General features: G+C 45.6%; 3 protein-coding genes and 1 pseudogene across 3 annotated transcripts; 2 read left to right on the plus strand and 2 right to left on the minus strand.

The window, feature by feature from the left end:
- The first annotated feature begins 8,405 nt into the window (after window positions 1–8,405).
- On the plus strand, window positions 8,406–11,029 carry LOC119238869 (zinc transporter ZIP2-like). The gene is made up of 4 exons (XM_037502962.1): window positions 8,406–8,659; window positions 8,849–8,979; window positions 9,224–9,271; window positions 10,397–11,029. Exons 1-4 carry the CDS (start codon window positions 8,545–8,547, stop codon window positions 11,027–11,029), a joined length of 927 nt encoding a protein of 308 aa, XP_037358859.1. The 5' UTR covers window positions 8,406–8,544.
- Window positions 11,030–40,903: 29,874 nt separating this feature from the next.
- On the minus strand, window positions 40,904–42,351 carry LOC119238871 (ribonuclease pancreatic-like). The gene is made up of 2 exons (XM_037502964.2): window positions 42,294–42,351; window positions 40,904–41,658 (listed from the first exon to the last, which is right to left on the minus strand). The coding sequence occupies exon 2, from the start codon at window positions 41,628–41,630 to the stop codon at window positions 41,088–41,090; it is 543 nt and encodes a 180-aa protein (XP_037358861.1). The 5' UTR covers window positions 41,631–41,658; window positions 42,294–42,351; the 3' UTR covers window positions 40,904–41,087.
- Window positions 42,352–43,525: 1,174 nt separating this feature from the next.
- On the plus strand, window positions 43,526–51,663 carry LOC119238872 (uncharacterized). The gene is made up of 4 exons (XM_054692859.1): window positions 43,526–43,615; window positions 44,208–44,381; window positions 49,229–49,467; window positions 50,736–51,663. The coding sequence occupies exons 1-4, from the start codon at window positions 43,526–43,528 to the stop codon at window positions 51,019–51,021; spliced, it is 789 nt and encodes a 262-aa protein (XP_054548834.1). The 3' UTR covers window positions 51,022–51,663.
- Window positions 51,664–59,864: 8,201 nt separating this feature from the next.
- On the minus strand, window positions 59,865–60,740 carry LOC119238215 (etoposide-induced protein 2.4 homolog; annotated as a pseudogene).
- Window positions 60,741–60,948: the final 208 nt, after the last annotated feature.

Raw genomic sequence — 60,948 nt, forward strand, 5'->3', positions numbered from 1 at the left:
TTGATGATCCTCACATTTTTATGGATAATCAGTAAGGCATTTTGTAAAATGTGACTGTTGTGTTTTTAAATCAATTTCTCTTTGCAATAGGCAAAATTGTTAGGCCCAGGCATATCACTCCGCTGTAGGTGAGGGGGCAGGGGGTTGTAGATTACTGTTGTGTCGATGCTGTGGTAACTATGAAAGCTCCTTGGTAGTGAGGTTTGTTTGTTTTTAGTTTCCAGTTTTTTTTTAATTTATTTATCTATATATATTTTATATCATTGTTCATTTTTGTACAATGTTTGCTTTCTCCTCTCACATGTAGTCCCCGTAATAGTCCCCCTACCTATTCACCCATGCATCGACCCCATAGTCCCTTTTGCTCTACCGTCCCTGTTTTGATACCTCTTCCTCCCTCTCTGCTACAGAATGTCTCTGATTTATAGCTGCCTTTTGGTTGGAAACAGCCTAAAAGCCCCAAAGAGACAAATCGATCAAGAGGATGTGGTATAACATACACAATGGAATACTACTCAGCAGTTAAAAAAGATAAACTCATGCCATTTGCAGCAACGTCGATGGAGCTGGAAGGAATTATGCTCAGTGAAATAAATCAGAAGGAAAAAAATCAGATGGTCTCACTGAGGGAGTGAATATAGGGAAACTGAACAAAGGGTCAGGAACAAGACAAAACTTGGAGGTAAACCACAGAACTGAGGAAAACAACAGGGGAGTGGTCAAAACGGGAAAGGAGCACAAGGGACGGGGTGATGGTTCACAGGTGCCATGGAAGGGAGGGGGACAATTACAGGGACTACACCTGAAGGGGAAAAATAAAAATTTATATAAAAATAAACAATGATACAGGAAAATGAAAAAATTAATGAAAATAAATAAATAATTTTAAAATAAATAAAAGCCACTCAGCCTAAGTGGAGGGACAAGCTGGTGCTCTCCTGGTAGGGCACAGCAAGCCCCATGGCGCCCTCTGCAGGTCAGTGCGGCGGATGCGCCTCTGCTGGGGAAGGAGATGGAGCCACCAGGGCACAGCTGCAACTGGCCAGGATCTGGAGCAGGATAAGAGAGCTTTTGAATTACATAGGCGCGGGGGATCAAACTGGCTCAGAAAGCATCACCCTAAGGTGCGGCCAAGCCTTAGCGAAATATACGTTCGCCCCCTCCTACCTCACACTCTGCGCACCTAGCAAAGATTCCGCAGGTGAAAGGGAAACCTGCTGACACCAAGTAAGTCCCAGCCCAGGCTGTCCCAGCGGCCCCTGCACACATCTGGCAAAAGAAGCAATTATCCTGGAGGAGACAAAGTGGCCCTTCTCCTGTCGTCCCCCCAGGCCTCCTCACCCCATACCCTGCCATGTGAGGCAACCCAAGAGTCAGCAGACTGGGCTCAGTGAAGGATGCAGATTCTGGAAGAAATGGAATACAGGTGAGGAGCACAGAGACACTCCAGTCAGGGCACTGAGGCACTGAACCCTCCCACCTGCCAGTGTAGGACCTGGGGGCTCAGACCTAGCAGTGCAAATAAACCCGCTGGTTCCCACATAGGCTCGGCCTACAAAACCCTAGGCCTGAAATGCCAGCCAGGGAGCCAGAGCCCAGAGACACTGCACACTGGATGATTTTGAGTTTTCAGAGAGTGAGGAAACAGTTATCTGCTCAGGACTCTGGCAACCTGCAGGCAGGGCACTGTGTGTGTCATTCATCCTTTGGAGCTCAGGTGAGTGCAGGCGATGAAGGGCTGCAGATCTTGGAGACAACCCCTGCCCTGAATCCCAGGGTAGTAGCAACTGGACCTCCCTGGATCCCTGGCCTGCTGTATCACCTGTGCAAGTCCTGAGCCTGGGAGAAAACAGATAAGTGGATTAGTCTTTCTGGAAAGACATATCAAGAGAAGTTTAGATAAAAACATTAGAAGCAAATTTCTTTTTTTTTAATAATTTTTATTTTTATATTCCCCATACAATTGCAACCCCCCTCATTTTGACCCCAATCCCTCCCCTCCCGTCCCCCACCCCCCAAAAAGTGTCTCTGGTTCATAGCTTTTTGTTGATTTTGATTTTCACTTTCTTATAGTTATTCATTTTCCTGGTCCCTTATTTAAGTTTTCTAGATTCCTGCTATGAGTGAGACCATCCGGTATTTTTCTTTTTCTTTTTGGCTTATTTCGCTGAGCATGATCCCTTCTAGCTCCATCCATGTTGCTGCAAATTGCATGTGTTTATCTTTTTTGAATGCTGAGTAATATTCCATGGTGTATATGAACCACATCTTCTTGATCCAGTCATCTATTTTTGGGCATTTGGGTTGTTTCCAAAACTTAGCTATTGTAAACAGTGCTGCTATAAACATAGGGGTGCAGGTGCTCTTTGGAATTAATGTTTCTGTGTCCTTTGGGTAAATACCTAGGAGTGGAATTGCTGGATCATATGGAAGCTCTATGTTTAGTAGGTCCAGAAATCTCCACACAGCTCTCCATAGTGGTTGGACCAGTTTGCACTCCCACCAACAGTGCAGGAGAGTTCCTTTTTCTCCACATCCTCGCCAACATTTGTTATCGCTAGTTTTTTTTTGTTTGTTTGTTTTTTGTTTTTGTTTTTTTTTTAATAGAGGCATGTTTTCTTTGTTTGTTTGTTTGTTTGTTTTTTGTTTATACATGCACTGGGTACAGTCAGAAGGGCGGGAGGGTGAGAGAATTCACCAGAGCCAGAGCGGGGAACAGAACAGGCAAAAGGACCGAAGTACGCTGCTGAGGGGAGCAGCGGGCGGCAGGAGAGGTCTGCGCGCCTTGCGGGACCCTCCTCCGGTGGCCGGGAAGCAGCCGGGGATTGAACCGGCGCCGCAGAGGCCGCGGGCAGCTTCGCAACCCAGCGCTCAACCGCTGCGCCACCGGGGAGGCCCTATTGCTAGTTTTTTTAATGTGTGCCATTCTCACTGGTGTAAGATGGCATCTCATGGTAGTTTTGATTTGCATTTCCCTGATAACAAGTGATGTTGAACATTTTTTCATATGCCTGTTGGCCATTTGCATTTCCCCTTCAGAGAAGTTTCTTTTTAGCTCTTCTGCCCATTTTTTGACTGGATTATTTTCTTTGTTGTTGTTGAGTCTCATCAGCTCTTTGCAGATTTTTGTGATCAGCCCTTTATCATTAGTGTTGTGTGCAAAAATGTTCTCCCAATCGGTGGGGTTTCTCTTTGTTTTTGTTATTGTCTCTTTTGCTGTGCAGAAGCTCTTTAATTTGATGTAGTCCCAGCTGTTGATCTTTGCCTTCACTATCACTGCTTTGGGTGATGTGTCTGTAAAGATGTCTTTGATGTGCATATCATGTAGTGTTTTGCCTATATTTCCTTCTATGTATTTTATGGTTTCAGGTCTTATGTCTAGTTCTTTAATCCATTTTGAGTTGATTTTTGTGTATGGTGTGAGGTAGTGGTCAAGTAGAAGCAAGTTTCTTAGTTGATGTAGACCAGGTTAATTATTCTTTTTCAGAATACCATGAGCTTCCTTTCAATTAAACACATTCAAACAGAGTAAAGTGTTAATACCCAAAACTAAAACCTTAGGGCATGTTTGTTGCTCTGTAGCCAGGCGCAAAGCCTCCGTGAGGGTGATAAGCCCAGCTTCTTGGGATGTGCTCTTGGGAATAGGGGCCTGGTATAAATAATGTGATAACTATCATTGTAAGGGTTGTCTGCTATTATTGAAAACCCCGTTCCTGGCTGTGGTGTTTTGATGGAGCTCCCATCTATGAAGCAGTCTGGGGCCCCAGGAATGCAGGTGTCTTGAATGTGGGCACAAGGAATGTGTGCTAGGTCCAGTACTTCAGGACATGAGTGAAGCTGATGTCCAGGAGATTTGATTTCCAGAAGGAGCATAGCAGGGTTGAGGGTGTTAATTCGGTGTAGGGTGATGTTGGGGTTAAGAAAGTGAGCATGGAGCAGCTGAGCTCAGGAAACGGGTAAGGCAGAGAAAGTTCAATGGCTGAGAAGGTCTTAGAGAGAATGTGAGGATAGGACCTGAGGGTTGGTGACAGAGTCCAATTGTTTTGATAAATAGGCCACTGGAAGATATGTGTCACCTCTCTTTTTACAAAGGAGGGTGAGGGCGTGTGCCTTGGTCGAGTGGATAAAGAGAAAGAGGTAGAAAGGTTGGTGGGGGGTGGGAAGGGCTAGGGAAGGGACGGAAAAGGTGGGGGAGTGAGTGGATGAGGGCCTTGGGGGGGATGCCAGGGGTTTCTGAAGGTCACCTCAGGTAGCCTCGTAGAGAGGTTTGGTTACGAGAGAAGTTAGGGATCCACATGTGGAAAAACTGAAGAGGCCAAGAACTGAGAAGAGGTAGGGGAACATCCTGGAGGGCCTTGAGGCAGTCGGGGGAATGGTCCAGGGACCAGGAGATATAAGAAGGCCAAGATAGGTGACAGATGGTTGGGACAGTTGGGCCTTGGCCCTGGAGATGCAGTGACCCCAGGAGGCCAGGGCCTTGAGGAGGCTGGCAGTATGAGCCTGTCTAATGGGCTCTGATGGACTACAGAGGAGGAGGTCATCTGCATACGGAAGTAGGGAGCTAGGCTTAAGGTCTAGCATGGCTAGGTCTGATTGGAGGGCCTGACCATAAAAATGTGTGCTGTCCCGAAAGCCCTGTAGCAGTACAGTCACATGAGTTGTTGGGAGTGATGGGTGTCTGGGTCTGTCCAAGTGAAAGTGAACAGGGGCTGTGACTCTTGGTGTAGGGGAATGGTAAAAAAAAGGCATCCTTTAAATCAAGGTCAGTGAAGGGAGAAGTGCCCGGAGAAACTAGGGAGAAAGGGTTATATGAGTTAGGGACCACAGGGTGGGTGGGGGTGGTGGCCTTGTTGACCTGTCTGAGGTCCTGGACAAGGTGGTACTGGCCGTTGGGTTTACGAATTCCAAGGATGGGGTTGTTGTGGGAGCAATGTGTTCAAATAAGGAGGTGTGCCTTGAGAAGGCGGGGATGGGGGGATAGGGGTTGGGTGTTTACGGGTTTAAGCCCCCTGAGTGTTTAAATAGTGAGAGGATATTGTTGAGCCCTAACCAAGGTGGTGGGGTTTTGGCGTATGACTCTGACAGGGGGTGGTGGGTGGCTATCCGGAGGTTAACCATGTCCCAGACCCGAGGATCCATGTGTGGGTCTGGGACAGGAAGTGAGGTTTGAGGAAGAAGGCTTGCACTCCGAGTGTCAGTTTGCAGAGAAAGGGACATGTACCAGACTGGGCCCTCCATGCTGCCACCTCAAGTAAGGGGAGCACAGGTTTGGGTTGAGGCTGGGTCTGGGAATGAGTGTGGGGGCATGGTCTGGTCTGGGGCTGAAAGGGAGTGTCTGCAAGAAGGAACTAATGAGGTGAGCAAGTTTTGTGGAGAGAAGGGCGAGAGCGAAGAGCAAAGAAAAACCTGCACTTAGGGGACCTCAGACCATTTGCCATTTCGATGGAAGAAATTATCCAACTCTTGGAAAATGTCAGGATCAAGAGTGCCGAATTCAGGCCATCGGTTGTTACTGTCTAGGCTGCAAGTGGGCCAGATATGGGTAGAGAGCTGAATGAGCCATTTGAACTTTAGATCTGGGGTCAACCCCATCTTATATTTTTATTATTTTTTTTAATTTTTTACAACTTTTTCATTTTTAAACAATATTTACTTCCCCACCCCCTCAGATGGTGACAGGGTTGGTGAAAGGGTTGATGACAGGGTCCAATTGTTTTGATAAATAGGCTACTAGAAGGTATATGTCACCTCCCTTTTGACAAAGAAGGGCAAGGACCTAAGCCTTGGTCGAGTGGATAAAGAGAAAGAGGTAGAAGTGTTAGTAGGGGTTGGGAATTTCCTTCCCCAAGGCACCCTTGCACCATCACCTCAGTCCCCTGTGTTCCTCCCTCCCTCCCTCTGATCCCTCTCCCTCCCCCTCCCCCTCCCCTGCAGGGTATCTCTGATTTATAATTGTCCATTTTTGCTTTGTTATGTTTTGTGCTGTTATTATTTTTTCCCCTGATGTCTTATTTGTTTCCCCTATATTCCCCTATCCCATTTTTAGAGAGGTTGTGGAGGAGACATCCTATAGGAGACCTGGGGGAGATGATGGGGTGTTGCCCATATGGGGCGTGGAAGCTCAAAAGAAGGCAGAGATCGAAGGGGGCCTTTAATGGTGGCTGTAAGAGCAGAATCCAACAGGCGTCCCTGTGGTTCTGTCTACCCACGTCTCCAGTTCAGCTACAGGAGGGGGTCACCATGACCCTAGATGAGATCCCATGAGGCACCTGCACAGGATGGAAGAGGTAAAAAGGAGGTAAGAAGGGAGGAGAAGGGACAGAAAGAGACAGAGAGAGAAGAGGGGGAGGGAGCAGTGACAGGGTATAGGCATCAGCTGTCTGGTTAGTGTGGGGATTAGGGGATCCTACCTCCAACACTGACCTGTGGTGGACATGGTCGGACAAGAGGGCAGAATGGTCCTTCATCTGATGGCCCAGAAAGTCAGAGTGAGGACTAGCAAATTGAGGTTTGCCAGGAAGTCCAATAGAGGACTAGGACAGTACTTTCTCCGCTCAAGCAGCAGTGAGGCTGCGGGGGTCCATACTCCCATTGGGAGGAGGACCCCAGGTCCACTTCCATTTAGCCTTAGTGAACTGGGAGTATTCCTGGGTCCTCAGAAGCTTAGGGAGGGAAACAGAGTCGGGGGAGGGAGGAAGGAAAGAGCAGAAGCCAGGAGGAAGAGGGGGAGTACAGGCCAAGGCCTAACTCCACATCCTCAACCTGGGTTTCCCACCAGGTTGTTAGAAAAGAAGGAAGCCAACTGCAGCACGAGTTTGATCCCCGGCCAGGGAGCAACCCACATGGCGCAGCAGACCTCTCCTGACTTGTCCACTGCTCCCCTCAGCAGCGTATTTCAGTCAGTCTGCCTGTTCTGTTCCCTACACTGTCTCTGGCGAATCCTCTTACCTCTCCGCACCTCTGGCCCACACCCCAGCTCTTGTATGCATAAATAACTAAATATTTAAAAAAGAAGAAAAAGAAGAAGAACGAAGCCAAGAGTATCAGACTGAAGCAGACTTTATTTAGCAAAATGTCCGTGAGGGCAGCTCTTGGCTTCAGCAGAGTGAAACTTGCGTTCCAAAATTGGAGAAACAGGTTTATATAGGGTTGGGCTGCTGCAGGAATTTTTGGCACACATGGGCGGTGGGGTTCTCTACTGCGGGGGTGGAGGGGGGAGTCTGCTGCAATTCCCTACTTCCCTCAGCTTATCTCTGGTTCTGCCACGCCAGTTTTACGAGGGGCCCTTATGTGCTCATCAATATGGATAGGTCATAAACATTTATTTCAGGAAATAACTCTCATGGGCAAGGCCCCCATCTAAATTCTAGGTGGTTAAGGGAGACACAACAGTTTCTCAACCCTTCAGGGTCCCAATTGCCTTCAGCACTAAACAATCTGCATGCCAAAGTGGAGGCTGTTCTGAATCCCTTTCTGGGGTAGTGGGAAAGCCACCCCCAGCTCTCTGAGAACTGACCCAGCAGGTCTCAGGGCTGTTTGTGGGCCATCTGTTTAGGGGAACCAGCAACTGCCTAGCCTCTGTTTTTCTTCCTCCTTCCCTTCTGCCTTTCTCAGGGTTCATCAGCTCCTCCAGAGTTTACCTCATGCATTGTTTTCCCTCAAGAGTGAATGCCCATCAATACTTAATCTTTCATCTGCACCCTGTATTTCCAGACAGGATCTTCAGTTTATTTGGATCATTTCTGTTTTTGCTTAGGCCTTGCTGCTTTACAACAGCATAACTTTGTCTTAAAACAGTCCTTCTCCCACAAAATATATCAGAAACAGTTACAGTCAGGAGTACCAGTGTCAGTGTTGTAATAGTAGAAGTCACAATTCCCACTAGACATTTCCATGCCTGGAGGTATTTTTCTGGAGTTAGAGAAAAGGGGAGTCCCCTCATCAGCTATTTCTCACAGAATGGTGATGGCATCACCTCTCAGCCCCACCTCCTCCTTACCCCCAGGTGGCCCCAAATCCCCTCTGAAAGGGTGCTGGTTCAGGTATCAGCATGGCAACCTCTAAGTCTTGGGGTGGGGGTGGAAAGGGGAGGGTATAGAAGGCTTAGATCAAATGTCCTGAGTGAGGCAAGCCCCAATTATCCCCAACACAAGCAACTGGGAAGTCACTACCATAGACTGCCCATTTTGGATTGAGCCAGTCCCAGCATGAACTAAAACTGTCCACAGACTTGGATTAGTCATGGGACTGAAGAGGAGGAGAAGACAGAGCACTGGCTGCGCCTGGCAGGGAGTCTGGAGTTTCTGGTTTCAAGGTCAGGAAGGCTTGAGCCAGGGGAGGGACCTCCAGGCAAGGGCAGGGCCCCAGTCAGCTATGTAAGGCAGCACAAGCCTAGGCAGCACAGAGCAGAAAGAAGAACCCAACAGACTTCTGGAACTCAGCAAGTGGACACTCCAGCTTTGACCACCCAAGATACTACTCCTGCGCCAAAGACTGTAACTCCATTTGTCATTCTGAAGTCCCTGCTCACCCTGTACCCCAAGGATGGAGCCACTGCTAGGGGTAAAAATTGGCTGTCTGTTTGCCCTGCTGGTCCTCACTCTGCTCTGTGGCCTGATTCCCATCTGCTTCAAATGGTTCAAGATTGATGCAGCCACAGGTATAGCCCTCCCGTATGTCTATCCCCATGTAATCTGGTCTGATTTCACCCCATCACCCTATCATGATTCTCCCACCACTCAAAGCTGCTGGACAAGTAGGGCACTGCCTATTACCCTTTAGTCTTTATCTTCAATCCTTTATCTCTCTCCTCATGGCCAAATGGATTTTCACTCCTGCTATGTATTAGGTCGTCACCGCCGAGTCCTCAGCCTCCTTGGCTGCATTTCTGCCGGTGTTTTCCTGGGAGCAGGGCTTATGCACATGACCGCTGAAGCCCTGGAGGGAATTGAGTCAGAGATCCAGAGGCTCATGGAGAAGGTGAGCAGCAGAAAGGCTGAGCTGCAGGGCTGTGAAGCCAAAGATGAACAGAACCAAGAGAAGAAAGGGGGCGAGTGATGGAGCCAAGGACACGGGTGGAGCAAAGGGAAAGTGCACATCTGCCATGTTGAGTGGGGTGATGAAACAGGCCAGGGAGCTTTAAGAAAAGCAGTGGTGCTGAGGACAGGACAGGAAGCTGAGCTGTGCTGACCCTGTTCAATTGCTGCTTTTGTTTCCTCCCTAGAACAGGACGCAAAGTAAAGGAAAGCCTGATGATCCTGATTCGGCGCATGTAAGTATCTCCCACCAAGACATGGAGAACCAGAAGCTCCTTTTCATAACCTGACCCTTTAGAGGGCAGTGAGTGAGGGATACAGGACCCCTCCTGTTCCTCAGCTCCAACACCACACAGGAAAAGAGGAGCCAAGCCAGTCCTTTGGGTTGATGGAATCCCAGGAAAAAGCTCTTGCTTTTCACGTCCGTTCTTTCTCAACCTTGACATGTTTGATATTATTTCCCTTATTTGTTTTTTATTTTTGGAAGAAAAAGGAAATTTAATCTTGGTCTTCTATTGGTTTTTACTTGGCTCTGGATTACTCCCCTGTAACAATGTAATGCTGCTTCTTGGGGCCCCTTGATTGTGATACTCTGATGTCCGTTATTGATTACCATGGTTTTTTCAGGAAAGCATGAGATCAGTGAAAGTGTCATGGCTTGTTTTTTCCCCACTGTCATCTCTTACGTTCTTTTGTCCCTTTCCCCATCTCTTGCCCTCAGAGCCCTCACAGTATCTGTTGACGTCCTTTAGTTTTTGAAGTGTTTTACCATTGTCAAATTGTCTACTCTGTGACTGTTCAGTATTTGTTTTTATGGTTCTGAATTACTTTGCTGCACGTAAGTCTCTCATTCTTTTTTATGGCTGTATACTACTCTGTGGTGTGGATGTACCACATCTTGATCTGTTCATCCATTGAAGGAGCTTTTAGACTGTTTCTGTATCCTAGCTGTTGTAAATAATGCTGCTGTGAATATTGTAGAACACAAGGATTTTTTGTTGATGGTTTCATATCTGTGGATATATCCCAAGAATGAGATTGCAGATCATACAGTATTTAAATTTTTAAGTTTTTAAGATAAATCCATATTTATGCTTTCCACAATGGTTTCACCAGTTTACATTCCCAACGACAGTGTAAAGGATTCCTTTTTCTCTGCCTCCTTTTTGGTACTCGCTGTCGGCATTTCCCATATTCTAGCCCTATTGATAGGGTGTCACTTAGTCCCTCTCATATGTTGTTGCATGTCTGTACCTACTCTGGACTGCATCCCCTCCCCTTTTCATGTTCTGTTACCCCCGTCTCCCATTCTCCTCAGTCTCCCCCCTTTCTTATCTCCCGGCCCCTCTCTCTCTTCCTAGATGCAGTACCCCTATGGAGAGCTCGTCATCTCCCTGGGCTTCTTCTTCATCTTCCTGTTGGAGTCGCTGGTGTTACAGTGCTGTCCCGGGACCGCTGAAGGATCGACAGTGCAGGAGGAGGAGTGGGGTGGTGCTCATGTCTTTCACCTCCACAGCCACGGACCTCTACCCCCGCCTTCTCAGGGTCCCCTTCGAGCCCTTGTCCTCTGGCTCTCACTATCCTTTCACTCAGTGTTTGAAGGGCTGGCTGTGGGGCTGCAGCCCACAGTCGCATCTACCGTGCAGCTCTGTCTTGCAGTCCTCGCTCACAAGTGGGTCGAGGTGTTCGGGGTAGGGCTGCAGCTGGTGCGGACAGGCACCCAGTCACGGTGGGCCATGTTCTCCATCCTGTCATTAGCTCTCATGTCCCCCATGGGCCTGGCAGTAGGGCTGGCTGTGGCTCAAGGAGATGCTGAAGGGGGCCGAGGCTTAGCCCAGGCTGTGTTAGAGGGGGTGGCAGCTGGCACCTTTCTGTATGTTACCTTCCTAGAAATTCTGCCCCAGGAGCTAGCTGGTTCTGAGATCCCTCTGGCCAAGTGGGCCTGTGTAGCTGCTGGTTTTGCTTTCATGGCTTTTATTGCCTTGTGGGCCTGAGCGATTCCTCACTTTCCTGATTCCCCACCTCCAGGGAACAGGTGCCAAATGGTTTCGGCTGCAGACGTTTTTTCTCTGACAGTAAGTGACTTTCACTAGGCATTGGGCACCTTCCTGCTTCTCCAAGCATGTTGCATCCACATAAGCTGGACCCCAGTTTTTCCCTATATGAGATGCTATTTCTCATCGAGGACTGAAAGAAAAGGATGTTCAAGTTAAGCTCCTATAAATTGGAGAATTAACATGAAAACCGTCACTCCAGATTTGACTCTTGTCCCAAATATGCTGCTGTGTGTAATAAAATGCCCATTTTACCCTTTCCTCAGCCATGTTATACATCATTTCTCTGGTTGTCTGGATGCTGCCTGGCACAGCCAGTGGTGGAGAGGGGATGGGAAGGGGTAACAGCGGGATGCAGTGCTTCCTTCTGGAACCAGGGCACCTGCCAGTCTTGTCAGTTGCAGGCCATGACCCCCAAACATGAGTGCATTGCTGAAATTCCATCAACCCCTTACCACCTTGCCCCCAGGTGTTAAGAAACTGAACCAGCCTTTCCAGCATTTAGAGAGGTTTACAAACAGAAACCATGGGGGTCTAGATTTTCCCCACACTAACCACACTCTCCCCACCACTTTACCTCTTAGATTTATTTTTTATTTATACAATAGCTGAGGTACAGGCCAGAACCCTCCCCCTAGACCACTTGTCTCCAGTTTGTGTAAGCCCTTCATGTGCTACTGTGGCAGGCTGTGCCTCCCATGCTGTCTCCTGACAAGGTCCGGGTATTGGGGGAGACTCCCGAGAAGAGGGGAGTTCCTGTGCTCTCCCGAAGAGGGAAAGTTGTACTTCCCAGAAGAAGGAAGTTCTTGCACTTCCCAAAGAAGATCTGAACTAGGGAGTCTCCATGGCAATGCCTGCTAATGCTCTCCTCTTTGTTCTTGGTTAATGCTGAAGTAAGTTAGTTACAAATTGGCCTGTGAAAACCTAATTCGGACCCAGGTGACAATTGGCTCATTCTTCTTATGCTTGAACTATCACAAAAGAAGTAAAAAATTGTTTAAGGTATAGTTAGGAAAGAAATGTTTTGGCCCTGAGAAATATGGAGAACAAACTGCCCTGAACCAGCTGTGCTCGGAAACCATAGTCTAACCTGGGGGGGTACCTGTTTGTGACAATAATACATTTCCTGGTGTATGCAAGAGGTTAATAATTCGCAGACCGTGTGGAGGTTAGGAATTTCTAGTTAAGAGTTAGACTTCAGTAGAACTTACATAGATCTGATGAATTGTTTTAAACCACTTTGAAGTAATTAATATATTAACCAAGTTAATTGAATGCTAGGAAATAGATTGATTTTAGTAACTGAATATAGAATAGGAACTTTACACCCACGTTTGTAATTGGGAAAGTTTAAATGTTGCCAAATGTTATACTGTTGATCATGCTAGTAAATGAGCTGTACCTAGGAAACTAATTGTTTTTAGGTTACAAAAAAAAATGGCCTACAGGTGTAAGGCCAAGGGAGTCTTTACATGATCATGAGAAAATATGTATTGTCTTTGCTCTGCTTCAATGCTTACACTGATGTAATCCCACCGCTAGCTTTAAGGTATAAATAAAGACCCACTGAGACCCTCAGTAGGAGATACTTGCACGAACTAAAGTGTTTGTGTCTTCCTCACTCCTACCTCACTCCACTTCCCCTCTGCCCTTTGAGAGAAAACTTTCACCGACTCCGTCCTCTCCTTTCTGAGATCCCTGACACGACTTCTAGCTGGGGCTGTTCTCCAGCATGCTACTTCTCTGCACGCTGACTATCTGGAATTGAGGAGGATCAGGTTAACTGTTGCCCAGCTCCTGACCCTTATGGAAGGGTTGTGTCAGAGTTAGCGAGAAATAGGAAAAGAGAAGTTGCATCCCACCAGCTCATCACCCTCACCATTCACCCCTCTCACACATTCCGTGTGGGAGTCCAAGTGGGGACGGGGCTCCTGAGGGTCCTTGTCCTGGCTGCTGCTGTCCAGCGCGCTCTTCCACCTACAAATTAAGATGCACAAACCGGGCCTCCCCGGTGGCCTAGCGGTTGAGCGCTGGGTTGCGAAGCTGCCCGCAGCCTCTGCAGCGCCGGTTCGATCCCCAGCTGCTCCCCGGCCACTGTAGGAGGGTCCCACATGGCGCGCAGACCTCTCCTGCCGCCCGCTGCTCCCCTCAGCAGTGTACTTCGGTCCTTCTGCCTGCTCTGCTCCCAGCTCTGGCTCTGGTGAATTCTCTCACCCTCCCACGCTTCTGACTGTGCCCAGTGCTTGTATAAATAAATAAATAAATCTTTAAAAAAAAAAATGCACAAACCTCCTCACAAAGCCAGCTCGCACACACCGGGACGAGAAAGAGGGCAAAAGCTCAGGTAAAACAATTAAAACATCTTTTTTTTTTTTTAAAGATTTATTTATTTTTATACAACAGCTGGGATACAGGCCAGAGGTGCGGGAGGGTGAGAGGATTCACCAGAGACAGAACAGGAAGCAGAACAGGCAGACGACCGAAATACACTGCTGAGGGGAGCAGCAGGCGCGACAGGAGAGGTCTGCTGCACCGTGTGGGAATCTTCCTGGCCGGCCAGGAATCAAACCCACCTTGGAGAGGCTTCAGACAGCTTCACAGCGCTGCGCTCAACCCACTGCACCAGAAGGGGAGGTCCTGATTCTAATTTAAATCTGCAGAGAGCACATTGGATAGCAAGGTAAGTTTAACAAAGGGAGCATTTAGCAACATGTAGGAAGGTTTGAACTGAGCAACAAATGATGGTGCCATGTCCCGTGGCTTAGTAATAAAAATGCTATTGCCCTGACTGAAGACAGGGCAGCAGTTTCAGAGACTACAGGCAGCCATCCACAAAGTGCTATGGCCTTGGGTAGAGGGACACAACCAACCTGCAGGGACTTGATGAGGAATCCAGAGAAATCTGTCACTCTCTTGTTTGACTTACTGCCAATATCTCCTATCAGCCATACACAGACAGACTCCAAAGGACAAAAATGTCTGTTGGTGCATTGTAGATACATCAGTCTCATATGTCATAAAGATATCTGAAAGCTCAAACAGATGTCTAACACACCGTCTGCTACTTTCTCTGCTTCTTTCAATTCAAGTGATCTTGCCAGGATGATGGAAGGATGAATTCGAGGGGTCACAGTTGTATGGACATTTCAGACCTATTTTGAGTACAGAGGATGTGTATGGCTATAGAAAGGAGCCTTGAGGAGAGTGCATTACCCTCCAGGCCCTTCACTATGTTTCTGGGTCACTGATGCTATCAACATTGGAGGTAAGTGAGCAGAGGGTAGGGGATTTCAAGCATGGGTGGGTCATGCACTTTCTGCGTCTTTCTGTATAATCTCAGGAGCCAGATTCCCTCTTAGCCTCCTCTGCTGTCAGCCGTGAGTGCTTTCCTCCCTCCCTCCAGCATGTCGGACCGCCTTTTCCCCCTAACACTTTTCCTTCCCCAAGGTCCTTACAGCCAGGACCAGCACCATCTTCAGTTTGAAGCCTAGTGTATCTAGAGCTGGAATAAGCTCAGAGACAGCTCCACAGAGTATCAAGGATCAGGAAAAGAAAACCATCTGATCCTTTTCAAATATACGAATCCCCACAAAAAGAAGAGCCAGAGAGGTTATAATGTGGTTTCCCAACAGGAAATAGTCCCCTGCTGCTGGAATCGGGGTGGGTGGGTATGTGTGAGCATGTCAACCAACCAGACATAAACACACACACACACACACACACACACACACACATTGACCTGAGGGAGGAGCCAGAGCCACTGAAAAGGTTAAGCAAAAGGGCTGACAGGGCTTCTGTCCCCACACATCAGTCTGTGGGGATGCTCAAAGACACCAGCTGTACATTACTACAATGCATTGTAAATGAATGAATGAATAATTACTTCATGAGATTCAGAATTATCAAGCTGAAACCATGAGGCTCCTGTCATTGTATCTTCTAGTTTCATTCTCCTTTGCACTGGGCCCTCTCTAGTTGTCTTGGGCTTTCTCCCTCAAGTCAGGGAAATATGTCCCTGAAAAATGAGGGGAAGAGAGAAACAGGAGTCTCAAGCATGAAACAGAGACAAAAAGCAGGGAGTTTATGGTTCTGTTTCTATGCTGTGTGTGTCATCCACCTCTCCTCTGAGATTGAGTGCTGATCTTGAAAATAGATACAGCACAGTATGGCATCAGGCCCTCTCTGTGTGGCTACTGGCTATGATCACAGGAAACTGAGGAACGAATTGGGCATAGTTAGGAAGAATCATACATACCACAGCAAGGCACTGTATTCCCATGGGCTCACAGGAATGTCAGGCCCAACACAGTAAAGAGGTTAGTCAAGGACAACAAAGCCCTCTCCCTGCTCCTTTCAGGAAGTCTCCATCCCTCTACCTAACTTTTGGGATTCTCCTGCAGAGGCATCTATAGGAGACATACACACCGTCAACACCCACTTCACACACACCTTCATGAAAGATACATACATACACACTTGATACAGTTAACAAGTTTGTCTTTCCCCATTTCTTGCAATTCCCCTTATCTAGCATTGGCAGGATTGATGGCTTGTCTTTCCCATTTGTTGCAGCTTCCCCTCCCCTTGGGAAGAAAAAAAAAAAAAAAAGCTGGCGCCACCGGTTTCCCTGCAGACCCTTCCCCCTCGCCCTAAGGAAAACAAGTTGGCAATCACCCGTCTCTGTGCCTTGACACCTTCCCCTTCCCTTAAGATGAAGGAGCTGACACCCATCCATCTCCCTGTTGAGCTGGCGCCCACTTGTCTCTGTGCGGACCCCTTCCCCCTCCCCTTCACAGACCCCTACCTATCTCCCCCTGTATAAATACCCCTGCCCACTGCCAAAGAGCAGGACGGTGGTTTTTCGGACATGAGTCTGCCGCCCTCCTCATTTGTCGACAAATAAAACCGCTTTCCTTTTCCTCAAACTCAGTTTCCTTTTATTGGCTGAGGGAAACTGAGGCCGGCGTTCGGTAACAATTTTGGCGAGCCAGCCAGGAGGTGGATGCCACTTCGGCTCTCCCAACCCCAACTCTGACTTCCAACTGACGGAGCTGTTGCCTGCTGCAGACCACCAGGGCTCACCTATCTATGCTGGTCTGGGCTGTCAGAGAGGGGCCTGGGCATCCCAGGTGGCATCCTGACCCTCCTGCTGCGAGGGAGCGCCCTCTCTCCAGGAGGATGAGGGAGAGTCCCAGCAGCTGCCGGAGTTCTTTTTCCTCCGGGGAACTTCCCAAGTCCTCCTCGGGAGAGGCACAGCTCTTCTCTGCACCCTGGATTTACCTTTGAGGAGATGGAAACTGGATGGAAAACCGCGGTCCCCTGGCGTTTGGTGTAAGTTCCCCTGGCGTGCACGCCAAGACCTTGGCCTTCACACATTCGGGAGGAATCTGAGTGCCCTCGCGGAGGGAGTTCAGGTCTCCTCATTTGGGAGGGAGTCTATGAGTCTCCCTCAATTTGGAGCGCTCTTTGGTGTGTTAGGCCCGGTTGAGTGGGAATTGGGAAACATTTGGTGTTTTTTTCACTTGATATCTATTTGGTATTTGGTATTTGGAGTTTCCCGTTTGTTTTTGGAAGCCAGGGATTTAGTTAAACTTATGAGAGGAGCCGTATTTGTTTCATCTAAAAGCCCCTTGGGGAAAATATTAACTGAGTGGTCGACCTGTAGCTACAAACCTGTGTCTAAAATGCAGCTCCTATCACTGTTTCCCTGCAGGAGCCCAGGAACAACTGATAGTGGGGAACAGACTGATGTTTTTTTTTGTTAACACAAAAGCCAGGCAATATACCCTCCTTTTTCCACATTGGCGGGCTCACCTGAGTCCCTTTTATCTATGCTCTTCTAAAATCTTACCCTGACATTCCATGTCAATTCAGATGCTTTGGCTTTAGGCAACCTAAGATAACTCTGACTCTTCTAGGACATTGGCAGACGACTGGAAGGATTGGAATTGTTCCAATGAGAAAACTGGGCCTGGACCAGGGCTTCTACTTGATGTTGTTTTTGGAGTTAGTGGGTCTGGAGTGTGGGGTCCTTGGGTTCACTCTGGGAAGGGTGTTACCAGAGCTCCTGTTTCAGAGACATGCAGCAAGCTTCCCAGGCGAGTTTCTCCACGAGAGAGACATTAGTTATATTTAAAGGGCAGGTTTATTAGGGAAAGGGGACAGGAAAGTAAAGGAGACACAAGCGGGCAGGAACAGCTGCCCCAGAAGGGACAGGTTTGCTGAAAAAGGTCTGCGTGGTTGCAGGCGGGTGTCTTTGAGGGGAGTGGCCTCCACTGAGGGAGGTCAGTGAGGAGAGGCTCCAGAGGGACAGGTCATGGGCAGGCAGGGAGGCTGCTGCCCTGCAGAGGGAGAGGGTTGGTGAAAAGAGGAACCTGCTTAAGTACAGGTGGGCAGGCGGAGTGCTGCCGGGAGCCTCTGCAGAGACTGCACGGATATAGTTGTCTTCTGTTTGGGAGGGACTCACCCCTTGTGAACCTTTGGGTTAGTTGCTGATTCTGAATAACCATGTAGAATCAGAGAGAGAGCAGAGATTCTACAATGGGCTCAATCTCCATATCCTTACCTTTGGAGTCTGCTGGGCTCAATCTCCATATCTTTATACCTGCTTGGGTGTTGTGCTTTGTAATCAAGGCATTGGAGGCTGAGGATCTTGGTTTCCATAACTGTGTCAATGGCTATGCTAATCCCTTCTAAAACCTGTGCCTCTAGCTCTTGGCATTTTGTGAGCCAGGTTTTTGGTCTTGTGGACACCTCTTTTTCAGTTTTTCTATTCTTGTCCTCTATCATACTTACCTTACCTTTTCCCCATTTTATGCAAATAGATTTGTGAATCTGATCTTTGTGCCTGTGTAAGGAATTCAAGCAAGTATCTGGAATCAGGTCTTGGATAATTAAAAAATTTGGTATTTTTCTGCTTTTTGTGTTTTAGTCAGATACCTAACTCAGTATTTACCAGTCACTGTAATAATTGGATGTAAAGTAAGCTGAAGAGAGTGTTCTCCACTTTACGGAGGTGTTTTCTTCCTCTAAATTTGCAGGCTTTTTCTGATCACGTGCTGAGACTTCTGGGATCAGGCTCAGATGGTTTTGTCAAGATTACTTTGGACTTTCTAGTTAGCTATAAAGGAAGCTTGCTAGTCGGTTGGAAAATTTCTAAACTTCTTATTGACCATAAAATTTTAGGTTTCCTTGAAAATCTAAGTCTCTTAAAATAATCAATTTACTAATCAAACTACATAGTAGGTTTCTGTAAATAATATTCCTTATCAAATTTCTAGTAAGAATCTAAGAACAAATAAGCTGCCAAGTTAAGATCTTAATTTGCCTCTTCTGCTGTCCTTCTCGTGGCCCATGTATATCTCATGTCCCATGTTTTATCTTTCTTAGGACCAGGCCTCATCCGTGAGGTCAAACAGAAACTAGGACTCCGTGAAGCAATTTGAGTTTTCTATGCTTGTCTTTAAAAATGGTTCCAATCTTGGGTTCTAGAGGTTTTAAAATGATTAAAATGGAATGCTTATTAGAACGTGTAAGTGTTATAGGACAGGGAGAGGGGCAGCCCAAACCCCGCAAACCTGCCTATTCTAAATGGGTTCTGCCATCCGCCGCATCAACACAAAACATATGACACTTTAATGGGAAGGAACTTTAATAAAAACTAGAAAACAATACAGGTAAGGCAAAGAGTCTAGTTTCTAAATGAAGCACCCAAAGTTACCCATCCCCTCGTGGGTAAAACTCCATCCATATGGGGTCGGCCCAGAGCAAGGCCCCAAAGCCTGCCACAAGTCTAAAACATCTTCCAGTGGGGACCCACAGAAAAGGGTCACAAACAACCAGACAAGCCCGGAAGGAAAAGAGCAAAATCAACATCAAGATAAAAGCTGCCATTGTCACCTCCCCACGGGTCTCACCCACATCTGTGTCACCTAGTCCACCACCAAAAGACAAGCGCAGTTTCTTCACGTGTCTCTAGGCTCCATGTGCCTCCTCCAGGTCTCCTTGCTCCATCCTGCTTCCTTCCTCAGTCTCTTTTGCTTCTCCTCTTCCTGCTCACCTCCACCCTCCCTTGGGTGGGGCAGGGAACCTCCCCCTTTCCTGGGGACCACCCTGTTACATAAGGACTTTAACTTCCATCTCTCTTATTGGAAACCTCCTTGATTAAAAACAAAAACAAAAACAAACAAAAAAAAACACAACAGAATTTAGATGGCTATATCAACTTAACTTGAAAACTTAAGTTGTTTTAGGAATTAGTCTATCTTTGTACTGAAAGGGATATAGTTTTGGTGAAACTGTCTACCCATCCAATATCTCTTCTAGGAATTTAAAGGAATATGTGGCCTTAGAAAACTGATAGGGAATTTTATGCCCCACTTTCTTTAGAACCTAAGAGTTATTCTTACAAATATAACTTGAGAAATGTTTTCTTATCTGAAGGAGTTAGTTAGAAAAGATATTAAAAAGCAAATTAATAATTGTTGTCAGTGTTGCCAGAAATATTGGTAAAATAACTATCTCTAAAAATTAGTGCAAATGGCCAAAATTCTAAATGAAAGAGATCTCTGTGTCTATGTCTTTGCCTTTGTGTTTTTTTTGTCTCTGGAGGGTTACTGTGTTAAAAATCATTTTAAATGGCGCCTATATAAATTCTAATAGAAAAGAACCCAAATTTTGAGATCGCGATCTAAAATTTTTGGTAAACAAAAACTAGTTCAAAATGTAATGGTTTAATTAAAGCACATATGTCTTAGATTTATAATGTTGGGAGTTAAAAGTTTTATTGTATGTTAAATGTGTTTTAAAAAAATTGGAGTGGTCAAAAAAAAAATATATATTGACCTGGTCTGTGTTAACAGAGATAAGTGTGATTTTGTTTATAGCTGGACTTCTTTTTGATAAAATTCTCTTCTAAAAAGACTGGCCCACTATTTCTTTACCTTGAAAGAAATACCTTTGTTCCCCAGGTAAGCAACTTAATTGATTTTTTCCTTCCCTTGTCCTAGCCAAGGAAAAAAAAAAACACCTCTGGTATATAAATTTGTTTCATTTATAACTCTGCAATTTGAACTTCGTATCCTAAGAAAAACTAGAGCTACAGTTGGTATCTCTGTTCTTCTTATCATTATTTAAATGGTGGTATATTTTTCCTATAAAACTAAGGATTTACTAAGTTTAATAATGAAAGTTTGTTGACTGCTTGATGAGCTTTTGGTGTATTTTTGCTTCTTATAGTAGGAAAACAAAACTTTATTGTTATCATCCAGGAAAAAATAAAACATGTGTTTATGTACGAGTTATCCAGTACAAAGGAATAATAGCATAACAGCTCTAACAATGTCTTAAAGTAAAAAATGTGAGGCTTGCCTGTTAATTAGCTGAAGTTTTGTTGGGACAAGGCCTCAGAGTGGACTAAAAGTTTCAGGGAGTGACTGATGGACTTTCTCTGGCCAGGCGCCTGACTTGTGTGCCCCAGATGACCAGATGACCTCTTGGGAGTCTCCAGCTTCTGTACTCCCTGCTTGCTTTAAAGTGCGAATGTGCCTCTGCTGGGGCAATGGATGCTCTATTGCCTAATTGCTGGGGGCTTGGACTTTGGAAAAAGATCTCTGGGCCTGTGGGCATAAATAAAGACAAAAGTCTTCTATAACAGTCTTACAATATAAAAATTAAAAACTAAAATGTTGTAACTCTAAATGCAAATAAAGCAAGATTGTGTTAAGATATGTATGTAAAAAAATATGCTAAAGGTCTGAAAAATTTAGTGTCAAGACAAAATAGCTATCTTGAAAAAAAAAAGGTGTTAAAGCTTTGCAGATCTGAGAGAGGTATCTTAGAAAAATGCTATGTGCTAGAATGACTTGCTTTAGGAATAGTCAAATTTATTATCAGTGGTGTACTTACGTAAAACCAAAATTTAATTTCTTTTCCATCTGCAGTAAAGGCTCAAGTATTCTTAAACTGCTTTTACTAGTTCTTGATGACAAATTAAAAACTGTTTAGGTAATCTGAAATCTTGGTTCTCTTTTACCCTTGGACTTGGTAAACTGAAAAATATAGTCCTGTCTGCATTGTTGAGCACTGTGAAAATATATCTACTTTTAAAAACCTTTAGTTATCACTCTGGGTACCTTAGTGTTGTTTTATAAAAATCTGTATATATTATTAAGCCTGTGAAGAAACTTTTCTTGGAGTCAAATTTCAGAAATGGTAAAGTTTTTTTTTGAATAAAGTAAAATTATTTGATGCATCTGAGGACTCTTAATAAATTATTTTCCTTATAGCAAAATGCTAAAACACATTGGACCAATCTAGAAATGTTAAAACTTCATAAAAATTGTCATTGAGGGAAAAAGTTATACCTTTTCAGCATATATAAAATTGATTAAAGTGTTCTAAAATATATGCGATTTTTAAAAACCTAGTATGTTCTGGTATAATATTATTGGATGGTCCTGATTATACTGAAATATATATGTGTATGTGTGTCACATAATTGAGCAAACATCCTTGTCTTTTACCTTAAGCCATGATTTTAGGTATGGTCATTTTCGAGTTTTTGTTCTTTCTAAAGTTTATTTGCTGAGCTTTGTCTTTAAAAAACTCACAAAAAGAGACTGACAATATAGATATGTTTTGGAACTGAAAAGACCTACCGAGCCTATAAAAATTTGATTTATGAAAATTACCAACAGAAGATGGAGACTTAATATATGGAAAGTACACTGAGGAAGATTTGAATAATATTTCATGACTTTTAAAAAAAATTAGTTTTTAATGTTTTGCTTTTTGGGTCTCCAGAAACCTTGTCTTTAAGCTGGGCTATGATCTTAACAATGACAATTTGCATCTTTTTATGAACAAACTGAAGCATTTGCTTTTCTCTTGTCTCATCCCAAAAATTTATAGGCAATATTTGTACTTCTCAGGACTATGTCTATCTTTGCATAATCTCAATAGGGAATTTTATTTATTTCTCCTTAACCTGGTAAATTAAGCATGTGTTGTTACAAGGCTTTGATTGAAATTCTTCTGGGAATAAACTGCTGAGCTGAGAAGAGCAAGCCAAGAAGAGCCTGTCACCTTGCTTACTGGGTTCCAGAGACCTCCATGAAAGGTGAGGAAGCTGCCTCCATGGACAGGACTGAGGAAAACCCTGGAAAAAGTCCTGGGAACCTTGAGAAGAGGAAATCTCAGGTGAAGTTTGGTGAGACTGTGACTTTGATAAAGCCGGCATGGACTGGATGTTAAAAAGCTCACGCTAAGGCCTGTGGAATTTTCAACAAAGCCAACACTCTACTTGTTTACTCTGCCCTATGAGTTTATGCAAATATAGGAAAAATTGTTAAAATTAGATTTGGTTTATTATTTTACAGAATTGGGATGAGGGTAGAGAAAAATTATGTCTCAGTAACTATTTATATTATTCTCTAGTCCTCTCCAGTGAGGGCTACAGCCTTAATGTCATCATCTTAAGGAAGAAAAAAAGTAATCCCTCTTACATTTAGGACTACGCTATGTTGTATATCTTGTCGCTGCCACACCAGCACCAAGACCTTAACATCATGTCGGGAACTATGGCACCAGTAAGTGCAGGCCTTCCATAGTAAACCCCCAATAGGACAACGACCCTGTTCAGCAGGAAGCAGCCAGATGACACGATGCCCCTTTTCCCATAGAAATGGAAGGTTATAACTGAGAGTGGGGATTATGATACAGTTAACAAGTTTGTCTTTCCCCATTTCTTGCAATTCCCCTTATCTAGCATTGGCAGGATTGATGGCTTGTCTTTCCCATTTGTTGCAGCTTCCCCTCCCCTTGGGAAGAAAAAAAAAAAAAAAAGCTGGCGCCACCGGTTTCCCTGCAGACCCTTCCCCCTCGCCCTAAGGAAAACAAGTTGGAGATCACCCGTCTCTGTGCCTTGACACCTTCCCCTTCCCTTAAGATGAAGGAGCTGACACCCATCCATCTCCCTGTTGAGCTGGCGCCCACTTGTCTCTGTGCGGACCCCTTCCCCCTCCCCTTCGCGGGCCCCTACCTATCTCCCCCTGTATAAATACCCCTGCCCACTGCCAAAGAGCAGGACGGTGGTTTTTCGGACATGAGTCTGCCGCCCTCCTCATTTGTCGACAAATAAAACCGCTTTCCTTTTCCTCAAACTCAGTTTCCTTTTATTGGCTGAGGGAAACTGAGGTGGGCGTTCGGTAACACACTCACATATGTAATCTTCTTCCTCTTTCAAAGATCACATGAGTCCAGGTGGAAGCATCACTTACCATCATTCCTATTGACCCATTGGGAAATTTTGTGTTTTCGTCTAGTAACTGTGGGCTCTGCAAGGTAAAAGATACAGGTCTCCAGAGGAAACTGTTGGATGTACATGTGCAGCAACCTCAGCCAGAGAAAGATATGACTATCAAAGGCTTTGGAACCCTAGGGAATTTGGGTCATAATGTTATATAACAATAACACAGGTCAGTCTCTAACACCTAAATGACATGACAGGTGAGGGTGAGGAGTAATTAGGATGTAGAGTAAAGGGTGGGGGTGGGGGGCAGCGCAGCCCTGAGATCAACTGCAGTGACAGAAGCAATAGTAGCTTGCCCCCCGCCCCCCGCCCCAACCTTTCCTAGAGGTCAGACCTGCATCTCAGTCTTACAGCTCTTCCTTCCTCTTCTGGCTTCCTCTCCCTGTCCCCTCGCTGACATGTCACCAATAAATCTCTTACAAATCTAATCCCATCCTAACATCTGCTTTGTTGAGAGCCTAAACTAACACAGACATGCTCAAAACTGATTTAAAAGGTAACTCATGATTTCACACTAAGTATACATGAAGCCAGACCCAGGGTGTCTAACACATGTATCTGCCCCTCATCAGGAAATGTGGTAGTGGCCATTCTCTCTGCTCATGAAATCTGCTTTTTCTACATTCTCTCTCAGAAACTCACTTGGTCACATCGTCTTCCACCTCACCCCCTTCTTCCTGTCTTCTTTAGAGCTTCATCTATCTAGATGAAGTCTATGGTTCTCTATCTAGATTTGTGTCTATTTCTTCAGGGAGCTGAGGTTGAGGGAGCTGTCACACAAGAGAAGGGTCACATTCCACCTCCTACCAGACCTAGTATGGAAACCCCTTCTTATCCCAAAACATTACTGGCCATCAACTAATTACTCCTAGGTCATTCCATGGCAAAGGCCATGCTACTCATGTTGTCTGACAAAGGTCCGGGCATGGGGCAGATTCTTGAAAAGTCAGGAATCTCGGTAGCTGACTCCTGTTAGATTCTTCTCACTGTTTATGGCTGGTTTCTACCATACATGGCAATTGTTTCAATACGCATTTAAAAGTAAAACTGCAAATGCTGTTTGATCAATTACTGAATAACCAATTTGATGGTAAATGGCACTGCGTGATACAAATAATACATTTTCTAAAAAATTAGTAATTCTCTGCCAAAAAGCAGTAATTCAACTTTTGGCCTTACATTAGCAAGTGAAAAACTTCCAGGAACAAAAGGCTGTAAACATCCCTGGCCAAGTCTTTGATATGCGTTTGGGGTCTTTTGAGGCAAGAGCTAAATGGAGAAGAAAATTCTTTTGCTTTGAAGTTAGAGATAGCAGCTGGATGGCAGCCATGAACCATGCTCCAAGTTTAAGGAAATTCCTGATAAGCCAGGAGGCTCTATAGCCGGCTCCTGCTAAATTCTTCCTGTTTGTTTAGGGCTGATTCCCCTGGATGTGACAATTGGTATGGTAGCTGTTAGAGTATGCATTCAAGAATAAGTCAACAACGATTTTGTGACTGATTGAGCTAATAACCAGGGTAGCACAAATAGTGCATTTGGAAATAGTCAGTGTTACAACAACTGATATGTCACATATAACCATTCTGGGAACCAAAAGCTGTAACCATCTCCGGCCCTGCCTCCTATGAAATATTTGTAGTTCCTTAAAATAACAATCAGCAATCTTACAGAAAAAGGAATTTTCCCTTGATCCATAAAGTTAGATATGGAAACTAGGCTGACAAGATAAGTAGAGGAGTAATAGGTAGAAAAAACTCTTTTGTTAGATTAAGAGAATTCCTCCCTTAATGGAGAGCTTGGGTTTAGAGAAAAGCCAGTGCAGCTTGCCCTCTTGCCAGCATTGACATCCTCCAGGCCCTTGGTTCCTTAATATTGAATCAATATCTTATTAAAACAATATATTATTAGATGATGATTTCTCTATGAAAGCCATCTGTTTTTACTTTAATATATGGTTATATGTTAGCAGGTTAGTTAGAAAAAATCCCTTTGTCTTCCTTCCCCAAAAAAACTTCCCGTCCTTTAATTCCCCCAGCCTTTAGTTAATCATTCACTACGGTAAACATAGAAATGTTGGTTTCAGTCACATAAGTTTTTTTCTAGCAATAAGATGACTGTTTGGTTGTTAAAGATATATGGCTATTCTAAGAACACTTTTGTTTAGCAACTGTGCCTTCCTTAAAACAAAGAATAATAAATGTCAGGACCTCTTCAGGAGGGCAAATAGACCCTTGGCTCTTCTTGAGAAATATGTAACGATTGTTATCTTCTTGCTTTAATGCATATGCTTATGCACTCTCATGGTTTGCTTGAAATGTATAAATAAAGAGCTGCTGAGACCCTCAGCAGGAGATACTTGCACAAGACATTGTGTGTGTGTGTCTGCCTCATTCCTCAATTAAACTGATGCCTCCCATCCTTCAGGAACCCCTGACACCCAGTTTGCCAAGGCTGCCCACCCCACCCGCAATTCCAGAACTTACATTTTCAAGTGCTTTAAGGTTTACTGTTTTTTTATCTGATTCTCACAATCTTGTGAGTTCAGGCAAGTATTTGAAGTATTTTACATAGCATTCTTTAAAGAGATAAGTGTCAGAAAGTTTCAGTGACCTTTCCAAAATCAGAAGCTAAAAAGTGAGAAGCAGCCTAGAATAATTACCCATAAAAATATAACCTCACCCCACTAGAAAGCCATTTCATGACAAACGAAAAATCACACAAGTCTTTTCTCGGGCTCTCATTCCGCCTGTTCATAATCATCTCACTTGGCCCCATCACTGAACCTCCGTCCCCCTCTTCTCCCGAAGTCCAAGAAGGGCCACCGGGATCCCTCTGACCCCAAGGGGATCCTTGTGTTTAGTTGTGAATCCTAGTATCCCGTCTCCTTTACTAGGCCCGGGGCAGGTAGAGTTGGGGTTCTGGCACTGGAGAGAAATCGAACATCTCTCCTCTAAGGTGTGCCAGTGCCATACTCACTGCAGGAAGGGACTAGAACTGTCCCAGGGAGTAACAGGAACTGTCCCCCAATCTCCCAAGGGTGACAGTTCAGACATTCAGTTCTAGACTCAACAACCTCCAGCTATGTGTGTAGAGATGGCCCGGAGTCCTTAGGAAAATCAGACCCATGCAGAGCCTGGAGGGTGAAGGAAATAAAGAGGCAGCCCCAGCTCCTGGGGACCCCAAATGACTGACTCTCCTCCTTGTGCCTCCTTTTCACTGGGGTCATTGTCAAAGAGGAACATTGTACCCATTTATCCAGAAAAGTAGTGGTGAATCCTCTCACACACACCCCACACCTCTGGCCTATATCCTAGTTATTCTATATAAAAACATTTTTTAATTAATTTAAAAAATGAGATGAGAATTCTAAAAAAATAATTAAAATTCTACATGATCCACTTCTGTGCATTTATCCACTTCTGTGCATTAATCCAAGAATACGAAAACACTCATTTGAAGATACATGTTCCCATTTCTTCAAAGTATGATTTACAATAGCTTGGAGGTAGCCTAAGACTCCCCGGACAGATGACTGGAGAGAGGGGGTGCATATACTCACTGCGATACAGCTCAGCTGTTAAAAAAAAAAAAAGATGAAGCCATGCTATTAGCCACAGCATGGATGGATCTGGAGGGTTTTATGCTTAGTGAAGTCAGTCAGATGGAGAAAGGCACATATATGATCTCACTCATATGTGCTACATAGAGAAACAAAGCAAGCAAATGGCCTATATTATTAAAAATAATACTTTGTACATAAGATGAAATTAGTGGTTACAAGAAGGGCAGGGGAGTCAGGGGTGAGCAAATCAGGTCAAAGGGGTCAACTATATGGTGAGGTACAGAAGAGGACTGGTAGCAGTAAAATGTAGTATACACAGATGTGGATTTATAATGATGTGTACCTGAAACTTATGTAATGTTATAATACAATATTACTTCAATTTGAAAAATGTTTACTTTTTAAAGTCAACCTTGAGCAACGTGGAGGTAACTTCCTGAAAATCCTTTCAGGCCTGCCCTCTAACCATGCTGAATCATGGCCAGCCACCTCCAGGTCTTGTTCTGGACTTGCTCCACCCTCCCCAATTTGGTCTTCTAGGAAAACTGTTGCTAATCATTCCAGATTCATCTGGTGTCATTTCCTGCAGGAAACCTTACCTGTCCCTTGCCATACCTCTCCAGGCCTGCACTTATGCCCCCTTCTTCCTGCTCACCTTGGTATTATTATCGCTAATAGTTATGTTTTCCCCCAGCAGACTTGTCAGTTCCTGAAGGATGCAATCTAGAACATCAATTTCTGCGTCTCTGCCTAGAGTGTTATCTGTCAGATGGAAGAGACTCTATAAATGTTTACAGAATGAAGTTGGGCTAATGTGTCAAAGGACATAAACATCCTATTGGATCCTGATATAGTGCAAAGAGTCCTCCATGAAGTTTGCACCTATTTACAATGCCATCTACAATGTATAAATATAAGTCTCACTGCCACCTTTCTACTTTACTGGGAGAAACTGTGTCCTTCGGTTTGAACATGCATTTCTTTACTAGTGAGGTTAAACAATTTCCCCAATGTTCATTTCACTGCTCATACACCTCCACTGTGAATTGCCTCTTTATGTCCCAATAATGATTTCCTACAGCTTGCCAAAGTGAATTTCTTTCTTCCCCTAAGCAAGGAGCCGCAGTTCCAATCTTGTAACTGAGTGAAGGACATTTTTCCTAATCTATGTAAATTCATATCAATTTGCCCCAGAAGGAGAGTTTACAATGTAAGTGTGCTACATACGCCTAAGGCAGTTAATATTCTCTACATTACAGACTCTGCCTTCTTGGTAGCAGCTACAGATGAGAAATCGAGTCTGTGTTTTCAGCAAGTAGTTAAAATTTCTGGAAAAGTGCAAGTCTATCAAAATGATCCTTTCTTTTTATTCCTTCAACCGTTTAAGTTTATTCTCTGAAACATCTTCCTTTATGGAGAGGGAAAGCAGGAGTAGGAGCATGGCTCAAGGTCAGGCCACCCTGCAAAATGGCACAGCAGCTTTGTAGGCAGTTGGTTAAGTAGTTGTTGTGACATAAATTTGCATGTCAAAGCTTTTTCCAAAAAATGTAGCCTGAGATCTTATTCTATCCCTACACTGTCACAATAAGCCTCCTCATTGCCTCCCATCCACAGTTATTTAAAGGATACATTGTTTTAGCAGTGACAGTGACTTTATAGTACATGCCATATAGCATCAGGTAAATCTATAGACCCCGTGATATGCCACATGATTCAGTTTGGCATAGTTTCACCCACGGGCATTGAAGTCTGCCCTGGTCCATTTCAAAGTTCACATGTACTGCCAGGCTCCATTTTTTAGGCCAGAGATTTTTATCCCTTTATCTCTGAAGAAGCAGCTTCTAACAATGTGAACTCTGGGCCAGGCTTCCTGACTCAAGTCGAAACCACCCTCTTATTTCCATACAAAGCCAACTCAACTGCTTATCTGTATTTTGTCCCAAGAACATTTCTAAACTAGGCTCTGCATGACCAATGATTCTAAACCTTTCCTGCCCTGAAAACCTTCTCCCCCTTTTCTGGACTCTAAAGAAACTCTTCTTAAAATTAACCAATTCTCGGGCATTTAGTGACAGGTCTCCTCAGATATCCATTCCATTTACTAAAATATATTTGATGAGCAGCTTATTAGGAATCTACTATGACTTTGTGTAAGTGCTAGAAATAAAGCCAGAACAACTTTTAGACCTGGGAAAGAGGAAGATCCCCCATGACCACCTCACATTGTAACTAATCCAAACAAACAAAACAATAAATTTCTCAAAGAATAAAAAGGCATTCTGTCACTTGGGATCCACTGCAACCTATAACCCTAACCCTCTGCTCTCATTGTAACAGGGTGGTCCCCAGGAAAGGGGGAGGTTCCAGCTTCCCTGCCCCACCCAAGGAAGGGTGGAGCTGAGCAGGGAGAGAAGAAGCTGCAGAAGAGACTGAGGAAGGAAGGAAGCAGGATGGGGCCAGGAGACCTGGAAGAGGTGCATGGAGCCTAGAGACACGTGAAGAAACTGCGCTTGTCTTTTGGTCGTGGACTGGGTGACACAGATGTGGGTGAGACCCGTGGGGAGGTGACCATGGCAGCTTTTATCTTGATGTTGATTTTGCTCTTTTCCTTCCGGGCTTGTCCAGTTGTTTGTGACCCTTTTTTGTGGGTCCCCACTGGAAGATGTTTTAGACTTGTGGTAGACTTTGGGGCCTTGTTCTGGGCCGATCCCATATGGATGGACTTTTACCCACGAGGGGACGGGTAACTTTGGGTGCTTCATTTAGAAACTAGACTCTTTGCCTTACCTGTATTGTTTTTTAGTTTAATTAAAGTTCCTTCCCATTAAAGTCTCCTATGTTTTGTGTTGATGCGGCGGATGGCAGAACCCATGTAGAATAGGCAGGTTTGCAGGGTTTGGGCTGACCCTCTCCCTGTCCTATAACATCATGACTGACAAGACTCTAACTCAAAGAAAACACTTCTCCACATCTTTTGCCCAAGATTCCTAAAAGGTGACTACATCTAGAGACAAGTCTTTGTAAGTTGTGCCTCTGCCAGGACAGACACTGCCTCCATGTGCTGATGGTTCAGGGCAGTAATGTACATAGGTGAAAGAAGCACTAACTTGTCAAATTCTCTCTGACAGAGAGCACAACTGCGATGCCTTTTAAGATGATGATGCATCCTGGTGCCTGAATCTATTTTTGTCTTACCCTTCACAATCCTGTGCATAGTTTTAAAGGTTCTCACAAGTGAGCACAGTATTCACAATTGTATACAGTGCTAGAATACATGCTGCAATATTCAACCATCTCTTTACTCTTAAATTTGTGCACATGTAAGTTTGGACAACATCTGTGAAACATGACGCTAATTATAATACTTTATGTCTCTAGATACTGTTTTAAGAAGTTGCAAAACTTAAACTTAATAGTGTTAGGGGGAAATGATGTCCTGAGTTAGTCCCATACAGGCTTTGTGGACTCCACCCCCACTCCAAACTAAAGCCATCAAGACTTTGGGAAAGACAAATCCCATCACCACCAAAGGGAGGGTGGCTGGGACCTGAGGGTGGAGTTGGGCAGCCAGGTTGGATATAAAAACCAAACACGTGGGCCTTGGGCTCTCTGGCTCCCGATTGCTCGCCTCCTGGCTTCACCGCTCCTGGCTGGCGGCCAACTCTGAGAGCGCCATTTTGGGATTCCTGATCGGGTAGGACTCATTTAAAACTTTGTCTCCCACTTTTCTCCCAGAGCTGTACATTTCCTCATTTCCCCTTCCCTTGTAAATAAACCTTTTATTAACCTTTCACGTGTGCCTGCAGTAGAGCATTGATAAGTCCTTTTAAGCGCGCGGGTGAGGACCCACAGTCAGGCACCCCGTTTTGTATCGGGGTTGCTCTACAACAATAGCACTCCTATATTAAATATAACCCATAAAATATACTGCAATAATGTTAATTTAACATTTGCAAGCCCATTATATTTTTTAACACAACATGTAAAGCACACATTCTTTTCCAAATCTATGTGCTACTTTAAGAATTGTATTGAGGGCCTCCCCGGTGTCACAGCGGTTGAGCGTTGGGTTGCAAAGCTGCCTGCAGCCTCTGCAGCACCGGTTCGATCCCCAGCACCGGTTCGGTCCCCGGCTGCTTCCCGGCCACTGGAGGAGGGTCCCACATCAAGTGCAGACCTCTCCTGCCACCTGCTGCTCCCCTCAGCAGTGTACTTCGGTCCTTCTGCCTGCTCTGCTCCCAGCTCTGGCTCTGGTGAATTCTCACCCTCCGGCACTTCTGACTGTACTCAGTGCTTGTATAAATAAATAAATAAATAAATCTTTAAAAAAAAAAAAAAAAAGAATTATATTGACAACACTAGTTGCTGAAGCATTGACAAAGCAACATATCTTCAAATTCAAATTAATTTTTAAAAATGCCTGATAATTGCAATGATCAAGAAAGACTGATGAATTTGACAGAATGGAGAGCAGAATAGGCGGATTGCCTGAGGGGAGCAGCGGATGGAACATACTTAGTCTAAGTTTATGTAACACGTATAAGTAGGTATTAATTTTCTCCAGTATTAAGGGCCAGCAATAACGCTGGCTGGAAACAATAAAGCTGACTTCTATGTGCAGTGATTTTCAGGATTTCAGTACATGGAAAACACTTGACGGGTCATCTTCATAGTGGGTAAATAATACCCCAAGCACCTCTGGGGCCAGTGACCACGTGCACATCTGGAAGATTTGGGTGCCACCTGTCAATAACAGAAGTCCCAAAATGAAGTCCTTCATTCTGGACCCCTGACCTATTCATTCTGGACCCCTCTCCCAAAAGTGTAATCCTAAAGAAACTAATCTGAGGTTTCCAGGTCAGCATCAATGAGGTAAACTACATAAGACACCCCTGTCTCCCCTGAGGAAAGATGTTTTTACTTGAAATAATCCTTTCTTTTGCTAATAACAGACAGTCCCAGTGTCTATCTGCCTACAAATACACTCCATAATATACAAGCTCTTGCAGTACCTAGACTGGATGCTGCCTGACTCGTAAATTTTTTTATAAAGCCAATTAGATCTCTAAATTTGTGAATTTGGTGTATTAGGATACCCTAGAGCCTCCACGCCATGCAGTAGCTTCCGTGCTAGCTCCAAGGAGCGCTGATGGCACGTTCAGAGTGAGCTGCCCAACAGCTCCACGCACAGGACCCGCTGTTGTTCTTTTGTTCCTCCACATACGGAATTCATTGATAGCGGTAGATGATTGGAACATACTTGATGCACCGAATGAGGGACTAGTTTCTAAAAGTGTTCAAACACACAGAAGACCATGCAACCGTTAACTAGCGGGAGATACACGCCTTGCCAAAATATATTGTTAGCAGTGGGGAAAAAAGGAGCAGGACGTTGTGTATTGGGTGCTCCTACCTGCGGGATAAACGGGGCGGTGCACGCAAACAACACCGCGCACACCAACAAGCTGATAGAAATGCGCAGAGCGTGAAAGGACACCAACAAACTGAGCACTCATCACTTTCAGAAACAAAATAAAATTGGGACTTAACAGACAAAGGCAAAAAGGAGGCACTTCTCACTGTGTCCCCTTCCCAACGCTTGACGCCCACCTGGACCATCCGCGCGCACCGTCCAGTGGAAACGCCCAGGACGCGTCACACCGCCCTGCTCAGCGCCCAGGCGGGTCTCCAGCAGGAGAAAGTCACCCGAAGAGCTGACGCAATGACACCCGAAACCACCCAAATGAGCGGCCAGATTTGGCCCCAAGGAGACACTTTGCTCTTGGCACAGAAAAGGGGCGCGCTCCGGGGCGCTGCTCACTCCCCCCGCCCGGCCTCACCCCCACCCCACTGCGGGGGCTCCTCAGTGCGCCGGTTGCGTCTTTTTGCGGGGAGAGCGCGCATCCCGGGGCGGCGCAGAGCAGGAGAGAAAGCTGGGGATCCGCTCCTGGCAGAAGGGTAAGAATCTTGCGCTTTGCAACAGACCTGTTTTTTTTAACTATTTAAATCCCATGTGTCTGTTTTTCTGTTTTTTATCTCCGGACTCAAAGAGTTGTTTGTTGTTGTTGTTGCTTATTTTTATATTCCCCATACAGTTGCAACCCCCTGATTTTGACCCCAACCCCTCCTTTCCCCGCCCCCCCCCCAAAGTGTGTCTCTGGTTCATAGTTGTTTGTTGATTTTGATTTTTTTCTTTCTTATAGTTATTTTTTTTCCTGGTCCCTTATTTAAGTTTTCTAGATTCCTGCTATGAGTGAGACCATCCGGTATTTTTCTTTTTCTTTTTGGCTTATTTCGCTGAGCATGATCCCTTCCAGCGCCATCCATGTTGCTGCAAATTGCATGTGTTTATCTTTTTTGAATGCTGAGTAATATTCCATGGTGTATATGCACCACATCTTCTTGATCCAGTCATCTATTTTTGGGCATTTGGGTTGTTTCCAAAGCTTAGCTATTGTAAATTGTGCTGCTATAAACATAGGAGTGCAGGTGCTCTTTGGAATTGATGTTTCTGTGTCCTTTGGGTAAATACCTAGGAGTGGAATTGCTGGATCATATGGAAGCTCTCTTTTTAGTAGGTCCAGAAATCTCCACACAGCTTTCCATAGTGGTTGGACCAGTTTGCACTCCCACCAGCGGGCAGGAGAGTTCCTTTTTCTCCACATCCTCATTTGTTGTTGCTGGTATTTTTAGTATGTGCCATTCTCACTGGTGTGAGATGGTATCTCATTGTAGTTTTGATTTGCATTTCCCTGATTGCAAATGACATTGAACATTTTTTCATATGCCTGGTGGCCATTTGTATTTTCTCTTCAGAGAAGTTTCTTTTTAGCTCTTCTGCCCATTTTTTGACTGGATTATTTTCTTTGTTTTTGTTGACTCTCATCAGCTCTTTGTAGATTTTTTGTGATCAGCCCTTTATCATTAGTGTTGTGTGCAAAAATTTTCTCCCAGTCGGTGGGGTTTCTCTTTGTTTTGGTTATTGTCTCTTTTGCTGCAGAAGCTCTTTAATTTGGTGTAGTCCCAGCTGTTGATCTTTGCCTTCACTATCACTGCTTTGGGTGATGTGTCTGTAAAGATGTCTTTGATGTGCATATCACGTAGTGTTTCGCCTATATTTCCTTCTATATATTTTGTGGTTTCAGGTCTTATGTCTAGTTCTTTAATCCTTTGAGTTGGTTTTTGTGCATGGTGTGAGGTAGTGGTCAAGCTTCATTCTTTTGCATGTAGCGACCCAGTTTTCCCAGCACCATTTATTGAACAAACTTTCTTTGCTCCACTGCATATTCATCGGACTCAAAGAGTTTTTTAAAGATCAAGCCCCTCAGTCTAAGTGCAGGAGACAGCCTGAGCTCCCGCGTGCAGCAAGCCCGTGGCGCCCTCTGCCGGCCAGCGCTGCGGCTGCACCTCTGCAGGAGAAGGAGGTGGAGCTGCCAGGGAGAAGCAGCAACTCGCCTGGATCAAGATCAGAAGTTTCCGAAATTTTTTTTAAAGATTTATTTATTTATTTGTTTGTTTGTTTGTTTATTTATTTATACAAGCACTGGGTACAGTCAGAAGCACGGGAGGGTGAGAGAATTCACCAGAGCCAGAGCGGGGAGCAGAGCAGGCAGAAGGACCGAAGTACACTGCTGAGGGCAGCAGCGGGCGGCAGGAGAGGTCTGCGCGCCATGTGGGACCCTCCTCCCGTGGCCGGGGAGCAGCCGAGGATTGAACCGGCGCTGCAGAGGCTGCGGGCAGCTTCGCAACTCAGCACTCAACCGCTGCGCCACCGGGGAAGCCCTAGAAGTTTCCGAATTTTTGATAGATTGGAGCAAGGGATCAAATTGGCACAGAAAGCATCACCCTACTGTGTGGCCAAGATGTTCTCTCACCCCCACATGGCGGGTGTTCTCGAAATAGATGTTCGCCCACCCCCACCCTGCACATGGCGCACCTGCCTAAGGTTGTCCAGGTGAAGGGAAATTTGCTGACATGAAGTGAAACAGCAGAGCTTGTGTTCCTCCACCCCCACTCGGTGCCCATTAGTATAAACCATGAGCTACCATGGTTAATGTAGTTTTCTGGGCAGAGGGGGTGAGGGCGAGTAGAGGTGTCCATCTGTGCCCAGCTGGAAGGCTTCCCAGTTCTGGAGAACAAGGGGGACCGCCTGAACCTGGAGGAGAAGGAAGCCCCTATTTTGGCAATGGGCCTCCCCAGTCCCGGCCGCTTCCTGCCCACCCTCCACCCCCACTCCAGGGGCTTGCAAATGAGCATGTAGCAGGTATATATACATTACAGCCTGTCCTGTGGGTAGGGGTTATGTAGTGGCACTAAAGATAGAACAAAACCCATTTCCCTTTTCAAGAAAAAAGAGAGACCATATTTCATGGCATCATATTGCTTTCCTCCAGGTAGAGGTGACAAAATTGAGGTAAACAGCCGAACACTGTTTATCACAGAGCAGGGCTGCTGCCGGGAAGACCCTCACATATCTGGTGTCACCAGTGTCTCGAGGATGGGGGTTGTGTGAGAGTGAAGAGGAACAGGGTAGAGAGACTGCTTGTTCCCAACTCCATCCTATCAGATGAACTTTATAACCATTTATTGAAATTCATTTAAGTGAACTTGGGGTGGGACCTGGGGATTCAGAGGTGATTTTTAAAGACCCCATGAGACTGTAACGGGCAGCCCAAATTGGGTCAGGGAGACATAATTCCACCCTGGGCCCCAGGCTGTGACCTGTCTGGTGCTGCCTGGAGCAGTGTGGGCTCCACGGGCTTAAGGGGAAGGGGAGGAAGGAGGAAGGGGCCGGACAGCATGAGGAGGAGGAGGAGAGACCAACCATGTCCACTAACATCAGCTGTTTACTTCAGAAAGAAATTGCTGCCTCCAACCTAGTATGCTGTTTTGAGGATCTTGTATCTGAGATGCCGAATTCAGCAGGAGGAAAGACAACCAGAAGGTTGAGAACGTTCCGCTGGCACCTCAAGAAGGTAATGAAACAGGACTGGGAGAGGATGAGACACTCCCCACCTCTCATCAATGCTCTTCCTGTGCCTTATTCCTGTCCTCTGGAGTATTCTCATTTCCTCTGCTTTCCTGTCTCACTCACATGGTGCGCAGATGCTTGTCTGATTTGCCATTTCTCTCTTAAATATAACCTGCGGGTGGAGGCTGACAGTCCACCCACTGCGCCAGTCGGTTATGATCACTGAGCAATGAATTGCACAAATCGCTTCCAGGAGACTTTTTGGGCCACAGAAGAGAGGATTAGAGTCAGAACTGTGCTTACACTGGCCAGTGGGGTCTCTGCTTTGGCCCACAACTCAGGGACCCCCTCACACCTGCAGCACCAAGTCTCCTGGGTCCCCTGCATGACTGGATCCTCCAAGATCTGCAGTGCCTGGATGGAGGCCTCATGGACTCCCACCCTGTATCTCCCCTTTGAGGCTTTCTCTGACCCTCTGCCTCCCTCCCTGCACAAATTGCATATATATATATTTCATCATTTATTCACTCAAAATTTTGCTAAGTCATAATTATGTATCAGGCTACACATTGGTGTTATCAATTTAAGGGTGAAGACGAGGTCTGTGCTTTCATGGTATTTAGAGCCTAGATTAACTCACTTTTGTGTTGGTAGCACATAAAGGTGTGTGCTTCTCATAATGAACCATACAATAACAGCTTGATGTGAGTAAGAAGATTGGTGGTTTCCAGGTGTTTGGGTGGGGGGTGATGGAACTGTTCTGTGTCCTGTTTGTGATCATGATTAGGTGAAAAGAACAGAATCTGTATCATCAAAAATTGGTGAGTCAATTCTAGCACCAAAAAAGAGACTATTTTAGATATAGAAAGTTTGATACAAATCTCATGTCATGTCAAAGACAAAACAGAAGACTAGAGACACTTAGAAGTAAAAGTGAAGTAACTGAGAGAAAGAACTATGGAAATAGAAAGGCAGAAACACATAGATAGAAAAAGCAACAACATAAACGGAAAATAAAAATCAGAATAGCAGTAATTTAGCCACATAGACCAATAATCACCCTAAAGGTGAACAGACTGAATTTAGCAATCGAAAGACACAGTGTGGTTGGAAGGATTAAAAAGTTAGATCCATTTATATTATGCAAACAAGAAATTTTAAGACAAATAGACACAGTGAAAAGCTGGAGCAAGGGATTTCTGGTTGTTTAGAGAACAAAATCAGAATCTGCTATTTTAATATCTGGTAAGTTAAATTGTTTGTGAAAAAGATAATAATTGACAATGATGGACACTATATAATGACCAAAGGGGTGTTCCAATAAGAAGATATAACTGGCATCATATTTATGAACACAGCATATTTGCAGCTGATACAGAAAACACTTGTGAACAAAACTAAACAAGACCATGATAGCAGTACTGATAGTGGGGTCCCTGACACAGCACTTATGACAGAGGACAGATCAGAAAGCAATAAAGAAATAATGGCTTTAGATGAAATAATAGATGAAATATTAGAAATGAATACATTACGCACATGTAGCATCCTCAAGGACAGTTCCCATGTAGGGATATAAAACAAACCTTAATAATGGAAAATGGAAATCATATAAAGTATCTTTTCTAACCACAAGACTATGAACTTAGAAATCAACCACAAAAAGAAAATTGTAAAAGACTCAAATATGTGCTGACTAAAATTAACACCTTAGAGTAACTCTTGGGTCAGGGCAGAGGATAATTGGCAACCAATGAAAAGAAGAGAGCAGCTCTCAGATCCTGCAGGATGCAAAGTGACATTGAAAGGGCGGGTCACAGCAATACAGACTCACAACAATAAATAAGAAAAGTCTCAAGTAAACAATCTGTCCTTGTATTGGAAGGAACCAGGAAAAGAAAAAATGAAACCAAAAGTCCGTAGAAGAAAGGAAACAATAAAAACAGAATAGAAATCAAGTAAAAATATACAAAAGATAATGCAAGAGATCAATGAAAACAAGATAAGCAAATTGACAACCCTCTCCTCAGCTCACTAAGAGAAAACCCTAATAAAAAGAGTCAGAGGGCCTCCCCGGTGGCGCAGCGGTTGAGCGCTGGGTTGTGAAGCTGCCCGCAGCCTCTGAAGCGCCGGTTCGATCCCCGGCTGCTCCCCGGCCACTGGCGGAGGGTCCCACATGGCGCGCAGACCTCTCCTGCCGCCCGCTGCTCCCCTCAGCAGTGTACTTCGGTCCTTCTGCCTGCTCTGTTCCCTGCTCTGGCTCTGGTGAATTCTCTTACCCTCCCGCGCTTCTGACTGTACCCAGTGCTTGTATAAATAAATCTTAAAAAAAAAATTTTTTTTTAAAAGAATCAGAAATGAAAGAGGTGGAGTCACAACAGATATTGCAGAAATACAGAGACTAACTGTATTTCAATACAATCATATGAGACTAATGTGAGCATCATGATGCAAACGAATAGACAGCAAAGACAATATAGACACACAAGACTCAGCCAGGACAGTATAGACAGCTTGAACAGACCACCCCAATACAGAGGGGAATAAGTAATCAAATCTCCATAAGAACAAAAGCTGAGGCCCAGATGGATTTGTTACAGTATGTGTCAACTCTCTGGAGGGGTTGATGCCAGCGGGAAGGTACTGTCTGGGCCATGGCAATGGGCTCCATTTTCCCCCACATCCACCTTTATGCCACCAAACCTCAGTTTATTGGATTACATCTCCTAGCAGGCCTGAACTTCCAGCAGGGGGCAGATGGAGAAAAGGAAGGAGCAAGGCAGATATGTGTTGGTGTGGTATGGAGAGGAAGACAGACATGTGAGGGGCTGCTCTTGGTTCTTGGTTTTGGTAAATTTAGCAACTTGCCAGGTGGGCAGGGCACAACTGACATCCTGACCTTTTGTGGATTATCCACTTTGGATAGAACATTATAAATTTCAGGTCACTCTTCTCCCATCCTCCTGAGCCATGACTAGCCTATTTTTTTTTTTTCCTGCCAGGAGGTATTTTGGAATTATTCTCTGGCTCATCTGTGCACTTGACCTGTTTGCCCTGATATTTGTGCACAAGGATTTGGGTGATATCAGTGTTTGATTGGGAGTATCCTGCCTCCTCTTCTGAACATTATCTTTTTTTAACAAAAGCACTGGATCAAATCATATTTGCTTTCAAGTAGATACAAATTTGAACAAGTTACCACACAATTTAAGATTTAACTCCTGAAAAGGGTGAGTATCCTGATGTGTGGGCTAGCAGCACGGTCCCCAGAGCAGAGACTCCAGAGTGTCCATGACTGAGGTTTCTCTCCTGGTGTGCACTGACCCCACCAGGACAGGTGCCCTCCCCTCTGCGAGGGTCCCCTACTCAGAGCATGCTCCATCCCACAGGCTCTCTGGTGTGCAGGGCTGCGCCTGGATCAGCATCCTTCATACCGCTGGATCCCCAGATGGAGACGCCCAGAATCCCAAGGTGAGCCCCAGAAAGAGAACAGATGGATATGAGACCTAGATGCAGCCAAACTCCACCTGAGTGTGTTTACACCCCCTCTACAGTGTCCCATTAGCAGGAAGGAAAATTAGGAGTTTGAAATTTGGTGGAAAAATAAGTGAAATAAAAATAATTCTGGCTAAAGGAAATAATACACCTAGACACTTGAGGTTTCCTTCACACACCCACACCCCACCCTCCTAACCAAGGAACAAATCCCCATTTCCACATCCAGGGATCCCAGCCCCTCTCACCTGCAGGCCTTCTCCTCACACAGATGCCCCCAGGCCTAGGGATTCATGTGACTAAATAAGAAAAGCACAGTTACAACATTCACAAATGCTAAAGACAAGACAAAGACAGAACTGGTTCAGCTGATTGAATGGCCTGTCTCTCTGCAGGGGCAACTGTAAACAGGGTCAAGGGAAATGAGGAAGTGGGGACAGTAGAGTCCAGTCTTCTCAGTGCCTGTAGAGAAGGGCTGCCAAGAAGGGAGCAGCGTGACCACAGGCCATAGGCTGGGTCATGGGGAAGAGGCACCAGGGAGCTCAGGGAGCAGTCAGGCCCCACAACCCAGGAGAGGAGGAAGACACAGGAATTCCCTTCTGGGGGACCCGGCAGCAAGAAGAGCAATGGCTGGGCAGCTGTGGCCCTGGCTCTGCCGAGACGAGCAGCGGGGCAGGGACAAGGCACGGGACCATCTGAGGCTCCAGAGACTCCTGTGTCAGAGGCAGGGGTGACCTCAGACCAGGGATAGGCAGCGGGTGGCACATTCTCCCCCCACACTGGTGCCCCCCAGGAGGCAACTGTTCAAGCACCCCCCTCCTCAGACGTGTATCTAGGGCACTGCAGGCCGAGGCTGCCAGTTAGAGCAGGTGCACAAGCTGGAACCCACTTGCCCTCAATCTGATTGTCTCACAGTCCTGTCTAATTCCTGCATTTGATGTCTGACTTTCCAAGAAAGATGACCCATTTTTCTGATTTAGTACTAAAATTTTTAAAGAAAATTGAAAGTGGGAATTTGGATAACTTCACAGATTCCTCCTCCCTACCCTGAAGCTGAGCAGGATCCCCTGACGTCCTACTGTTCTTCCTGGTACCAGGATTATTATACTTGTGCCTCACCTTGTGTCAGATCACCCAGTGGGACAGTGTCTCAGATTGTATCTCATTTAAAGTGTTTTAATTATTCTTTTAGTGAGATGACATTCATTTTCACACCATATGATTCTCTGTACAGGGTCACCCCTCTCTAGGTGTATGTTACCAACCACACCCCCGACCCGGACACCCACAGTCTCACAGCTCCCTTCTATCTGAAACAGCCCACACTTAAAATTCATTTTGGCTTCAAAGAACCTCTAGGAAAGGATTATCTCAGGTCACTAAAAACTAGAGTCAGACGAGAAGGCACTTGATTTCTCCCTGTGCTGCTCCCCAGAGCTCCCCTATTCCCGGCTCTCAGCCCTGCAGGGAGGCATCACACAGACAGTCCCTGGCTGGGGCGGCTTGTGGTTGCAACTGCATTTTATTGAAAGAAGCAGTGAAGTGATTAACATGGGGCCCCACACAAGTCATGTCTCACCACACCCCAAAGCCATGTGGTACAAGCTTCAGGCATGGATCCTGGTGTGAGATGGCAGAGCCCCAACCTGAGTTATTCCCATCAGGGTGAAGAGGGAAGAGCTCCTGAGAGTGGGAGCCACAAGGGTGAGGTAGTAGGAGCATCTGTGCTCCAAGCTGAGGTAGAGACATCCACGGAACCATCGTAGTGGACGGGCACAAGAGGGTCCCCCACACAGGCAATGATTATGTGTCCTTCTTTGCTGCTGGTCTGGTAGGCACAGTTGGGGTACTTGGAGCCACGAGTCAGGCGACAGTCTGTGATGTTCATTGTGGAATTGCTCTGGTGGCAGTTGGGCTGCCCATTCTTGCAGGTGATGTTTCTCTCAAGGCAAACGGCCTGGACGTCCACCAGGGACTCGTGCACAAAGGTGTTCACTGGCTTACAGCGCCCCTGTGTCATATTCCGGCGTCTCATCATCAGGTTGCAGTAGGTGGAGTTGCTTTCAGGGAAATTGCCTGGGTCCATGTGCTGCCGCTGGAACCTTTCGGCCTGAGACTCCCTCAGCCGGTTAGGCCGGGCCCCCGCCAGCACCAGCAGCACCAGGACCAGCAGTGAGAACAGGACGAGGGACTTCAGAGCCATGGTGGCCGCGCTCCCCTGGAGGCCCCACCTGGGAGAGGAAAGAGGAAGAAAAGGCGCCCCTTAGGAGAAGGACCCCACTCCCCACGCTGAGCTTGGGGTTACAGTTTCCTCTTAAGTCAGCAAGAAAGTCACCCTCTTCCTGTGAGATTTGCCAAGTAATCAGACACTATTTGTTCTCAAGACAGTTTTACCCCTGCTTGCTAGAGAAACTCCATGTCCCCTCTGTGGGTGAGCACCAAAGTGCCAAACCCTGTCAGTCCTGTCTGTGACTACTGAGGTGTTTTGATGTCAAACACATGTGTACCCCGTGCTCAACCGCCTCATTAGAGGATCCTTTTGCATAAACCATTAGCTGCTCTGACACTCAGGGTCAGGCGGACAGGCCCTGCTGTCCTCCAGCTAAAGGACACTCAACCCAGTGTCTGACACTGGCCTCAGAGAGAGACGCCACGTGCTGCAGAGAGAGGCTTGCCTTCCCCACCCTGGGCTGCTCCTTCCCCAGCCTCATGGGGTCTCTTAGCAGCTGGCAAGCTCTACCCAGCCCCCTTCACCCCCTCCACTCTGCCTGGCCCAAGCTGTCTCAGTGCTGGCCTCTCCCCTCCTGCTCCTGCCTCTCCACCCTCAAGCAGAAGCAACTCCAGAGACGCCCTGGTGGGCACTCACCTGGGCGTCTAGCTTGGTCTGTGGGAGAGGGTGGAGGCCAGTTTCTGCAATTCCAGAGTCCCTGGGGAGCCAACCTTATATAGACTACAAAGGGGTGTGGCTTCAAGAAGAGTGGGGGAGCATCAGAAGTTCAGTCCAAAGGAAAGGAGGAGGAGAATGTGAGAGGGGGAATCTGTCCAGGCTTCCCTCAGCTGGGAGGAGCCTCTCTCTCTCCCATGTGGGTCATCTGTTGGCTGGCTCACCAGGAGGAACAGGGAAGATCATACAACACAGATGCCTGAACTCCATCCTAGGCCTGGTTTTCTTGTGGAAATCATTTTTGACAAATAGCCCTTGGAGGTTAACAAAGGGCATGTAAATTGTGACCTCAGGGGAGGGAGGGAAAGAAGACCCTCTCTCTTCCTAGGAGTCCTGGAGTAACTTGAACTGGAATTCCAGGTCTCCCAATAGTAGTTTTCCTGGAGACAGAGAGGGTTGGGGAGAGAGGTGTCCAGTTGTGCCAAGCTGGAAGGCTTCCCCATTCTGGAGAACAAATGGGGAGTATCTGAGCTGGGAAGACAAGGAAGCCTCTATTTTAGCCAGGGTCTCCCCAAACCTGTCTACTTTCTGCCCACCCTTGACCCCCCACTCAGTGGCTAGAAAGTTAGCCTATGGCAATTCTTATTTACAGTGAGAACTTGTCCTGTGGGTTAGGGTTAAGTAAAGGAACAAAAGATAGACCAAAACTCCAAATTCCTTTTGGGAAAAAAAATAGAGAACATCATGTTTCTTCCTTCCTAGAAAGAGAACTGTCTTGTTAGATGACAATTTTGATATCTCTGGAGTGAGAATTATGATAATTACCCATAATCCTCTAAATTTAAGCAGTCTCAGCACAAATTCTGACGTAGCACCTTCAGAGGTGGGCAAATTACAGAACTTATATCCCTGATACTCAGTTTCATCATCTCTAATATGCGGGTGTTCCTCTGTAGCTCTTGGATTTATTATTAGGACAAAATGAGTTAAGAGAAGTTTAGAATAGTGCTTAAACTATCAATAAATGTTGTGAATCAGGTCCAGCCTTAAGAAACCAGACTCCAAGTCCTCTTGGTTCTCAGTCCTTATCTCAGTAATGGAAGAATTCAATGTAGAGACCAGTTAAGCAGAAAAGAAAGATTTATTATCAGATAAGGAGGACAGAAGAGAGCTCTGAGCAGAGAGGGGTCTGGAGGGGGGCAGCTTTAGAAAGCATGCAAATTGTAAACATTACTTGCATCCCTATTGGATACCAGCCTTTCGTAGACACAGACAGTGCACAGCAGACGCTGGCAGATAATGATGTAATGAAATATATATTCTTTTTTTTAAAAGATTTATTTATTTATGCGTACAAGAGCTGAGGTACAGGTCAGAGATGCAGGGGGTGAGAGCATTCACCGGAGACAGAGTGGGGAACAGAACAAACAGACTGAACGAAACACACTGCTGAGGGGATCAGTGGGTGAGTCAGGAAAGGTCTGCTGCGCCATGTGGTTTCTCCCTGGCCAGCCGGGGATCGAACTGGTGCTGCAGAGGCTGCGGATTGCTTCAGAGTCTGGTGCTTAACTCCTTGTGCCACCAGGGAGGCCCTGAAATATATATTCTTATAAGATACCAGCTGTCCGAAGATATCGGGCACTAGCTATCCGAGGATGAGTGAAAGTAAATATTTTTTGTTTTGATAATTTGCAGTGAAGAAAATATTTTGGTGAACGTAAGACGTAAATATTTATTTATATATATATATTATTGGATGTAAATGTTATTGAAAATATGTTGAGAAAAATAAATGATGTAATCTAGATTAAGGAAAGTATATAAACTGAGCAATCGCAGAGCACTTCGGCTTCGAGGGGAGCTCAAGGTCAGCCCGTTGCACTGCGCGACTGACAGCCGCCTCCACCCTTCGAGATCCACCGGAGAAGACCCGGAACACTGTTCACGGGCTGCGGCCACCGGGCGTCCCTGCGGAGCCAAGACCAGATTCGAGCCGCCAAGTTCAAGAGATTGAACGCCAGCTGCCGGACCTCGGGCGGCTCTTCCCCGGCGACTAAAAGTGACGTAGCGGTAAGCGACCGCTCAGGGGTGGCTCCCTTATGTCACGTTCCGATTGGCTGAGTTCCAAGATGGGTTTTTCTCTGATTGGTGTCTGAAAGGTTGCAGCAGGAGGCCCTCCCTGAATGCAAAAGCCCACCCGGAAGCCCACCTGGGGTCAGGAATGCAGAAGCCTGCCTAGAAAATTCAGACAATGAACCTCTCCTGGCCCCACAAATCTTTACCCCCCCTATAAACTTTTTCCTCCTCCGTGCAAACCCAGTTTCCCACCTGACCTCTCCTCACCCTATAGAAGCCCCCTTCCTGTCCCTGGGACCTCTCCTTTCCATTGTAGACGCCCCATATCCACCACCGGCCTTGATTCTCAGGGTAAGTCCCCTGCCTGGCCCTCCTTCTTGGGAGGCCCTCGCCTCTGGCTATCCGGCTCCTTTCCTAACTACCTGTTTTGGTCGGTTGTCTTGTAAACCGTGGGCTTACGTCAGCCGACCCCCTGTCACACCTAGGCCTGGATTTGGGGACGCCCATCCAGACTAGGTGCCTTGTTTAGGCAACAAATGAGAGTTGGAGACGTCCCCCTCGCTTGTTTGCCTGTCCTGTAGGCTAGAACCGAATCGTGGGACGCCGCGATCCTGGGTCTGTGGCCCCTGTAGGCCAGGTCAGGCTTGTGGACGTTGTGTTCCTGACACTGTGCCCCGTCGGTTGGGAAAAGGAGCCGGGTTAGCCAAGGGATCTGCCAATTCTAAGCCAAGCCCGGCCACCCCACTGGGATGCCTTCTCTCAAACCTCGGTCCTTTGGGACTGTTAGGGGGAAAAGGATGTCCTAAAGCTAATTCCATACGGGCTTTGTGGACTCCACCCCCACCCCAGGCCAAAGCCAAAGACACTGGGAACTCCAAATCCCATCACCACCAAAGAGAAGGTGGCTGGGACCTGAGGATGGGGTTAAGCAGCCAGGTTGGTATAAAGCCAGACAGGTGGGCTTTGGAGGGGTCCCCCATTTTGACTCTCCGCCAGCTCGCAGCGTCCGGCCAGCTCTGAAAGTGCTTTTTGGGTTTCCAGGTCGTCAGATCGGGTAGGATGCATTAAAGACTTTATTTCCCTATTTTCTCCCTGGAGTTGTACATTTTCCTTATTTCCTTTTCCCTTGTAAATAAACCTTTTATTAACCTTTTGTGTATCCCTGGTGGAGTATTAATAAGTCCCTTTTAAGTGCGCGGGTGAGGACCCACAGCCAGGCAACCCGCTCAATATCGGGGCTGCTCTATAACAGGCCTAAGGCCAGATATATGCCCTAAGCATCTCGTCTTTTACTGCAACACTGTGTGGCTTCGATATCAATTGGACAATGGCTCCCACTGGCCCGAGCATGGCACTTTTGACTTCTCAGTCCTTATAGACCTATACTATTTCTATCACCGCAATGGAAAATGGTCAGAGATCCCTTATGTCCAGGCCTTCTTTCTCTTGCACTCCCGTCCCTCCCTCCTTAAAACCTGTCACACTTTCCAGGCCCTTCTTGCCTGCAACACCTCAACCCAGTCTGACAAAGCTTCCTCCATGGGTTCTCTTAGCACCTCATCCTCTGACTCTCCAGCTGCCTTCACCGATCCTCCTGAAGCTCTCACTTCATCTCCTATTGCTCCCCACCCTCCTCCTTATCCCGGACAACAGGGACAACCCGATGGAACTGAAAAACCTTCGAATCCCACCCCCCTGGCTCCCTTCTCGCCCCCAAGCCACCATACTCGGTCCTTAGACCAGCCTCTTCTGTGTCCTTTGAGGGAGGTTGCAGGGGCAAAGGGCATTGTCCGTGTCCACTTTCCTTTCTCTCTCTGACCTCTCTCAAATTGAAAAACGCCTTGGATCTTTCACAAATGACCCCACAATCTTTACCAAAGAATTCCAATACCTAACTCAGGCTTATGACCTTACTTGGCATGATATCTACATTATCCTCTCTTCCACCCTAACTTCGGATGAGAGGTAACATGTTTACCGTGTTTACCCGTCTGCCCAAGACCATGCAGATCAGGTCCATTTGACTGACACAACCATGCCCCCAGGCCCTGAAGCAGTTCCCCACCAAGAGCCAGGGTGGGACTACCAGACTGACACAGACAAGGGCCACAGGGGCAGGGCTCAGGGAGACCGATTTATTACCTGTCTCCTAGCTGGTCTCCAAGCTACTGCCCATAAAAGTGTAAACTTTGATAAACTGAGGGAGATTACCCAGTCTGCCTCAGAAAACCCTGCTGCCTTCCTCAGCCGCCTTACTGAGGTACTGCAGCGCTATACCAGGCTTGACCCTCACTCGCCTGGAGGTGCCACAGTTCTGGCTACCCATTTTATATCTCAGTCAGCCCCTGACATTAGAGAACAGCTTAAGGAGGCTGAGGATGGTCCTCAAACCCCTATTCAGGATCTGCTGAATATGGCCTTTACAGTATTTAACAACCGGCAGGAACAGGACAGGGCAGAGAGGAAACTCCGTAGTCGCCAGAAGGCTGAGCTTCAAGCTCAGGCCCTAGTAGCTGCCTTGAGATCGCCAGGCCCTGCTCCTCCAATGACCACAGCGCCTGCTGCCCGACAGAGGACAACAATGGGCCCCATGGGCCCCTACCGACCGCCGCTGGGAGCCTGCTTCAAGTGTGGCCTGGAGGGCCACTGGTGCAGACAATGCCCCAACCCCTGTCCTCCACCAGGACCGTGCCCCATCTGCAACGTCCAGGGTCACTGGAAAAGTACTGTCCCACCATGCCTGGCCAAGGGATGTTTACAGCCTTTTGTTCCCAGAAGTTTTTTCACTTGTTAATGTAAGGCCAAATGTTGAATTGCTACCTTTTGGCAGAAAACTACTAATTTTATAAAAAACGTAATATTTGTATCATGCAGTGCCATTTGTCATCAAATTGGTTATTCAGTAATTGATCGGTGTTTGCAGTTTTACTTTTAAATACGTATATTTGCAATGGTAGAAACTAGCCATAAACAAATGAGGAGAATCTAGCAGGATAACAAGATACCTGACTTTTCAGGAATCTGCCCCATGCCCGGACCTTTGTCAGACGACATGAGTAGCGTGGTTCCCCATAGTTTCTTTACCATCCCTCTGGATCCTCAGTGTTACTTCCTATTTGTTTTTACTTGGGAAGATCCGGACACACACACCTCCCAGCAACTGGCCTGGACAGTTCTGCCTCATGATTTCTGGGACAGCCCTCATTTGTTTGGTCAAGCATTAGCTAGTGATCTCTTGTCGTGTAATATTCAACCCAGCACTCTCCTTCAGTATGTTGCTGACCTCCTCTGCAGTTCTCTCTGCCACAATCTCAACAACTGCACAATTCCTCAATTTCCTGTGCTCAAAAGGATACCGTGTCTTCCCATCCAAAGCCCAACTTTCAGTTCCCACAGTCTATCTGGGTCTTCGACTAACTCCTTCCTCCAAACAGCTGACAGTCGACCACAAACAGGCCATCAGGGATCTTCCTTCCCCTGAATCGGCAGAACAAATCCTTTCCTTCCTAGGTTTGGTCGGATTCTACCATCACTGGATCCCTAATTTTGCTTTCCTAGCCAAACCACTGTATGATGCAGCAAAAGCCTCCCCCGTAAGACCTCTCCAATCCCCCGGGGAGGTCTGCCGGGCCTTCCTTTTACTCAGAAATATCCTTTTTAAGGCACCTGCCCTTGCCCTTCCTGATCCAGAAAAGCCTTTCTTCCTGTTCACAGATGAACGTCGGGGTATTGTGGCAGGTGTCCTTTCCCAACCTTTGAGCCCAGCCCTGAGTCCTATCACTTATCTTTCCAAACAGATGGATCCCACCGTTAGGGGCTGGCAGCCTTGCCTTAGAGCCTTGGCAGTGGCAGCTCTACTCACCCAGGAATCCCTCAAACTTATTCTGGGAAGACCTGTCCAAGCACATTCCTCCCACCGCCTTCAGGACCTCCTGTCTCACCACTAGCTCTCCATTCTTTCTCCTTCCCGTTTTCAACATCTCCATATGCTCTTTATCAAAAACCCTCTGGCGAGTCATAGTCAAATTCTCTCAACCCAGGCACTCTTCTGCCTGTCTCTGGCCCCGCTTCTGTCGCCCATTTGTGTCCTGAAATCCCGGACGAAAGCCTCCAGACTGGGTTTGGCTGACTCCCCTTTGTCAGATGCCTACTAGATGCTGTTTGTGGACAGCGGCTCTTGTGTCGATGCGCGAGGTCAGTGGAGGGCTGCCTATGCCATTGTTACCATCAATCGGGTAATTGAAGCAGAAAAGCTGCCCAGAGGAATTACCTCCCAAAAGGCAGAACTCATAGCACTTACCGGGGCCCTTAACCTCAGCAAACATAAGAAAGTCAACATCTATACGGATTCAAAATATGCCTTCCTTATGGCTCACAGTCATGCTGCAATTTGGCAGGAAAGGGGGTTCCTTTCCACCAAGGGGTCCCCCATCATGAACGCTAAACTTATCCTTAAGCTTTTAGTGGCCTTGCAGCTTCCAACTGAAGTTGCCATTATCCACTGTAAAGAACACCAAACTGACAATTCTTACATTACCACAGGGAATAACAGGGCTGATGCAGCAACAAGGGCTCTCACAACTGACTCTGCTGCAGACCCTGCCCCTATTCTCTCTCTATCTGTCCCCTCCATCACTCTGACTTCTGAGCCTAATGAACGCCAATTCCTGAGTCCACTCTTCTTCCACCCCTCCTTGAGTGCAAAAGTCTGGCAGATATGTTACCGTCGTCAAACCTGTGCTTGCCTGTCACCTCAAGGGGGAGTTCACCCACCTTTTTCTTTTGCAGTTCACCAACTGCATGGACACTTATCCAGACAGGATTGATCTCTCTCTACTCAGGCAACTGCTCCGGGGACACACAGACCAGTACTTACCCAGTCCTGCCTCAGATCTCGACCTCCTCAACTGACCTTCCCCACCACTGTATCCGGAAGACCAAGTTCTGCTCAAATCACTTCAGCCAAAGCCACTGCAGCCTCCGTGGACCGGTCCGCACATGGTCATTTTCACCACGCCTACAGCAGTAAAACTTCTGGGAGACCCCCTCCTGGCACCATCTATCAGAAGACAAACAATATGTATGTGCCCCAGAAGACAAACAGTATGTATGTCATAACCTGGGTCCTACTAGGATGCACATTTCTTATCAAAATCTCCCCTAGCTCAGTATCCTATGTATGGAAATTCAAAGTTAGGGAGACCTTTGTCTCAAGATCCACTGAGACTACCCTCTTGGTGGGTACTGCGGAGTGTCCACAGGCCAGATGCACAGCACCTATCACTCTCACCCTAACTCACTCGTCGATTACTAACCCTATGAACACCTTGTTTTGTTTCTTTTACGATCAAACCCTAGATTACTGCAAGAATACCTACAAAGAATATGGGGGGGTGCCTTTACCAGTCATTTACAGTGCACCTTCCAGACAAAGGCCGAATGTTCTCTCCGGTCCATCATAATACGGGTTTCAATATGAATCAAGTTAACTATACTATTTCAGATCCTTGGGACCAACGTTGGGTATAGGGAGTCCAAGCCGCAGTGTACACTGGCTGGCATTCCTACCCAGTGGCAACATTGTCCATCTCAAGGGAATATGTCTTGACACAAAATGCCACAGTCCAAGTCTCCCAGGACATCCTCCATTTGGAGCAAGTCCTACAAAATCAGCTAACATCATCAGAAAAGACCGAGACACCCTCAACCTGGATTCATATAATCCAAAACGCTATAACCTTCCTAAATGACTCTTTTGGGACTAATACCTCCTCTTGTTTCCTCTGTGCTTCCCTTCAGAGGCCTCTACTGGCAGCAGTTCCAATTAATCTTAATACCATTACAACCAAGATAACGGACCCTGCTTGCCAGACTCCCTAACTCTCAGTCCCCCTATGGGACTCCAATCACAGCTACCCCTGCTATCAAACTGATGCCCTTGTCAGCCTTCATTCTTGGACTTCTAACAATTCGGTTAGCGAATAGATACCTCCTTAGAAAAAACCTATGTGTCTTTAGCATCATTATAAAGACAGCTCACCTCCCTGGCACAGGTCACTCTCCAAAACCGGCAGGCTCTGGCCTTGTTAACGGCTGATAAGGGGGTTACCTGCCTGCTCCTCAGGGAAGAATGTTGTTACTATATCAATGAGTCTGGGATTGTAGAACAAAATGTGGAAGCCTTAATGAAACTACGCAAAGACATGGAAAGGGAAAGAGGGGGCTCCAACTCTCTGCTAACATGGTTTCAAAATCCTATAGTGTCACGGCTCCTCCCACTCTTGGGGCCAATACCAATGATTACCTTATTTTTTTCTTTTTGCTCCTTGCCTCCTAAAATTCATACAGGCATTCATTCAGGAAATGTCTCCTACCACCTCTAACCAACTCCTTCTCCACCCATATTCTCGCATCCCTGCAGAAGACCATCATAACCAGGCCTGAGCCACCCCCTTGGTCTTCGTGCCGCCTTCCAGCAGGAAGTAGCCAAAGAAAGAGCCATCGCCCCTTTTCCTATCAACAAAAGGCTGGTATGAAGGTCGATGCAGGAGGCCTTGCCAGAATGCAAAAGCCCACCAAGAAGCCCACCTGGGGACAGGAATGCGGACGCCTGCCTAGAAAAATCAGACAATGAACCTCTCCTTGCCCCACAAATCTTTTCATCCCCACAAATCTTTTCACCCCCTACAAACTTTCCCCCCTGCCCCCGCCATGCAAACCCAGTTTCCCACCAGACCTCTCCTTACCCTATAAAAGCCTGCTTCCCCCTGGCAACGTTCGTGACTTTACTGACCCCCACCTAATTCTGCCTGGGGTGCAATAAATTTTCCCTTCCTTTGAGAAAGTTTAGCCTGGCTCTTCTCTACCACGCTGCAAACGTTTCAGTTTCAATCATTCCTCATCTATTGGGGCTCAGGTTTCCTGGGCCTGATGAGTCTGGTTCCCGGAATGTGCCAACAGTGTTCCTCCTAGCCAACACAGGTGTTTGCTCTTGGGGTGGGCCAAGCTGTGGAATTTCCTGTCTGCTGGAGTCCCCTTGACCTGATGGTGTCTGTTGCTGAAATGGCAAGCAGTACTTGCTCCAGAAGTGGGCTCAAACTCGGCACAGATTTCACTTTCCCAGTGTGGCACTGCCATGGGAGTGAACCCACCAGTGCCATCCACAGCCTGTTCTCCAGTATCCTGTCTCCATCGATGGCCTCCAAACCCTATCATTGTTTTTGTCCACTCCATGGACAGAATAAATCCCCAAATCTTATTCCCCCCAAGTATGAACACTGGGTCTTTTTTTTTTTTTTTTTTTTTTTTGATAACCAGTGATTAGTTCTCATCCATATAGCTCACAAATTCTGAGGATCTCCAGCATCACCTTCTACTCCCAACAGTCAAGTTGACTTCCATTCCTTTCCACAAATGTCCTCTTATCTGCCTTCTTGGTTCACACAAGAGGACACTATGCTCAGGAGATACATTTCCTCACAAAACTGCTCAGTTTTTTTTCATCTTCAGGAAATAATTAGGGCAAAATCCAAAGGCCCAGCCTTGATGCTCAAATTCTTAGAAACCAGGACTGTATTGACAGATGTATTTAAGACTTGTCAAGATTCAAAATATGTTAATTTATTTATAAGACCTTTCTTTCACATGATAAGGCTCTCTAGATCCAGACAACTGATGGATTCCTTTGGTGACCAAATCTAATTAGTTGGGGCAGTTCCCTTCAGTGCCTCATGATCAACCATCAAGTCTATTACAAAAAAAGAGAAGAAATGGGCATTAAATATTTAGTAACATGTTACTATCTAGACATATCTTTCCCAAGGTAGAAGCAGCTAATGATGCCAGCAATATATTATTATGTATTATTGTTTTAGAAGAAAGACCAAGACAAATCAGTAAGATACCAAAGAAAATGGCTGGGAAATTTAAATACAAAAAAAAAAAAAAAAAAAAAAACTACTATAGCATTATCTTTAAGTGATATTTTTAAGTAGGGGAAGTCAGATTAACTTAAAATTTTTAGAGTTATAGTAAGATTTTGGAAATAGAAATAAATGTGTAGGTGTTTGTAAATAGGTCTACATTTGAAGTAGTTATATATAAATTAGGCAATAGTGTTTGACAGGAAGATTAATAGACACACACACATACACAAACCTAACGAGACTATGTTATAAAGATAACATTTTTTGGAAATTGCTAATGTTTCAAAGCAAACTGGATGAGGACAGCAACATAAAATGCTTGCTGACAGAGAGCTTATAATACAATATAATTACATTTGTCTTGGTGAATTACTATAAATTTTGGCCCCCAGTCCCCAAGTTTGTTGACTCAAAGGTCAACTCTTTTTCAGAAGAAAAAAAGCAAGTAAAAGCAGAATCATTAATTACCCATATGTAAACCAAAAACCAAATTGCCACACTGCCTGAAATACAGATGTCAGCTTGACCAATATAATCTAAAGAGGACAGAATTTAACTTAATTGTCTGGTGGGCACAGAATTTGAGAAAAAGGAGTGGACTGAACAATTGAAATGTTGATGGACATCAGGTAGTAAGAGGGAACTACGGGTGAAATATATATTTGGGTGAAGGCACAGCATTCAGTGTACTCAGGCAATTCTGCTACTTTGGGTCTCTGTTTTCACATTTAATTACTGGCACTCCTTGCTGTACCCTGATATGACTCATACATTTTAAATGTTTCTAGCAAAGGTTTCTTTAAAAGTTTAGGCTAAAATTTAGACAATACAGCAGCGTTGCTGGTAATCCGCTATAGAGCAGCTCATATGGATTCATGTCTGAATCCCTCAGAATAGGTAAAGCAATGAACATAAAGCCAAGAATCTTTCACCAAATATTTTATATAACTCCAGTGCACAAGACTTACAGCACTGAAACCTGTTCATCAGAGAATCAAGAACCAAGATATGGGTTGGAGGTGCCCCCTGCCCCATCTGACACTGACTGCTCCCCTGCTTTGGTGCCCACTGGGAGATGATAGCAGGGCTTGGTGGAGACAGTTGTACCTCCCTGGCTCCCCCAGGTCTTCACCTGGTATCTATCAGGTGATGTCAGCTCCATAAACATCAGTCGATTCATACTTCTGGGATAAGACATCCACACATCACCAGTGACCATGTTAATTACTTTTTGAAAGCAAAAAATGCTTTTTGACTCTATTACCACTGGAGACAGAAAGTCAGCACTAAATGGGTCTGCATAACAAGGCTTGATAAAATAACCCTTATCTTCATTAGTTTCCCCCAACAATTTATCATTCCTAAGAACCCAAGCCCCGTTCATTATCTTATCACTTCCCCACAACTTATTGCCCTTTTGTTAAGGTGGTATATAAAAGAGCCCCAGGGCCTCCCCTGGTGGTGCAGAGGTTGAGTGCTGGGCTGCGAAGCTGCCCGCAGCCTCTGCAGCACCGGTTGGTTCGATCCCTGGCCACCAGCGAGAGTCCCACATGGTGCGTGGACCTCTCCTGCAGCCCACTGCTCCCCTCAGCAGTGTACTTCGGTCCTTCTGCCTGCTCTGCTCCCTGCTCTGTCTCTAGTGAATTCTCTCACCCTCCCGCGCTTCTGACTGTACCCAGTGCTTGTATAAATAAATAAATAAATCTTTAAAAATTAAAATTAAAAAAAAATAAATAAAAGAGCCCTAATTTCTAACCACCCCTTTGTGTTACTCATCATTGTGTTCTTTAATGGCTATGAGAATTGCAAATGTAAATAAACTGTTTGTTCTCTTTTTAATCTTAAATAAATGCTTTTTGAAAGTTGTGATATTTGTTTGTTGAGTATTATAAAATGTTCATGATCTAGGATCCGCTGACTTCAAACACTGGATTTTACCTGGAAATAAACCCAATCAGAAAATGTTAAATGCACAAGATGATCTTTGACACTGAAATTATAATAGCCTAAAATCCCAATAAAGAAGAATAACCACTACATCTGTTCTAGTTTAAAATGCACATTTATTCATTTTAACATTACAATTAGTGGTATGTCATAGTTTAGTTGAAGATAGTGCTTTTCTTCTGCTGTGGAATATAACACATTGGTACATTTTAAAATCAATAGCATCTTAGATTCTTAGCATCAATAAGATGTATCAATTTTATGACATCAGATCATGCAACTAGTAAATTAAAAATTAAGGAGATTGCATAATGATTAAAATGTTTAATTTATGTTAATAACCGCTCATCTAAAATAGAACACAAGGGCCTCCCCGGTGGCGCAGCGGTTGAGCGCTGGGTTGCGAAGCTGCCCGCAGCCTCTGCAGCGCCAGTTCAATCCCCAGCTGCTCCCCAGTCACCTGAGGAGGGTCCCACATGGCGCGCAGACCTCTCCTGCCGCCCGCTGCTCCCCTCAGCAGTGTACTTAGGTCCTTCTGCCTGCTCTGCTCCGCTCTGGCTCTGGTGAATTCTCTCACCCTCCCGCGCTTCTGACTGTACCCAGTGCTTGTATAAATAAATAAATAAATCTTTAAAAAAATAAATAAATAAAAAATAATCAAGGGGAAAAAAATAAAATAAAATAGAACACAAAATCGAATGTATAGCAGTTGCAATTATGCAAAACAAAAATTCACAAACTGGGCCAATGGACAGAGTAAAAGAGATCACAAACTAGAAAACAATTGTGGAACGTATGGAGATTTCAAGGTATTTTTTAAATTGGCATAATAAAATGTTTTATTTATTTTAAAGATTTATTTATTTATTTTATACAAGTCCTGGGTACAGTCAGAGAGTGGGAGGGAGAGAATTCACCAGAACAGGGAGCAGAACAGACAGACTGATGAAGTACACTGCTGAGGGGAGCAGCGGGCGTGGCAGGAGAGGTCTGTGCACCATGTGGGACCCTTGTCGGAGGCCAGGGATCGAACCAGCGCTGCAGAGAATGTGGGCAGCTTCGCAGCCCAGTGCTCAACCACTGTGCCACCAGCGGAGGCCCAATAAAATGTTTTAAAAACAAAAACATGTTAAAGCAAGCAAAATCCAAAACCCAAGATGTGTGAATAGACCATATGAGAGGAGACTTAACATGCTATAATTAAATTGTCCAGGACCATGAAGGAATTAAAATAAAATGACTTTAAGATGAAAACATCTGAATAGTCAGCAGGCACTGAAGCAACATGATCTAAACTTAAGCAGATGCTCCCAAAACTGCAGGACACTGACTGGCATAGGAGGGCAATTCACTTGGGCAGAAGACTGACCCATAACATGGGAAATGCAAATTTAGCCACCCTCCAGCATCAAAAAGCACAATAGACTCTGCCATACTTTCCCATAGGAGCCCAGTATGGACCAATTTTTTATTTAATTGGTCCACAAACCTTTTTCTGTGAGTTATTGTTACTGAGTGACTTTTGCATGTATGTGGAAATAAACTGTCTTTCCTCCTGTGAATCTGTCTGTGCAAGTCCCTGACCAAAACTAAATTGGCAGATGAAAAGATTTCCTCCAAACAACCATTAGCTTCTAGAAATCTGTATCTGCTGTACACCAGTTTGTCATGAAGAGAATAAAAAAGATTCCAGAAGACAAGATAGACCCTCAGGGTTTTAATTTCCTAAAAGGGTGTTCCTTTCCTCCCCATCTTTTTACAGTGGTTGGATTGGTCAGGGGCACAAGGGTGGGTCTTTTGGGCCAAGGTCAAGAATGTCCTAAGAATACAGAGGTTCAAGCATCAGCAGAATCCACTTCCTCTCACTGTCTGAAAAATGCTCTCCTACAGCCATTTTATGAGGCAAAGCAAAAGTGGAAACTGAAAGGAGGAGTGATTAGTGTGGGTGTCAGTCATAGTTGAAAGAGGAAGTCATCCACGGTGGGGAGAGAGATGGAAGACTCAGCTGCAGGTGTGGGGGCTCAAGTTGGGTTAGAAGAGCAGCCACATAAGGAAGGGGACAAAGATGATGATAAGAGATTAGTTATAAATGAGGGGATCTGGAAAAGGAAAGCCTTTTCTCTACATTCTGAGGTACAGTGACTGGGGGCAAGAGTGCTGTGAATTAAACAGATTAACAAGAGAAAATGCATTTATTTTTTTTTTTATATAAAGTCTCTCTCTTTTTTTTTTTTTAGTTTATTTATTTATTTATGCAAGCACTGGGTACAGTCAGAAGCACGGGAGGGTGAGAGAATTCACCAGAGCCAGAGCAGGGAACAGAACAGGCAGAGTGACACTGCTGAAGGGAGCAGCGGCGCAACAGGAGAGGTCTGTCGCACCATGTGGGACCCTCGCTGGGGGCCAGGGATCGAACCGGCGCTGCAGAGGCTGCGAGCAGCTTTGCAACCCAGCGCTCAACCGCTGCGCCACGAGGGGAGGCCTGAGAAAATGCATTTAATTTGTTACTATTGGAGGAATCACCAGAGACAGAATAGGGAACAGAACAGGCAGACTGACTTAAATACATTGCTGAGAGGAGCAGCAGGTGAGACAGGAGAAGTCTGCCGCACCATGTGTGTCACCTCCCTGGCTGGGGATTGAACTAGTGCTGCAGTGGCTGCGGATAGCTTCATAGGTTGCATCTTAACCCCTGCGCCACCAAGAAGGCCCCACTATTTAATTGTATATGCAGGGGGCCATCACAAAAATAAATACTCAAAGAAATAGTGATATTTGAGAGCATGTTACCACCTCAACTTGGGAAAGGGGAGAGGGAAAAGGCCACTTGCAGGGGAGCAAATGAATTTTAGGGAAGATAAATGAGCCCTTGGGAGAACATATGGGAGACATTGATAGTCTATGACAATGTCTGTCTGGGTAGTGCTAACAATTCTTCTCATTTCCCCCTTGTGATATGACTGACATCTTCCTTGGCTGATGAAATCCAATGTCTCCTGTGTTTGTTGATTCTCAAATGTCATCAGTTCCAATAATCCTTGTGCCATTGTGACACATCCTCGACCCCTTCATGGATTTCTCAAAGAAATAACTTTTTTTTTTTGAAGATTTATTTATTTATTTATACAAGCACTGGGTACAGTCAGAAGCACGGGAGGGTGAGAGAATTCACCAGAGCCAGAGAGGGGAGCAGAACAGGCAGAAGGACCGAAGTACACTGCTGAGGGGAGCAGCGGGCGGCAGGAGAGGTCTGCGCGCCATGCGGGACCCACGCCCGGTGGCCGGGGAGCAGCCGGGGATCAAACCAGCGCTGCAGAGGCTGCGGGCAGCTTTGCAACCCAGCGCTCAACCGCTGCACCACAGGGGAGGTCCACAAATAACTATTTTAAGAAAAATTGCATCAGCTTTTTCATTTAGGAGATAAGAGTTACAGATGTGGAAGGTGAGCAACTAACGGTGTTTGAAACTGGAGGTGGCAATGTAAAGTCACAGTTTTCAATATGACATAAAACAGAGCTGTGTGTGTGTGCACACTCATGTGTATGTGTTATGTGTGTGTGCTTGCATATGTGCCCTAATCTGTTCACTCAAAGAGCATGACAATCACAGCAATTCAATGGCAACAAACACACTTAGCACACAGAAATTGGCTTTTAAATATCAGGTACTAAACAGAACTTGAAAAAAAAAATAATTCAGTGGGCTCCTTAAAGAAATAGCTGATGCCAGGCCTTGGGGAAGTGTACAAGAGGAGGCTAAACTATCTTGTTGTGCCAGAAAGCAAGGAAGTACCCAAAGAATGATGGGTCATGTTAAAGGGACACAGAATCTAGTAAAGGAGCTCCCATGTTTAAATCTGTAACAATTTGAACATCAAGATAAATAATGGTAATAACAGACTAGAATCTACTAAAAAAAAAAAAAAGGAAAATGAGACCATACTGATGTAATAAATAAAACAAAGAAATTGAAAGTTAGATGAAGAATAAAGATATTTACTAGTTTCCAAGGACTGCCTACTTCCAGTGCTTACTACTGACCAAGGAGAAGGGTAACTTTACATCAGAGAAGCTTGGCAAACATTATCTTAATAAATGATCAAACAATCACATAAGTAATCAGGCAAGTCTAAATTGCATGTGTCACCTAATATGACACAAGAATATAGCGTCATTTCCCTTATAGTCCTATCAAAGATACAAAACTTGAATTTGATCCTGAGAAATATCAGGCAAAAGCAAATTAAGAGATATAGAACAAAATAATGTCAAATCATGAAAGTCCAGAAAAGACCAGAATTTCACCCATTGACAGAAAATAAAGAGACATGGCAACTAAAAGCTAAATGTGATTCTGAACTGGAATCTTTTGCTATAAAAAAATATTATTATTGAGGAAATTGGTAAAGCTGGAATGGGATATAAGGATTAGAGGACAGTAACGTATGGGTCAGAGGACAGTGACATGGGTCACTTCGTGATTTGGGTTGCTGTTTGATAATTGTGATTAAGTAGGAGAATGTCCCTGTTTGCATGAAACACACAGTAATATATCTGGCAGGACTGATGGGCAGGAGGTGACGGGCATCTTATCTTCACTTTGGCTTCTGTCTCCATTGGTTCAAGATCGAGAACATTCTTGGAACTCTACTTGCAACTTTATGCAAATTTGAATTTTTTTAAATAATCGTATATAAAAAAAATACATCACACTGGGAAAATCTAGATAGAGGACTTCTAATCTAAGAGGACCTGAGTCAAAATTGCAAATGCAAAATATTCAAAATGAGTGTGAGCTCATGAGAATGAGCACAAGGACAAGTGGGCTGCAAGGGCATGAGTGGGATAGTCTTGAGTTGTCATCTCAGATACCTGTGAGGACAGGTGAGGATAAAATACCTGGTGGTCTGCTCTGTTAATGGGCCAGAGGAAGTGAAGACAAAACAGAAATGGAGACCAGAAACAATATGCTTATTCCAAGAAACATTCCAACAGGGCTCGTAAAGCTCTGATGGACTGGACTTGAAATGAAAAGGATGATGCACAGCAGTCAACATGATTTATGTGAAAATCCCATGGGGCTAATCTCATCTCCTGCCTTGACAAGGCTGCCACCTGACTGGTTAAACCAGGTCTTGTGACGCTGTGACTGCAGCTGCCTCCTCAGGCCTGTTGTTCATCGTGTTTACAAATGATGTGGATGCAGGTGCCAAATCTCATCACGACAGATGGAACAACAGGCAGATGGCAGAGGGAGAAAATAACATGGATGAGAGAATGCAGATTCAGAAAGCTCTCATCAGGCTGAAGCAGTGGGCCACGTTCATTACTATAAATGAGAAAGGAATATGCAGTGGACCCCACCCTTGACAGAGTGGGTCTTTCCTTGCCTGGTAGGGGAGGTGAACAAGGAATAGAGCTGCCACAGCCTCCTTCCAGTCCCACCACCCCCCCCCTCCGATGACATGTGACTGAGTGGACTGTAGCAGCCTTCAGTTTGGCAGGAGACATTTGTGGTGAAGGGAACTTCTCTGCAGAGGTTGAGTTACTCAGGGAAGACTGCAGGTAGAATGTCTTGTGGAAGAGTCTGTTGCTTAAGAAAACTATCAAGGAGAAGAGGCACAACTGAAAAAGGTACACTTTGCCAGAGGTCTTTGCTTCACTGGTGCTGATAATGAATAAAGGGAAGAGAATAGAGAAGAGGCAGCCACTGAAACTGTATGAGGACTGTATTGCCCTGAGGAAAGCCAAAGGCAAAGCACATCCAAAGTAGTAAGGCTAATTCCTTTCTATGTTTGACAGCTTCTAGAGCATTACAATTCCTTTATTGAACCAATGATATTCAAATCAGTCTAGCAAGTAGAAAAGGGACATAGGAAGAAGACTAGCCAGCTGACCAACTAACATCTCCTGGATGAGGAAAAGAGCCTGCAGAAAAAGTCTGCAGAGTATGTCAGCAATTATTTTGCTGATGCTAGGGAAAGGGTAAGGCTTCCTCCCTGATACCCCAAATGCCAGATCAGCTATGGCTTGAAACCAGATGGCTAAGCATAAACCGAGGGAGCATCCAAAGAACACTGAAATGTGATGAGAGGAAGAATTCCAGCCAGCATCAAACATCTCCATACAGTGATGGATCACCAACAATTTGGACTGAAACACAGGAATCAACACTTGATAAAACAAGAGGAGACTGAACCAGAATACTCCACCATTCCAAGCACAGCACTGGAAAACTCTACTAGCAATATGTGGCTCACCTTTCTGCTTCCTCTCTATACTCTGGGCTCTCCTCTGCATTAGGACAACACTTGCCCATCTCTGACACTGCCCTTCCCTCTTTTGCTGAATTCAAACATCCAGTTTTGAGATGGTACAAATTCCCCAGGCAGAGCCTTTGATTCCCCTACAAAGGTCCTGCAGAACAGTTTTGACACTGTCCACCATCTCTCCACCACCCACTCTGCCAGTTACACAGGCAGAGAGAAGCATCCCCAAATCTTTCATCATGAAGGACCCGACAGCTCCACCACTTTGCCTGCAACTCCGGCTCCAGCCCAAACCAGCCCCTGGCCCCAATTCCCAGTGCACCTGCCTAGTTTAATAATTATTTATTAAATATCTACTGTACACTAGGGGGTCTCCCCGGTGGCGCAGGCAGTTGAGCGCAGCACTGTGAAGCTGCCCACA

The sequence above is a fragment of the Talpa occidentalis genome, unplaced genomic scaffold (genome assembly GCF_014898055.3).
Source record: "Talpa occidentalis isolate TD23 unplaced genomic scaffold, MPIMG_talOcc4v2.1 talOcc4.11, whole genome shotgun sequence".
Classification (NCBI taxonomy): domain Eukaryota; kingdom Metazoa; phylum Chordata; class Mammalia; order Eulipotyphla; family Talpidae; genus Talpa; species Talpa occidentalis.

Excerpts from the sequence above, each read along its gene's own strand:
- LOC119238869 (XM_037502962.1), top strand. The coding sequence starts at position 8,545 with ATGGAGCCACTGCTAGGGGTAAAAATTGGCTGTCTGTTTGCCCTGCTG. Across the intron at positions 8,660-8,848 it reads CAAGATTGATGCAGCCACAG|GTCGTCACCGCCGAGTCCTC; the intron begins GTATAGCCCTCC and ends GCTATGTATTAG. Across the intron at positions 9,272-10,396 it reads ATGATCCTGATTCGGCGCAT|ATGCAGTACCCCTATGGAGA; the intron begins GTAAGTATCTCC and ends CTCTCTTCCTAG.
- LOC119238871 (XM_037502964.2), bottom strand. The coding sequence starts at position 41,630 with ATGGCTCTGAAGTCCCTCGTCCTGTTCTCACTGCTGGTCCTGGTGCTG.
- LOC119238872 (XM_054692859.1), top strand. The coding sequence starts at position 43,526 with ATGCAAATTGTAAACATTACTTGCATCCCTATTGGATACCAGCCTTTC. Across the intron at positions 44,382-49,228 it reads CGACTAAAAGTGACGTAGCG|GCAACTGCTCCGGGGACACA; the intron begins GTAAGCGACCGC and ends CTCTCTACTCAG. Across the intron at positions 49,468-50,735 it reads TATCAGAAGACAAACAATAT|GCATTCATTCAGGAAATGTC; the intron begins GTATGTGCCCCA and ends AAATTCATACAG.